At 45.3% G+C, this 67,586-nt stretch overlaps 3 protein-coding genes and 1 long non-coding RNA gene across 4 annotated transcripts; 3 read left to right on the forward strand and 1 right to left on the reverse strand.

Moving 5' to 3' along the window:
• The first annotated feature begins 2,585 nt into the window (after positions 1-2,585).
• LOC146960231 (uncharacterized) lies at positions 2,586-4,385 on the forward strand. The gene is made up of 3 exons (XR_015035491.1): positions 2,586-2,641; positions 3,171-3,202; positions 4,196-4,385. It is a non-coding gene; the product is annotated as an uncharacterized LOC146960231 (long non-coding RNA).
• A 4,653-nt stretch (positions 4,386-9,038) lies between these two features.
• Positions 9,039-54,424, reverse strand: LOC146960232 (neurofibromin-like). The gene is made up of 23 exons (XM_085772510.1): positions 54,399-54,424; positions 53,026-53,458; positions 52,171-52,511; positions 50,485-50,687; positions 47,897-48,090; positions 47,169-47,309; positions 39,652-39,931; positions 38,239-38,453; positions 36,312-36,373; positions 35,810-35,951; positions 28,054-28,155; positions 26,843-26,983; positions 25,142-25,268; positions 22,754-22,885; positions 21,140-21,275; positions 20,701-20,861; positions 19,886-20,008; positions 19,698-19,816; positions 19,506-19,606; positions 18,671-18,813; positions 18,493-18,539; positions 17,465-17,681; positions 9,039-11,722 (listed from the first exon to the last, which is right to left on the reverse strand). The coding sequence occupies exons 1-23, from the start codon at positions 54,422-54,424 to the stop codon at positions 11,580-11,582; spliced, it is 3,729 nt and encodes a 1,242-aa protein (XP_085628636.1). The 3' UTR covers positions 9,039-11,579.
• A 4,810-nt stretch (positions 54,425-59,234) lies between these two features.
• Positions 59,235-60,642, forward strand: LOC146960233 (uncharacterized). The gene is made up of 2 exons (XM_085772512.1): positions 59,235-59,555; positions 60,280-60,642. Exons 1-2 carry the CDS (start codon positions 59,262-59,264, stop codon positions 60,640-60,642), a joined length of 657 nt encoding a protein of 218 aa, XP_085628638.1. The 5' UTR covers positions 59,235-59,261.
• A 6,122-nt stretch (positions 60,643-66,764) lies between these two features.
• LOC146960234 (uncharacterized) lies at positions 66,765-67,564 on the forward strand (the record flags this gene model as incomplete). Its single annotated transcript, XM_085772513.1, has 1 exon — positions 66,765-67,564. A coding segment is annotated over exon 1 (800 nt), but the record flags the coding sequence as incomplete, so codon positions are not given.
• Between the last annotated feature and the right edge of the window lie 22 nt (positions 67,565-67,586).

Below are 67,586 nucleotides of genomic sequence, written 5' to 3' on the forward strand. Positions count from 1 at the left end.
CGGTGTGATTTATCAAAGGCAAATTGCGGAGAGTTGTGCGTACGCACAGTTTGATTGATCTGAAAAAGGTGTAAATATTTTGAGTGTACGCAATTTTTCGTCTTTTCGCCGTACGCAAAAATGTAGTAGCAGTTTTACACCCTCTTTGATAAATGAGGCCCCTGGTCTAGAGATGATAAAACTTTGTCTTCAACTTTGGAGTGAATGATTGTGACAGTGGCATTAGGCTGGATAACAATTAAACATTACAGTCTTGTTCAGTGACACTAAACTCTGGTGTGGCAGTGGATGGTATTTCAATGACGTCACAGGTGTAGGACCAACCGTTTTAAACACGCCTTCATTCCCACCTCCATCTCATTACTAAATAAACAAACCAACACCTCTCGTGGCAGAGGCCCCTCCCTTCTCCCACTAGGGTAGTGGGGAGGCCTACTGCTGCCGATCCACTACCTTAGCCCCCTCCCAGCCCACCATCTGACCTCGGTCAGGTGGAGGGGATGGTTCCTGGTTTTACCTAGAGCTCTGTAAAAGAGAGTAACGACAGCATTGGTCCAATGGAAGCGCCTCCTGGTGGAGGAATATGGGTTTTGCAAAAGCGCCCAAGAACTGACATCTCTGCATTGTTGGTGAATGAGCAAGTGTGGTGTTTTCAATAATTTAAGGACATTTATAGATCACCCACGTTAATAGCATCATTGAGGATCCTTTACAGATAAAAATTAACACATAGGCGAGTAAAAAAAAAACAAACAAAAAAAACAGTTGTCTACATTAATGTTTCAATCTACATTTTGTAATAAACAAATTCTAAGTATAATTTGATATGACCAAGACACCTAAAAACAAAAACACGCCCATTTTCATCAATTTAGCAGCAAGTGGGCAACGCACATACATTGGAGTGAATGGGTTTTCTGGGCGCTTTTGCAATACCCATATCCTGCCACTAGGGGCGCAAAACCCTTTAACCCTTAAACCCTTACCACGGGAGTCAATGGTGGTGTCCTTACTCTCTTTTACAGCGCTCTAGTTTTACCAATCTGGTAACCCTGGTAACCCATCAATCATAACTATTACATCCGGTTTGCCTCCACCTGCTGGCTTATACCAACAGCCCATGCTCTTTCTTTTAGCTTTTCTTTTTTTTTTTTAGTATGTTTTTTATTTTGTATCATAAGTATTTTTACTCCATTTATTGCAGCCTGCACTTTCTTTCTTTCTCTCTCTTCTCTTGGATTTGTTTGCCCATATTGTATGGATGTTTTTAATGTATGGATGATTTACATGTACACGGCAGCTGTCATACCTCCCTTGCCCAAGACAAATTTCTCCTGGTGAGACAAATAAAGTTTATTTGATTTTATTTTATTTGATGTGTAAGCTTGTTGGTGATGAATCAGGACATCATCGTGTCATTGCCACTTTTCGACAGCAGAGGGAGTTTGTGTGTTGCTGACATGCACAGATAGCAGAAGTGTTACACCTGTAAGACAGATAGACACATCTTTAGTTTAGTTTAGTTTAGTTTAAGTTTATTTCAGACATGTTAAAAGAAATAAAACATAATACAGAAATGGACAGACATAACAAATAAAAACTTTGCAAAGACAACATATGAACAAAATAAAATAAAATAATTGAAAATATTTGAAATTTTGAAAAATTTGATTTTTTTTTGTTTTTTCATATCCGAAAAGGAGTGAGAAGAAGTAAAACTTATTTACTCCCACCCCTTATTCATAAATTATCTATCAAGTTATCTAGTCATTATTACTTGAAATTATCTATCAAGTTATCTAGTCATTATAGTCTATATAGTAAATTAATTTATGAGTTATTTAACTGGATTTATTCTAATATATTATTATATTTATATAGATTTATTCTAACATATGATTACTAACCCAGCAAACATTTCCTCGACCTGGGTCGAGATAGAGACGTCCAATCTACGTCGCGTCACGTCGTGACCTTAATTCGACAGTTTTTCAACATGATAAAATAACATCTGAGTAAATATGACATACATAATGAGTCATTTTAGATCGGATTAATTGGTTAAATACTGCCAGCAAACATTTTCTCAATCCGCGTCCAGATGACGACATCCATCAGACGTTGCGTCACGACGTGACTTTAGTTAGACTTTTTTTCGACATGATAACATTAGGGGGGATACGATCTCACATAACACATATTTAACTAAAAAAACACTGCCAAGAATGATTTCCTCTATCTACTGCTGTCTAGTGCTGTGTGGAGATGAAGACATCCAGTCAACGTCCAGTCATGTCAGGACGTAGATTCCACCTCTGATTAACGTTGGGCAGGCGGGTTGATATGACGTCTATCTGAGGGGTGAGATGACCGGCGGATGACGACGTCATTTCAACGGCGTTTAGACGGCATCGGTTTACGTTGTTAAAAACTATTCAAAATGATGGAAATATGTTTGTGAATGGGAGAAAACAATGTAGTACCATCAAGTGTATTGGCGGGGTGGGCTTAAATGTTTGTTATTCTAGCATCCATCAAGGAACTATTTTCCTCGCGTAGTGAACGCACTTGGTTTCAGCTGCGGTGCGGCGGCAGAAGAAGTTTTGAGTCGGCGAGGAGAAGACACAGACGCGTGTGAAAGGTGAGCTTCGAAAAATAGTGTAATTTAAAATGAAAATGTGCTTGGTAAGACATTATACATTCATGAGTTACATGTTAAAGTTCTGATTTTGTTGCTGCATCGTGTAATGTTACAGATATCTGCTGCATGTTATTCGTAACCGAGCGGCGGCTAACAGTAAGCTAGCAGGCGAAATAGCAAGGCCTACCCTGATACATCGAGTGTAGCATCGATGTTACACCGAGTATATGTTCACAAAATGTACATTTTAAATTCAAATTCATACCAAGGAAACAGAGTAACCTCTTAGAAAAAGAAAAGTTTGCTGCTGTGAAAACTGTATCACTGCATTATTTTTTTATCATAAGCAACATGCATGGCTATGACCTAACAGTATGACAAACATTTTAAGATCATGACACACTAACGTTACTGAGCTTGATGATGTCATATTTAGCTATCTCTACCTGAAACAGGACTATATTTTTGTGTCTCTGTCTCTCCCATAGGCCTGTATTGATAACTATCTTTTCAATATCTCACTTTACAGGTGTATTGCTGTGATAAAGAGACGCATACCAGGTAAGATACACACACTAAGGGTGATGGGGGCTTGAATGATTGGTCATTGGTGTTACAGCGATTAATGCAAACAAACCCATTTTTGTTTATTTTATTTAATTCGAGATTGATCCTGCAAAGCAAATTCAGTTCCCAAAGACAGTAGGCTACAGCAGTTTGAAAAGGTCTATGAACTTTTAATGTGCAGCTCTAAATAAAAACTTATCTAGGTTTGGTCTTAACTCTCCTGTCGGCCTTCTGGGTCAAATTGAACCAATCTGTCCACTTCCTCCATCCTTCCTTCTTTCCACAATCTTTTTCCCTTCCTTCCTTCCTTCCCTATTTCCTTCCTTCTTCTTCCTCCTCTATTGATCCAATTGACCCTCCATTTTTCTTCCCTCCCTCTCTCCCTTCCTTCCTTCCCTTCTTTCCTCCCATCTTTCCCTTTATCTTTCATCCTTCTTTCCCTTCGTCATTCCTTCTTTCCTGTAGATGCTTCCGCATGTATGTGTGTGAGTTCAATGATCATACATCATCTCCAAAGAGTGTATTTTTATTGTAGCTCCGAGAGCATGGAGTGGCAGACTTACTTTTAGCCTAGCAGGCATAAACAACTGAACCCAAACATCCACAAATACACACAGGCGGCGCGACCCCTACTGGGCACAACAGGGATCATCATGAATGATCTACATTTTCCCTTTGTACTTCCTTCCTTGACCCAGGTGGACAACAGGATGGTTAAAGAGGAACTCTTAAGGATTCCATCCTCAAACCTGCTCCATGTGTCCCTTAGCTCCAGAGTCCTAATGCTGGTTAAATCAATGACTTGTAACTAATGCCTATAGGCTTTATAAGGAACCATCAGAAGATTCAGGCTACTGTGTGGGTCTAAGAAGTGGTTATGTCATTACTCTTTCAAATCCCAGGACAAAGTCTTACTGTAATTTATAAAGTGCATTTTACATCTGAATAGGTGCTCTATAATTTTTTTTTCTTGTGTCCTCTCTCCAGCTGCTGTGAAAAGATGGAGCATTAAGGCCACAGATGTGGAAATAGAGAATGCAATGATGAATCATCTAAAGCATGCGCCAGCCAGAAGCGGGGGGAAGGAGCAGATCCTCGTCGCTGACTGTTAAGCCTCCTTGGCTATGACCTGACTTTACAAAAAAAAATGTGTTCTCTAATAAATATATTTGTTTTACTTGTTTATATGTTTTCAATACAACCAGTTGAATAGATCTTGTCCTGAATGCTTTCCTTTTATTATTCTACCTATTAGTCCATGCACCACTTGTATTTTACAGTATAGCCTAGGTGAACATCACAAGGATATTTTAAACCTTCAGGTTTATTTGCTATCAAAGTTTCCGTCAGGTTCACTTTTCCAAATATGCTTATGTGATTTGATGTCTTTGACTTTTTGAAGTCAATGCAGCTTGAGATTTTTTTTTTTTGCTAAAATTGAGAAGTTTGTTCAAGTATGTGTAGATTAGAGCATTGAGAATTACACATAGGATATGCAGCACAAGATCTGTGCTTTTCATAGAATTTCTAGGTATGATAATGCCAGTTATAGACACCTTTTGAAATGCAATACATTACATGTGTAGAAAAAAAGGTTGAAATGTAAGCTATATTGCAATTCGAAACGACAAAAGTTGAAATGTTGATGTAAAAATTATGCCGTCTATTAGCCGTCGAAAAGACGTCGGTCATGGCACCGACGTCAGGAAAACTTTCATTTAAGCACCTCAAATAGACGTAGAATCAACCTGTTAGATCGACGTTAATTAGACGTGAGATAGACGTCATGAAGTAGCCTGCTCTGTGAGACGTTGATAAGTCGTCTAAACGACGTTGAAACAACGTAAAATGATGCCGTCTATTAGCCGTCGAAATGACGTCGGTCATGGCACCGACGTCAGAAAAACTTTCATTTGAGCACCTCAGATCGACGTCGAATCAACCTGCCTGACCGACGTTAATTAGACGTGAAATAGACGTCAAAATGTTTGCTGGGAATCTTTATCTCTCTGTATAGTCATATACATATAAAAACATATTCAAACACATTCATACATATAAAGACAAACTGAAAGTAACATCAAATGGAGAAATGTTACATTAATTAATCCTAGCGGACAGGAGGACAGCAGTGGATGTTGGACCAGTTCAGTAACAGCCAATGAGCAGGTGCAGGTCACTGACCTAGAAGGACCTAGAGATGGATAGGAATCATGTCTGTCTATAGTAAAGCGCTATATAAATACAGACCATTTACCATTTACCATAGAGATGGTGGATAGGGGGCATTTCTGTCTGCGTAACCAACTGCCACAGCGCTTTGGGTATCATTTCAGGTATAGTAAAGCGCTATATAAATACAGACCATTTACCATTTACCATTTACCATAGCTCGGCAGTACAGACCCACCAGAAACAAATGGAAATACAAGAAACTTCATTGTTACTGTAGTAGGCTAAGGACTCGATCAATAAGAAGACGTTTGGCGTGCACGGCTTCGTTACGGCCTACGTCCCACCAGAGGGTGACAGGCTCCCGTTGGTGGCAGTTTGCCAGCGCCGCCCGCATTTATTAAATGTCTGATTACAGTTTTTCTCAATTGCTAAAACACTAAACCCTGTTGTCTGAACCAGATGTTCAGTTGTCTGAACCCAAGTCACTCTTAAACCATCAGTACTTTTCACCTGTTTAGACACAACTTGCCAACACATTTTCATTGTGATGCACCTGTGTTGCATAATGCTGAGAACAGGTGGCATACTGCAAGTGCTACAGTAAATGCACAAGATGTCTGTTTGTTTTTGTACTGTACAAGTGCTACATGTAAAATGCACAGGATTTCTGTTTTTTGTACCTTTTTTATTTTTATTTTTACAGTACTATTTACAAGTGCTAAATGCACAGGTTTTTGTTTTGCAACATGCATTTATGGAGGGAGAGGAGGAGGAGAGGAAGAGGAGAAGATGAGAGACGACAGGGTGAAGGAAGAGAGGGTGAGGGAAGAAGGGATGAACTGGGAAGAAAAAAGAAGAAGGAAGGAAAAGGGGATTAAATTGATGTGGGAAGGGAGGGAGGAGGGTGAAAGAAAGTAAAGGAGGTAAGTGCTAAATGCAGGTTTTTTGGTTTTGCAACATGCATTTAGCTACAGTGAACAATAAACATTTATTTCTACGGCTTCATGTCCTGAGCTTTGTGTTTTCTATTTGTCTATGTAGTGTTTAGTGACTGCTCAGTAATGTTTTTAATGTTGATTGATTGTCTCGGGGCACTATTTGACAACATAGTTCAGTTTTGAGCACAGATTGAACTGTTTTGAGATGAAAGTTTGCGGTCTGAGGTTTTGTGAATGTAGCTTGAAAATTGGGCTTTGTGTTCACAGTTTAGAGAAAAGGAGAGCAGCTTTCAAGAAATGTGTCTTAGCAATCGAGAAAAACTGTATTATTCTGCCCTCAAGTATGTTATTTTATATCCTTTTCACTTTCATGCTGCGAGTAAAAATAATTTGTAGAGGGTGGTGTATCTTCATGTACCTGCTCATGTTGTAGTACCTGAGTCCACATCTCCAAGGTCCTGGTCTCGGTCGAGCTGGACTCTGGATGTTTTCTCTGGACTAGTCAAGACCACAGCTGCAGTGACGTCCTTTCTTTTTTAACCACAAATGTCTCTGTGTCTCTGGCTCACTTTGGTTTATGTGATGTCAAACCAGCCTGCCCTCCCTTCCCATGAACCAGTGAACCAGTCTGCCATCCAGTCCTCCATTAAGCTGGTCTGTCCTCTATGAACCAGTCTGCCATCCAGTCCTCCATTAAGCTGGTCTGTCCTCCCTTCCTATGAACCAGTCTGCCATCCAGTCCTCCATTAAGCTGGTCTGCCCTCCCTTCCTATGAACCAGTCTGCCATCCAGTCCTCCCATTAAGCTGGTCTGCCCTCCCTTCCTATGAACCAGTCTGCCATCCAGTCCTCCATTAAGCTGGTCTGTCCTCTATGAACCAGTCTGCCATCCAGTCCTCCATTAAGCTGGTCTGTCCTCCCTTCCTATGAACCAGTCTGCCATCCAGTCCTCCATTAAGCTGGTCTGCCCTCCCTTCCTATGAACCAGTCTGCCATCCAGTCCTCCCATTAAGCTGGTCTGTCCTCCCTTCCTATGAACCAGTCTGCCATCCAGTCCTCCATTAAGCTGGTCTGTCCTCTCTTCCTATGAACCAGTCTGCCATCCAGTCTTCCCATTAAGCTGGTCTGTCCTCTCTTCCCATGAACCAGTCTGCCATCCAGTCCTCCCATTAAGCTGGTCTGCTCTATGAACCAGTCTGCCATCCAGTCCTCCCATTAAGCTGGTCTGCCCCCCCTTCCTATGAACCAGTCTGCCATCCAGTCCTCCCATTAAGCTGGTCTGCCCTCCCTTCCTATGAACCAGTCTGCCATCCAGTCCTCCCATTAAGCTGGTCTGCCCTCCCTTCCTATGAACCAGTCTGCCATCCAGTCCTCCCATTAAGCTGGTCTGCCCTCCCTTCCTATGAACCAGTCTGCCATCCAGTCCTCCATTAAGCTGGTCTGCCCTCTCTTCCTATGAACCAGTCTGCCATCCAGTCCTCCATTAAGCTGGTCTGCCCTCTCTTCCTATGAACCAGTCTACCATCCAGTCCTCCATTAAGCTGGTCTGTCCTCCCTTCCCATGAACCAGTCTGCCATCCAGTCCTCCCATTAAGCTGGTCTGTCCTCCCTTCCCATGAACCAGTCTGCCATCCAGTCCTCCCATTAAGCTGGTCTGTCCTCTCTTCCTATGAACCAGTCTACCATCCAGTCCTCCATTAAGCTGGTCTGTCCTCTCTTCCTATGAACCAGTCTGCCATCCAGTCCTCCATTAAGCTGGTCTGTCCTCTATGAACCAGTCTGCCATCCAGTCCTCCCATTAAGCTGGTCTGTCCTCTCTTCCTATGAACCAGTCTGCCATCCAGTCCTCCATTAAGCTGGTCTGCCCTCTCTTCCTATGAACCAGTCTGCCATCCAGTCCTCCCATTAAGCTGGTCTGTCCTCTATGAACCAGTCTGCCATCCAGTCCTCCATTAAGCTGGTCTGCCCTCTCTTCCTATGAACCAGTCTGCCATCCAGTCCTCCCATTAAGCTGGTCTGTCCTCTCTTCCTATGAACCAGTCTACCATCCAGTCCTCCATTAAGCTGGTCTGCCCTCTCTTCCTATGAACCAGTCTGCCATCCAGTCCTCCATTAAGCTGGTCTGCCCTCTCTTCCTATGAACCAGTCTGCCATCCAGTCCTCCCATTAAGCTGGTCTGCCCTCCCTTCCTATGAAACAGTCTGCCATCCAGTCCTCCATTAAGCTGGTCTATCCTCTATGAACCAGTCTGCCATCCAGTCCTCCCATTAAGCTGGTCTGTCCTCTATGAACCAGTCTGCCATCCAGTCCTCCATTAAGCTGGTCTGTCCTCTATGAACCAGTCTGCCATCCAGTCCTCCCATTAAGCTGGTCTGCCCTCTCTTCCTATGAACCAGTCTGCCATCCAGTCCTCCCATTAAGCTGGTCTGCCCTCCCTTCCTATGAAACAGTCTGCCATCCAGTCCTCCCATTAAGCTGGTCTGCCCTCTCTTCCTATGAAACAGTCTGCCATCCAGTCCTCCCATTAAATATGCTTTTTGATTTTACATCAAATCATCTTTTCTTTGTAGCTAAGGAGGAATAATGTAAATATCAAGACACATGGTCATTATGAGGACTGGGACTGAACACAGTGATGGACTTGCTGCCCCCCCCCCCCTCGCTCCCCCCTCTGCACTATTAAATGGAGCTGGTTTGTGTTATCAAAGATTCAAACACTGAAGAGCAAAACGTTTTATTACTAACACTGGAATAGTTCAATTTGTATATTATTATACAGAAACTAACTGCTTTACAAAAACAAAATGATACAATATCACATGTATGTACAGTGTAGTAAATATACCATCTCAAATTGTACACAAAATATTTACAATTGTCACACATACTGCATTAAAAACAAAACTCAGACTAATACTCTACAGACATTAGATTTGCATAACATCAAATAAAACATGCCACACTTTGAGGTTTTCATCTTTACAAACCCATGACAGTTTTTAAATTAGTGCAAGTCAACCACTTGTTTAAGAGGTTATGATACATAATCCTTAATATTTCCATTCACACACAAGTCAAACTGAAACCTGGAAACGATGGCGATCTGCTAAGACGGTGCTCGAACTAAAGCTTCACACTCTGGTTGTGTTTGTTAAAGGTAACACTGAGTGACGTGTTCGGGTCGAGGACGAATCAGGGAGTGAAGCTTCACCAAGAACGGACGCGACGGCGAAGAGAGAGACAATGGATTCAGATTCATCGTGTGCATATCGAGAGGCTCCGCGTCGTCGCCGCCGGTGACGGCTATTTACATGCAGAGAGAGAGGAACTCAACACACACTGTCTATTGCGGTGGGACAGATGTGCTGCGGTGCGGTGGGCCAGATGTGCTGCCGTGGGCCAGATGTGCTGCGGTGCGGTGGGCCAGATGTGCTGCGGTGGGACAGATGTGCTGCGGTGCGGTGGGCCAGATGTGCTGCCGTGGGCCAGATGTGCTGCGGTGGGCCAGATGTGCTGCGGTGCGGTGGGCCAGATGGGCCAGATGTGCTGCAGGGTTTCAACTTGTGTCCAGCTACAACGAAATCTTCCATGACAGACGGTTGAAAAGCGTTTCATCTCTGAATCGACGTCTTTTCCTTTTGGTGCCGACAGAGAAGAATCTGACGGTGACGAGGTTCATTTGCTGCGTCGTCGCTCGCTGCGTTCTTCCCTCGTCTCGCTGCGTTCTTCCCTCGTCACCGCTCGCTGCGTCACCGCTCGCTACATTCTTCCCTCGTCACCGCTCGCTGCGTTCTTCCCTCATCGCTGCGTTCTTCCCTCGTCGTCGCTCGCTGCGTTCTTCCCTCGTCGTCGCTCGCTGCGTTCTTCCCTCGTCGTCGCTCGCTGCGTTCTTCCCTCGTCTCGCTGCGTTCTTCCCGTTCTTCCCTCGTCGCTGCGTTCTTCCCTTTGCTCCACTCGTTCTCGGCGTCGGAATGACAGAACTGTTTCTGAAGCTGCTTGTGATGAATCAACGGTGATCGATGATAAAACTCTTCTCAGCTCCTGTGATGCATAGATGTTACAGCAGAAAGAAGCATGACGACGTCACGTCACCGTGGCGACGGCGCCACAACGGACCCCCAGACGTCGGATCAGACACATCAGGGTTTTACAGAACAAAGTGAGGTGTCTTTGGTTTGACATGAAACGGATCAGAGACGTGAGAGATGAACGATTGATCTGATGCTAATGATTGATTAGAGTCAATGTGTGTGTGTGTGTGTGTGTGTGTGTGTGTGTGTGTGTGTGTGAGTGTGCAGCTGAAAACAGTCCAAACTTAAAAGTACCAACAACAACCAGGTGAGTGTAAAGAAGCTGAGAGCAGAGAGGAGGCGGAGGCTCCGCCCACTCTCAGGACGTTGACTGCTGATTGGAGGATGGAGGGTGCAGCTGGTTCAACTCTGGTCATGTGACGCAGCTGTATAAAGGGACAGTTCAACATTTTGGCAAATTGGCCCATTGCCATAATCCCTATAGTCATAGCAGTAGGTTTGTTACCTTTAATTGTCGGTGCAGTTGTTTTGTAAAGGGAAATTCATGCAAAACCACTGATGCACGTTGCCTTCAGGGACAGTTTTTCATCAACAGTCTCTGTATTTCCCTCTAAAACAACTCTGTCTGGTAACGTTGTGTTATTATCTCATAGTGTGGTGAATGTGCAGCTCACAACTTGTCCACCAGAGCGTTGTGGAGTTGTTGGATTGTGTATTTGATGAGTTTGATGAGGGAAACCAAGAAATCCCATAATGAGCCTCCGTAGCGTAGCTCTGAGCAGCTCACGGCTCTGCTCCGCCGTTCTAAAAAATAGCTTGCACCAACAATTAAAGGTAACGAACCTATACTACTATGACTATAGGGATTATTATGGCAATGGGGTTAATTTGACTAAATGTTGAACTGTCCCTTTAAACCTCTGGTCATGTGACTCCAGATGTGTCCAGAACTCTGAGCCGCCGTCCTTTGTCCCAGGTTTTGACTTCACAAAGTGGACACATTAAAACCCTGACGAAGGCACACCATGGAAACGGCAACATCCATCAGCACTAAGGACGAGTCATACATCATGTGTCTATGTAAAATATGTACAGGGGGGGCAGGGGAGGGGCTGGTCCATCACTGACACTGGAGTGTTTCACTGAGGGAGGGGGGGGGGGCGATGAGCTAGAAGACGGAGAGGAGGAGGAGGAGGAGGAGGAGGAGGAGACAGAGCGATGGAGCCAATCAGACGATCTTCTTGATGCTCGGCCTCTTGAAGCTGCCGGCGCTGCGCTGCTTCTGCACCTGACTGGCCGAGCCGTGACGAGTACGACAGCCGCTGGACAGGGCAGAGCTGGGGGACAGCTGGACGTTCTCCTTGTCCACACCTGCAGACACACAGAGACACAGAGAGACAGAGACAGTCAGAGACAGAGACATATGATAATAGTTGTATAGTGGTGTATCGTGGTGTATGGTTATAGTTGTGTAGTGGTGTATGGTGGTGTATGGTAACAGTAATATAGTGGTGCATGTCTCGAGAGGGAGCACCCAATCACCCAGCTATGAAGAACCCTGAAGAAAGATACCCCCAGGGATGCCCAAGAGGGGGGGAGCATGAGCATCCCAATCGAACGGAACTACTGGTAATGACCCAAGCAAACGGACAACGGATTATGAACGCAGTCTCCATTTGCGGCAAGGTCTGCAAAAACCACAAAGGCCTGAAGATCCACCAGGCAAAGATGGCCTGCCTCAGGAGGAACCAAGTGGAGCAACGCTCAGGAACGGCAGCCGGCGCAACATTCCCTGTGGCGCCGACAGCGGAACCTGGTGAGACGGAGGAGGTACCAGGTCCGCAACCACCCCACAGTACCCGGAACCTCCAAGCAACACCGGTCCCCACCCCAAGCAGGAAATCGGAACAGCGGAGGGTGATGTGGCCTGCCGCAAACAACAAGGAGTGGCTAAAGCTGGATGAGGACGTTGATAAGTGCCTGGAAACCATCGCGAAGGGCAGTGTCGATCAGAAACTCCAGACCATGTGCACCATCATAATGAACATGGGAGCAGAGCGGTTTGGTGTCGAACAAAGACGAGGAGCAAACAAGCCGGCGAAGCTCAACCGTCGAGAAGCAAAGATCAACCAGCTGAGACAAGAGCTAAAATCCTTGAGACGCCAGTTTAAGGCAGCTAAGGAAGAGGAGAGGACAGCCCTGTCAGAACTCACGAACATCATAAGGAAGAGGCTCATCTCGCTGAGGAGGGCGGAATGGCACCAAAGGAAGGGCAAGGAAAGGGCTCGGAAACGTAGCGCTTTCATTAGCAATCCCTTCGGCTTCATTAAGAAACTTCTGGGCCAGAGACGAAATGGCCACCTTACTTGCCCTGTTGAGGAGATCAACCATCATCTCCACATCACCTTCAGCGACACCCTGAGAGACCACGAGCTTGGGCCTTGTAGTGAACTGGTGGCGCTGCCAGAACCTGCAACCCAATTCAAATGCGCTGAACCCACCTTAACGGAGGTAAAAGAAGCTGTCAGGGCTGCAAGATCTAGCTCTGCTCCCAGCCCCAGCGGTGTACCCTACAAAGTTTATAAACAGTGTCCACGGCTCCTCGGTCCTCTCTGGAAGATCCTGAAGGTGATCTGGCGGAGAGGGAAAGTCGCCGCCCAGTGGAGGTACGCAGATACCCGAAAGAAGAGGACTCTTGCAACATCGAGCAGTTCGTGTCCCAACGGCTGACAGATTTCCTTTTGAAGAACACCCACCTTGACACCTCGGTCCAGAAGGGGGGAGTCCCAGGGGTACCTGGATGCCTGGAGCATACGGGAGTGGTGACGCGGCTGATCCGGGAGGCAAGGGAGAGCAAAGGAGACCTGGCAGCTCTTTGGCTTGATTTAACCAACGCCTACGGTTCTATCCCACACAAGCTCGTCGAAACCGCACTGGCAAGACACCATGTTCCAGACAAGATCTGCAGCCTTATCATGGACTACTATAGCAACTTCAGCGCTCGAGTCTCCTCAGGTCAAGTAACATCTGCCTGGCACCGCCTTGAGAAGGGCATAATCACCGGCTGCACAATCTCAGTGCCACTCTTCTCACTGGCCATGAACATGATTGTCAAGTCCGCCGAGGTCGAATGCAGAGGTGCCAAGTCAAGATCTGGAACACGGCAGCCCCCCATAAGAGCCTTTATGGACGACTTGACAGTCATGACAACATCTGTCCCAGGGTGCAGATGGCTCCTCCAGGGACTGGAACGGCTCATCCAATGGACAAGGATGAGCTTTAAGCCCGCTAAGTCCAGGTCCCTGGTCCTGAAGAAAGGCAAAGTGACCGATCAGTTCTGCTTCGCCGTAGGAGGGATCAGAATTCCATCAGTGACCGAAAAACCTGTCAAAACCCTGGGAAAGATCTTCAACAGTTCCCTGAAGGACTCAGCAGCCATAAAACAGACCAAGTGCGACCTGGCAACCTGGCTCACCACCATTGACAAGTCTGGTCTCCCAGGAAAATTTAAAGCCTGGATCTACCAGCACGGAGTCTTGCCAAGGATACTCTGGCCCCTGCTGGTCTATGAGGTACCAACAACAACGATAGAGGCACTCGAGAAGTCCATCAGCCAGTTTCTCAGGAGATGGCTGAGGCTTCCTCGGTCCTTTAGCAGCATCGCCTTGTATGGCCATTCCACCAAACTGCAGCTCCCTTTCAGTGGACTAACGGAGGAGTTCAAAGTCACTCACTCCAGAGAGGCGATGATGTACAGGGACTCCGCAGACATCAAAGTCGCATCAGCAGGGATCCTTGTGAAGACCAGGAGAAAGTGGCAGGCTCAGGAGGCCATTACCAGAGCTGAGGCGCGACTGAGGCACAAGATGCTGGTGGGCTCTGTTGCAACGGGGCGGGCAGGTCTGGGTTGCTTTCCAAAGCTGCGTTACGACCAAGCCCGTGGAAAGGAGAAGCGTGAGCTGGGCCAGGATGAGATTCGAGCGGAGGAGGAGGAAGACCGATGCAGCAAGATGGTCGGCATGTCCAAGCAGGGGGCATGGACTTGGTGGGAGCATGCAGAATCCCGTAAGATCACTTGGGCAGAGCTGTGGAGAGCGGAGCCATTACGCACCAAGTTTCTCATCCAGTCAGTCTATGACGTCCTCCTGAGCCCAGCCAACCTGCACACCTGGGGCCTAGTCGATGCTCCTGAATGCAAGCTGTGCCAGAGGAGGGGCACCCTGGAGCATATCCTGAGCTGCTGCCCAAAAGCGCTAGGGGAGGGGCGATACCGCTGGCGCCACGACCAAGTTTTAAGATCTTTGGCAGACGCCACCTGCACGGTGATACAGCACAGCAAGACTCAGGCTGCCCCAAAACAGTCAATCTCCTTCATAAGACCAGGACAGAAGGCACAGCTCTGCAGGGGGGCTCCTCACCACCGCTCGCGACTGGCAGCTCCAAGTTGACCTCGGCAGACAGCTTAAGTTCCCAGACAACATCACAACCACTCGTCTCCGCCCAGATATGGTGTTAACATCGGAGTCCACCAAGCTAGTGGTTTTAATAGAACTGACTGTTCCCTGGGAGGACCGCATCGACGAGGCCAAAGAGCGGCCAAGTACGCCGAGCTCATCGCAGAGTGTCGGAGTAACGGCTGGAAAGCACGCTGTGAGCCAGTCGAGGTCGGGTGCCGAGGCTTTGCAGGCCATTCACTTGTGCGAACCCTCAAACTCCTTGGAGTGAACGGACTGCAATCAAAGAGAGCCATAAAGAACACTGCAGAGAGGGCCAGACACGGGGAGAACATGCAAACTCCACACAGAAAGGCCCTGGGCGGCCCGGGATTCGAACCCAGGACCTTCTTGCTGTGAGGCAACAGTGCTAACCACTGTGCCACCGTGGTGTATGGTAACAGTAATATAGTGGTGTATGGTGGTGTATGGTAATAGTTGTATAGTGTTATATGGTAACAGTAATATAGTGGTGTATGGTGGTGTATGGTAACAGTAATATAGTGGTGTATGGTGGTGTATGGTAATAGTTGTGTAGTAGTGTATGGTGGTATATGGTAACAGTAATATAGTGGTGTATGGTGGTGTATGGTAATAGTTGTGTAGTAGTGTATGGTGGTATATGGTAACAGTAATATAGTGGTGTATGGTGGTGTATGGTAATAGTTGTGTAGTGGTGTATGGTAACAGTAATATAGTGGTGTATGGTGGTGTATGGTAACAGTAATATAGTGGTGTATGGTGGTGTATGGTAATAGTTGTGTAGTGGTGTATGGTGGTGTATGGTAATAGTTGTGTAGTGGTGTATGGTGGTGTATGGTAACAGTAATATAGTGGTGTATGGTGGTGGTGTGTAGTGGTGTATGGTAACAGTAATATAGTGGTGTATGGTGGTGTATGGTAACAGTAATATAGTGGTGTATGGTAATAGTTGTGTAGTGGTGTATGGTGGTGTATGGTAACAGTAATATAGTGGTGTATGGTAACAGTAATATAGTGGTGTATGGTGGTGGTGTGTAGTGGTGTATGGTAACAGTAATATAGTGGTGTATGGTGGTGTATGGTAACAGTAATATAGTGGTGTATGGTAACAGTAATATAGTGGTGTATGGTGGTGGTGTGTAGTGGTGTATGGTAACAGTAATATAGTGGTGTATGGTGGTGTATGGTAACAGTAATATAGTGGTGTATGGTGGTGTATGGTAATAGTTGTGTAGTGGTGTATGGTAACAGTAATATAGTGGTGTATGGTAACAGTAATATAGTGGTGTATGGTGGTGGTGTGTAGTGGTGTATGGTAATAGTAATATAGTGGTGTATGGTGGTGGTGTGTAGTGGTGTATGGTAATAGTAATATAGTGGTGTATGGTGGTGTATGGTAACAGTAATATAGTGGTGTATGGTAACAGTAATATAGTGGTGTATGGTGGTGTATGGTAACAGTAATATAGTGGTGTATGGTAACAGTAATATAGTGGTGTATGGTGGTGGTGTATGGTGGTATATGGTAACAGTAATATAGTGGTGTATGGTGGTGGTGTGTAGTGGTGTATGGTAATAGTTGTATAGTGGTGTATGGTGGTATATGGTAACAGTAATATAGTGGTGTATGGTAACAGTAATATAGTGGTGTATGGTGGTATATGGTAACAGTAATATAGTGGTGTATGGTAACAGTAATATAGTGGTGTATGGTGGTGGTGTGTAGTGGTGTATGGTAATAGTTGTATAGTGGTGTATGGTGGTATATGGTAACAGTAATATAGTGGTGTATGGTAACAGTAATATAGTGGTGTATGGTGGTGGTGTGTAGTGGTGTATGGTAATAGTTGTATAGTGGTGTATGGTGGTATATGGTAACAGTAATATAGTGGTGTATGGTAACAGTAATATAGTGGTGTATGGTGGTGTATGGTAACAGTAATATAGTGGTGTATGGTGGTGTATGGTAACAGTAATATAGTGGTGTATGGTGGTGTATGGTAATAGTTGTGTAGTGGTGTATGGTAACAGTAATATAGTGGTGTATGGTGGTGTATGGTAATAGTTGTGTAGTGGTGTATGGTAACAGTAATATAGTGGTGTATGGTGGTGGTGTGTAGTGGTGTATGGTAATAGTTGTATAGTGGTGTATGGTGGTATATGGTAACAGTAATATAGTGGTGCATGGTAACAGTAATATAGTGGTGTATGGTGGTGTATGGTAACAGTAATATAGTGGTGTATGGTGGTGTATGGTAATAGTTGTGTAGTGGTGTATGGTAACAGTAATATAGTGGTGTATGGTGGTGTATGGTAACAGTAATATAGTGGTGTATGGTGGTGTATGGTAATAGTTGTGTAGTGGTGTATGGTGGTGTATGGTAATAGTTGTGTAGTAGTGTATGGTGGTGTATGGTAACAGTAATATAGTGGTGTATGGTAACAGTAATATAGTGGTGTATGGTGGTGTATGGTAACAGTAATATAGTGGTGTATGGTGGTGTATGGTAATAGTTGTGTAGTGGTGTATGGTGGTGTATGGTAACAGTAATATAGTGGTGTATGGTGGTGTATGGTAATAGTTGTATAATAGTTGTATAATAGTTGTGTAACAGTTGTGTAACAGTTGTGTAGCAACCTGGGGAGTGCTGCGAGGTGGCCAGTGAGGTCATGGAGTTGGACAGGTTGAGGTTGGCAGTGATGCTGAGCTGGCTCTGGCTGGTGGGGGGGTAGGGGGAGGTGGGCGTCCTCAGCTGCTCCTCCCCCCGCTCCTCCTCCGCCGCCGGCAGGTAGCTGTCGATCAGCGCCTCCAGGAACTTCACGATGAGCTCCGCGTAGTCGGGAATCTGGGTTTGCTGCAGGGAGGACGACAACAGGGATCAGTCAGGGGAAGGAATGACCTTATATGGACATGGTTCAGTCTGAGTGACCTTATATGGACATGGTTCAGTCTGAGTGACCTTATATGGACATGGTTCAGTCTGTGTGACCTTATATGGACATGGTTCAGTCTGAGTGACCTTATATGGACATGGTTCAGTCTGAGTGACCTTATATGGACATGGTTCAGTCTGAGTGACCTTATATGGACATGGTTCAGCCTGAGTGACCTTATATGGACATGGTTCAGACATGGTTCAGTCTGAGTGACCTTATATGGACATGGTTCAGACATGGTTCAGTCTGAGTGACCTTATATGGAAGGGGATGTGTGACCTTATATGGACAGGGCTGCGTCTGTGTGACCTTATATGGACATGGTTCAGTCTGTGTGACCTTATATGGACATGGTTCAGTCTGTGTGACCTTATATGGACATGGTTCAGCCTGAGTGACCTTATATGGAAGGGCTGCGTCTGTGTGACCTTTTATGGACAGGGCTGCCACTGTGTGACCTTATATGGAAGTGCTGTGTCTGTGTGACCTTATATGGACAGGGATGTGTCTGAGTGACCTTATATGGACATGGTTCAGTCTGAGTGACCTTATTTGGACAGGGTTCAGTCTGTGTGACCTTATATGGACATGGTTCAGTCTGAGTGACCTTATATGGACATGGATGTGTCTGAGTGGCCTTATATGGACATGGTTCAGCCTGAGTGACCTTATATGGAAAGGGGTCAGTCTGTGTGACCTTATATGGAAGGGCTGCGTCTGTATTCATACCTTGGAGAAAGGCCCAGCAAACCTCCAGAGGCCATTGAAGCCGAAGCCTGTGGATTAGGAGAGAGAGGAGAGAGGTCAGTGAACTGTCTCTGCTTAGAGAATTGGTTCAGGAAGTACTTGTACTCATACTTGTATTTGTACTTGTACTTGTCCTGGTCCAGTACACAATATGCCTTACTTTGTAGATAGGAGGGCTGGTACTGGGGGGGCGACTCTTCGTGGTAGACCACACTCTGGACGATGCCGTGGACGGGGTTCAGGAGGTTTGTGTCTTGGCACATGGACAGCACAGTGTTGATCTTGGAGTCCAACAGATTGTGGCTGAGAATGTGCAAAAAAAATATAATACACATGATATATATATATATAAATATACACATATTTATACTAGGACTGAACCGGTCCGTTTCGGTACACGTGTGTACGATTGGTATAGAACATAGAAAAAGAAGAAAAAAAGACGTTTCAATGAAGCAGAACTTTAAGGCAGAGTTGCGAGTTACTAGTGCACAAATGAACACACATTTCATCTGTTACACACATCAAGTTTTGTTTTGTTTATAAGTTTTATTTAAATGTTATTTATATCGGCTGCAGTATTCATGTTTTATGATGTCTAATTTGAAAACTGACAAATGTTAATTAATGCCATTTTACAGCGCTAATATATACAGTATATACAGCTGCGTTTACACAGTATAAACTCTGTGTCACAAGTGCTTGTTGGTTGGAGCTGTGTCACAGAAAAGTGTTTTCATAAAATGAGCCGTTAAACTGTATTTTTAGATGTGACTGAGCTGATGGTTGATGTGAAACCACGGTCACGTCATCAACGCACCGCGGCCTCAGACGCTGCACTTGTTTATATGTATGTAGGTATATATATATATATATATAGACCTGCTCTACAGACTGAGTGTTAGAGCTGATCCCACACCAGTCACAGAGTCTGAGCCTCAGCATGAAACACACACACACACGCCGACACACACACACGTCACCGTGCTACTTACACGACTGGGAAAACCTTTGGGAAGACGACGCTGGCTTCAGCCAAGTACTCGTACAGAATCCGCTGGTCGAACTCGTCGGTGGTGTATTTGACCTGTGTGGCCTGAGAATTAAGTCATGTGATTATTGGTTTTGTGTTTTAACTGGTTTGAACTGGTTTGAACCAGCTGTGATGCTTCATAGAGGTTCCTCACCAGCACAGTGAGCAGCAGAGCCTGGATCTTTGGATCGGTCAGCACCTCTTCGTCCAGCAGGACGTTGGACTCGGACACCGACACTTTACGAAGGTGCGAGTTTCCGATTCTCTGAGTTTCTGTGACGAACAAAGAGTCGTTAACGTCTGATTTCTGCAGCACATCGTCAGGAAGCGGTCTGCACTCACCTATCTCGTAGTCGTTCTCTGCTACACGCCTCATCTTCGGGGGCGTGGTCATCCCCGACTCCATCTCTGGTCTCTTTGGTGCTTTGGAGTCTGATATGAGATGATCGAAGCTCTTCCTGGTTCCTGGCCAATAAAAACACAACAGACGCTTTCACTCCTGGAGCTGCGTCATGGAGTCACAACAACGAGCTCTGGCGAAGACGTGTCCTCAGGGACCAGGTCTCAGTCTTGGCGTGCGTTGCAGGCAACCCGTAACTGGTGTTTTTCTGAGGAAGTTATGGGTTTGACTGCCGTTCTAGTGCATTGTCACGGATAACAGGTTGGAGAAACACCAGTTACGTGTTGCCTGGGACGCTACAAAGTCGTAAGTCGTGACTTACGGGTTCAAAAACCTGCTTGGAACGCGGAATCCGCCTAACCTTGTAAACCAGCCTCTCGCGGAAATGCATTTCATTTCTCAGAGAGTCGGGCCTCATTCCCCCTGTAAGCGTTTGGGCTGGGCGGGAGCTGGGCGGGAGTAGTAGCGTTGACAGACAACCCCATTCAGCCAATCTGCAAGTTGGTGTACTGACGGGGCTTTGCACCAGTCGGTCCCTGATGACAGCTGTGACGCTGATTGGCTCGGCCTTCTGAGGGTTTCAGGCCAAACGCTTAGAATGGGGATGAGGCCAGACTCTCCCTCAGAAGTGAAATGAAGTGCATTTCCGGGAGCGGCTGGTTTACGAGGCTAGAATCCGCCCAGCTGCCCCCTGTGATTCAGCTCCAACAGCTGGCTCAGAGTCGCCACCCCGTCCCACCCCGAGTGTCTGTCTTACCCAGCAGCTTCTTGGTGTTGGCCTGAGACGGCTGACCCATGTCCAGGCTCATGGACTTGCGTGTCCGTGGACTGATCTGTCCCACGGTGGGGTAGTGGTGGGCCGACAGGTAGCGCTCTGAAACCTGAGGCGACGTCCACGGCTGAGTCTCTCGCAGAGTCCTGAGGATGAAGCAGGGTGAGAAGTGAGAAGTGAACAGCGACGTCACAGACCAGAGAGCCACTTCCTGTCTCGTCTCTGAAACAACACGGCACAGCAGCGCTGCTTCACGCTGTGTTCATGTGATGGTCAGCTGGACCGTTGATCACCGTGGGAACAGATCTCCACAGGTAGAGACTCACCTGGATATCAGGCCACGCCTCCTCTCACATGAACAGATGAGGGCGTGGCCTCAGTCTCACAGATCAGAGGGAAGTTAACTCTCTGACTTCCTGCTCACCTGCAGCTGGGATCAGTGATGTGACTGGAGTACGTTTCCATGGGGACCGGGTCGACGGACAGGTCAGAGATCAGCAGCGACTTCCTGTGTTTGAGGCTGCAACGACTCCGGACCTCCTCCGACACCGTGAGAAGAGCTGCAGCAAGACACCAAGACAGAACCATGATGAGGTGTAACTCTAACGCCACATGACCACAGGATCACAAAGTGGGAACAGGTATGTACGACTCAGGACAGGGAAGTGGGAACAGGTATGTACGAGTCAGGACAGGGAAGTGGGAACAGGTATGTACGACTCAGCAGGACAGGGAAGTGGGAGCAGGGAAGTGGGAACAGGTATGTGCGACTCAGCAGGACAGGGAAGTGGGAACAGGTATGTACGACTCAGCAGGACAGGGAAGTGGGAACAGGTATGTACGAGTCAGGACAGGGAAGAGGGAACAGGTATGTACGACCCAGTGGGAAAGGGAAGTGGGAACAGGTATGTACGACTCAGCAGGACAGGGAAGTGGGAACAGGTATGTACGAGTCAGGACAGGGAAGAGGGAACAGGTATGTACGACCCAGTGGGAAAGGGAAGTGGGAACAGGTATGTACGACCCAGTGGAACAGGGAAGTGAGAACAGGGAAGTGGGAACAGGTATGTAAGACTCAGGACAGGGAAGTGGGAACAGGGAAGTGGGAACAGGTATGTACGACTCAGGACAGGGAAGTGGGAACAGGTATGTACGACTCAGGACAGGGAAGTGGGAACAGGTATGTACGACTCAGCAGGACAGGGAAGTGGGAACAGGGAAGTGGGAACAGGTAGGTACGACTCAGCAGGACAGGGAAGTGGGAACAGGGAAGTGGGAACAGGTATGTACGACTCAGGACAGGGAAGAGGGAACAGGTATGTACGACCCAGTGACGGGGAAGAGGGAACAGGTATGTACGACCCAGTGGGACAGGGAAGTGGGAACAGGTATGTACGACTCAGGACAGGGAAGAGGGAACAGGTATGTACGACCCAGTGGGAAAGGGAAGTGGGAACAGGTATGTACGACCCAGTGGAACAGGGAAGTGAGAACAGGGAAGTGGGAACAGGTATGTAAGACTCAGGACAGGGAAGTGGGAACAGGGAAGTGGGAACAGGTATGTACGACTCAGGACAGGGAAGTGGGAACAGGTATGTACGACTCAGGACAGGGAAGTGGGAACAGGTATGTACGACTCAGCAGGACAGGGAAGTGGGAACAGGGAAGTGGGAACAGGTATGTACGACTCAGCGGGACAGGGAAGTGGGAACAGGGAAGTGGGAACAGGTATGTACGACTCAGGACAGGGAAGTGGGAACAGGGAAGTGGGAACAGGTATGTACGACTCAGGACAGGGAAGTGGGAACAGGGAAGTGGGAACAGGTATGTACGACTCAGTGGGACAGGGAAGTGGGAACAGGGAAGTGGGAACAGGTATGTACGACTCAGGACAGGGAAGTGGGAACAGGGAAGTGGGAACAGGTATGTACGACTCAGTGGGAACAGGGAAGTTGGAACAGGGAAGTGGGAAAAGGTATGTACGACTCAGTGGGAACAGGGAAGTGGGAACAGGGAAGTGGGAACAACGGGAACGTACCAGCCAGGTAAGCAACACTCTGCGTGTTGACCTCAAACTTGTCACACTTGAGGTGTTTGCTGATCAGCGCCAGCAGCGTGTGGAGGATTCTGACGGTCCGGGCCACCGTGGTGGGGGACGGGTGTCTGTAGCCTGCAGACACACACAGATTACAGACGTCAAGGACCATCGGACACCAGTTGGACCATCGTCATACATCAGACCCATAGATATATATATAGACCAGAGTGGCATCTGAGAATGACTGATGCATCCTGGGTAATTTAGGGGCAGCGCCCGGCATCCCTCCATTGAAAAGTTCAGCCTAACTGGCTTCTTGACAAACTAAGTAACAAAAAGTTGTCTATTAACAGGCTATTTACAGACAACACTTAGCCAAAACCTCCCCGGTGATTCCACCAAATACGTGTAGATGTCTGGGTCAGACATTTCTGGCCACTGTGTGGAGTCATTGATCACTGTGGGAGGCTAAAGGAGCATACCGCTAGATTCATTCATTGTAGTTTTTCAAGATAGCGTGAACGGTGGGTTTCAAAGAGGGTGTCAAAATAATTATGAGACATAGTGCTACAAAAGAAACACAAAATAAAACATTCAAATCGATTGTTAGTTAGTCTACGCTCCATCAAAACACAAAAAGCCACTGAGTGCAATTTAAAAATGCCGGGTGCTGCCCCTAAATTACCCAGGATGCATCAGTCATTTTCATTTGCATAGAGATGCCGCTCTGATCTATAGATATATATACTGACTAGAAGCCGCGTTCCCAGGCAGCTCTATTGAGTGGAATACGTTAACGCGGCGGCCATCTTGGTCAGGGGGAAGCCGTGTCCAGTGGCGCCGCCAGCCGGAATCCTGTACGCACTGTGCGTACAATTTTTTTCATAGGTGAAAAAAAAAGAAGCAATTTTGTTTATTTTGAGGGGGTGTGATAAATACGCTTGTTGTTTGTAACAGGCTAAACCTGCTCAGTTCATTGATTGTTAAACCAATCACTGGAAGCCTAATGTAAAAACCAGTGATTGTCGTTTACATCATGTCATCTGTCTCTTTTTGATTTCTGGCGCCTATTTACACTACCGCTAGTGATGATTACGCCCGGTCCAGTATAGAAATGTCAAAAAGACAGATGAGCCTTTTCCAGGCACTTGAAAAAAAAAGAGAGATCCAAACCCACGATCACAAACACGCAGCAGAGCAGCGATAATGAAGGTCTCTCCTCTCTAGCTCCAAACTCACTCGTCTGCACCGCGATTATGGACTCACAGGCGCCGATTCCAGGTTGAGCCCCCACTGGGGGGGGGGGGGGCACCGCGCCTCGGCCCATCAGCTGTGTGTCTGTGGGTATGTGTAACCCGTATGTGTGTAGCCTGTGTGTGAATATGTGTGTTAATCTCTCACGCGCTCTGTTAAGATGAATCAACACAAACCGCTGCAGAGCGCGAGCCTGGCACAGAGGTGCGTGCTCTGGCGCATCTGGCACAATCGGTTAACGGCACCGAAAGGAAACTGGCTCCGCTCCGCGACTATTTCGCGTCCGACGTCGATGTTAAGCACATGTTGTTATTGATATTGTAGCGTCCGAGCCGACGTAACTACAACAACATAACACAAACTTATCTGACAGCTCTCACTTCTTCCTCTGCTCCTCCTCACTCACTCACCTACACACACTCACACACACAGGTCTTCCTCACACTCACCCCGACCCCTCAGTTTCTCATCCAACCATACCCTACCTGCCCGTACACATTCCCAGTCAGTCAGAAATCACACAACTTAAACATCATAACAACATTACTGCGGGGTCGCTACAATATTTTCAGTTGTGCAGTATAATAATGAGCGACAAGTCCCATTGTTACGTGGCAATAAGCACACCAGTGTTTGTAGAGCCTGGTGTGCGACCCCCCCCCGATTTTTTTTTTTTTTTTTGTAGCGTATTTGCCGTTTCTGTGCGTACATTGAAATTGAATCCTGGCGGCGCCACTGGCCGTGTCTACTTCCTGCACTAGACGTCTATCAACCATTAACATCACCATAACTCACCGAATATTCAACCGATTTTCAAGCCGTTTGGTTTCTTATAAATGTCAGACATATTTATGATACATAAACAACAAAAATTTGATTTTTTTAAATAATTTTTGTTTTTATGTATTAAACATACACTTAGATACTCAGACACCCCCCCACATGCATAAATACAGTGAAATGTGTTGTACAGGGTCTGACTGGTCTGACTGCTGGTCAGACGTTTATATGTCTATGGTCAGAACCCCGGACCAAGATGGCCGCCGTGTTGACGTACGCTGAGAAGCAGAACGCGGCATCTAGTCAGTATATATATCTATGCATCAGACCCATCACCACCGGCAGCGGCTTCACCTTTGAGCAGGTGTCCCACCAGAGCAAAGTTGAAGTTGGCACTGAAGTTGAGGCCCACGAAGTGGTCCATCTGTTTACAGTGCCACTCCAGAGGCCGGCGGATCTCCATGAACACTTCCTCTGGACTCTGCAGGACAAGCAAAGAAATATTTAGGCATCTGGCTGGATCAAAAACTTACATATAAATATCATATCGACAACCTTGCAGTTAGATTAAAACAAAAACTTGGATATTTCTATAGAAACAAATGTAACCTTCCTTTAATTTATAGAAAGCGTATAGTAGAGGCCGTTTTGATGCCTGTTCTGGATTATGGTGATATTATCTACAAGCATGCATCTGCTTCTACTCTTGCCTCACTCGACTCATTATACCACTCTGCTCTCTCCACTTATTCTACCCATCACTGCACACTGTATAAGAAAGTGGGATGGCTCCTTTATCAATCAGAAGAGACATACATTACTGCCTTTTCATCTATAAAGGCTTAACTGGCTTCACACCAACATATCTTAGTCATTTATTGAACTGGCCATCTCAAATTTATCCAACTCGCTCAAATGATTATCTAACACTCCAGGTTCCTCGGACAGATTCAGCTTTCGGTAGAACTGCATTCAGTTTTTCTGCTGCTCACACGTGGAACTTTCTTCAACGATCTCTGAAAATGAATTCATTTGTTACCCCGGGCCAGTTTAAAAACATGATCATAAATATGCATGCTTTTGAATGCAACTGCTTCAAAAATAATCCTAAAAATTGTTGATAATGTGTGATCGTATTGCTGTTTGATGTATTTTTATATGATTCCTGTATTTGTTATGTGATTGTTGTTTTGATTTGATGTGCTCTCGGCGTCATTGGAAACGAGGGTTTGTTTACCCTCAATGGCTTTCCAGATCTAAATAAAGGTTAAAGAAAAAGAAAGAAGCACAACAGGAGATGTCTGAGATTCAACCTATCACAGTCGGCCCTTGACTATGACATCATCAGTAAGCGCAGCTCCATGTTGGACCAGGAGGCGGAGTCTTCCTGCTAGATAGATAGTACTTATAGATAGATAGTACTTTATTACTCTGTGTGACCTGAAGAATCAGTTGGACTCATCTGTGGTCACCTGACCGAACATGTTTACCATCATTATGCTTCACTCCTGCTGACCTCAGTCACTATGGCAACTGTAATTTAGGGCTGGGCCAAAAAATCGATTTTTTTCTGGTGATTTTTTTTTTGGGACGACCAATCTTTATAGTACGATCATGTATTCTTTCTGTGCCATTACACTGGACAAAGTCAAACCGGCCTGTTGTGTTGGTTTGTTCACAGATATCTATGTGAACAAACCAACACAACAGACAAACTGATGTGATGTCGTGTGTATTATTTTTTGTAAATATGACTTATGATGTATTGTCAAGTGTTTGGTTCAACCTGCTCTTGTTTCAGGAAAGAAAATCACAATAATTGAAATATAAAATCGCAATACTTGGTAAAATCGAATCGCAATTTAAATCGAATCGGGACCCAAAGATCGTTAGAGAATCGAATCGGCCCAGCTCTACTGTAATCCCATCAGCGTTGGACTTGAAACGATTCATGATGAACTGACAGAAGGTCTTTGAGCGACAGAGTGAAAGAGAGTGAGTGTGTGTGTGTGTGTGTGTGTGTGTGTGTGTGTGTGTGTGTGTGTGTGTGTTGACCTTGTCGTTGAAGACTCGCATGGTGTCCAGAGTGTGGAGGTTCTGCTCCAACAGGGCCGTTCCTGCAGAGTAGAGGTTCACCTCGTCCAGCTGCAGCACGGCCACGGCCACCCAGAACAGAGCTTTGTGCATGGGAGAGTCCTACACACACACACACACACACACACACACACACACACACACACACACACACTCAGCAGGGGGTTGTGCTACTATTCACAACAACTGAAGGACAGGTTCAGAGTAACGACGGTTAGAAATATGAATATAGTGGGGAAGATAACTGTAATAATCAACAAGCACCAAAAGTGGCACACATACTCCCTAGGCGATTGCTCTTTTGATAAAACCCGTTAGCCACCTAAAAATTAAAGATGGCGGCCATTTTTCAAGATGGCCGCCATTGAATATACAGTAAAATTACATTTTGCGGCAACCTAACACCCTAATTGTGTCATATCCAGCTTGGAAGCCTTGTACAGGAATATGCTACACATACTAAACCTCTAACACTACTACGATATACACTACCGTGACATAATGAACCTCTAATTTAGCAGAATATTAGGATTCCAGGTCTGATATATGGTACAAGGAAGCCAGTGAGTAAGTCCATGGGTCCAAATTTGGATTCTGCATAGTGAAAAATGTATTATTTGATACCAAGATCATTAAAATGTCTTTGCGATTGTATTCCGAAATGCAATTTTACTGTATATTCAATGGCGGCCATCTTGAAAAATGGCCGCCATTTTTTTAATTTTTAGGTGGCTAACGGGTTTTATCAAAAGAGCGATCGCCTAGGGAGGATGTGTGTTTCCAGAAGTGAACGATTCTCCTGTGGTTTTGCAGAACTCTGCCCCACTAATATGATGAGATGGAGCTTAGTGCACAGACGTTCTCCTCCAGGTGTGTGTGTGTGTCCTCCAGGTGTGTGTGTGTCCTCCAGGTGTGTGTCTGTCCTCCAGGTGTGTGTGTGTGTGTGTGTGTCTGTCCTCCAGGTGTGTGTGTGTGTCCTCCAGGTGTGTGTCTGTCCTCCAGGTGTGTGTGTGTGTGTGTGTGTCTGTCCTCCAGGTGTGTGTGTGTGTCCTCCAGGTGTGTGTGTGTGTGTCCTCCAGGTGTGTGTCTGTCCTCCAGGTGTGTGTGTGTGTCCTCCAGGTGTGTGTGTCTGTCCTCCAGGTGTGTGTGTGTGTGTGTGTGTGTGTTTGTACCTTAGTGAGCAGCGGCTGCAGCTTGGTCAGAGCGATGACTGTAGCTTCTATCAACACCTGACTGTTGTAGTTGTCTGGTCCCTTCAGGCAGCTCTCCAGACCCTGTGGGGGGGGGGGGGGCATGGAGGGGGACGGGGGGGGGGGGGGGTCAGTCAGTGTTTCACATTAATTAACGAGACTGTGGCAGCCCGGTCTCTTTTTTTTTTTTCTCACGTGCGTCTACGTGCGGTGCGCCTGCACGCGAGAGAGGCGGCAGTTTGAGAGTCTGACTGGCAGAGATGAAGCTGCTGAAACACTGGTTATTTAAAACACCATCTCTGATCTCTGATCTCTGATCTCTGATCTCTGCCTGCACGTAGACACACAGACACGGCGCACGCTATATCGCTATATCTCTATATCTCTATATCGCTAAATCGCTATATCTCTATATCTCTATATCTCTAAATCGCTATATCTCTATATCTCTATATCGCTAAATCGCTATATCTCTATATCTCTATATCTCTATATCTCTATATCGCTATATCTCTATATCTCTATATCTCTATATCTCTATATCGCTAAATCGCTAAATCGCTATATCTCTATATCTCTATATCGCTATATCTCTATATCTCTATATCGCTATATCTCTATATCTCTATATCGCTATATCGCTATATCTCTATATCGCTATATCTCTATATCTCTATATCGCTAAATCGCTATATCTCTATATCTCTATATCTCTATATCTCTATATCTCTATATCGCTATATCGCTATATCTCTATATCTCTATATCTCTATATCTCTATATCTCTATATCGCTAAATCGCTATATCTCTATATCGCTAAATCGCTAAATCGCTATATCGCTATATCTCTATATCGCTATATCTCTATATCTCTATATCGCTATATCTCTATATCGCTATATCTCTATATCGCTATATCGCTATATCTCTATATCGCTATATCTCTATATCTCTATATCTCTATATCTCTATATCTCTATATCGCTATATCTCTATATCTCTATATCTCTATATCGCTATATCTCTATATCGCTATATCTCTATATCGCTATATCTCTATATCTCTATATGTCTATATCTCTATATCTCTATATCTCTAAATCGCTAAATCGCTATATCGCGCTAATTGCTCAGCTGCAGCGCTATATCGCTGCAGCTGAGTGTGTGTTGTGTAGTTGTCAGTGGCGGCCTTAGACATCTGGGGCCCGTTTCAATATTTCATATGAGGCCCTGCCCTGTTAAACATCACATTATTTACCAGCCATGTGCCCATAAACATCACATTATTTACCAGCCATGTGCCCAGGTGTCGCTGATGCTTTAAACCCTGAGAGGACGCAGTAAACGCACTATCCATGCATCCCAGGTACGCACAACACATTAAGTGTTAAAATCACTATCAGGGCAAGAAACCAGGACTGTGTAGTTGTGTAGTTGTGTGTCTGTCTCACCCGGTCTATACTCAGTAGAGGACTGTGTAGTTGTGTGTCTGTCTCACCCGGTCTATACTCAGTAGGGGACTGTGTAGTTGTGTAGTTGTGTGTCTGTCTCACCCGGTCTATACTCAGTAGAGGACTGTGTAGTTGTGTGTCTGTCTCACCCGGTCTATACTCAGTAGGGGACTGTGTAGTTGTGTAGTTGTGTGTCTGTCTCACCCGGTCTATACTCAGTAGAGGACTGTGTAGTTGTGTAGTTGTGTGTCTGTCTCACCCGGTCTATACTCAGTAGAGGACTGTGTAGTTGTGTAGTTGTGTGTCTGTCTCACCCGGTCTATACTCAGTAGAGGACTGTGTAGTTGTGTAGTTGTGTGTCTGTCTCACCCGGTCTATACTCAGTAGAGGACTGTGTAGTTGTGTAGTTGTGTGTCTGTCTCACCCGGTCTATACTCAGTAGAGGACTGTGTAGTTGTGTAGTTGTGTGTCTGTCTCACCCGGTCTATACTCAGTAGGGGACTGTGTAGTTGTGTAGTTGTGTGTCTGTCTCACCCGGTCTATACTCAGTAGGGGACTGTGTAGTTGTGTAGTTGTGTGTCTGTCTCACCCGGTCTATACTCAGTAGAGGACTGTGTAGTTGTGTAGTTGTGTGTCTGTCTCACCCGGTCTATACTCAGTAGAGGACTGTGTAGTTGTGTAGTTGTGTGTCTGTCTCACCCGGTCTATACTCAGTAGGGGACTGTGTAGTTGTGTAGTTGTGTGTCTGTCTCACCCGGTCTATACTCAGTAGAGGACTGTGTAGTTGTGTAGTTGTGTGTCTGTCTCACCCGGTCTATACTCAGTAGAGGACTGTGTAGTTGTGTAGTTGTGTGTCTGTCTCACCCGGTCTATACTCAGTAGAGGACTGTGTAGTTGTGTAGTTGTGTGTCTGTCTCACCCGGTCTATACTCAGTAGAGGACTGTGTAGTTGTGTAGTTGTGTGTCTGTCTCACCCGGTCTATACTCAGTAGAGGACTGTGTAGTTGTGTAGTTGTGTGTCTGTCTCACCCGGTCTATACTCAGTAGAGGACTGTGTAGTTGTGTAGTTGTGTGTCTGTCTCACCCGGTCTATACTCAGTAGGGGACTGTGTAGTTGTGTAGTTGTGTGTCTGTCTCACCCGGTCTATACTCAGTAGAGGACTGTGTAGTTGTGTAGTTGTGTGTCTGTCTCACCCGGTCTATACTCAGTAGAGGACTGTGTAGTTGTGTAGTTGTGTGTCTGTCTCACCCGGTCTATACTCAGTAGAGGACTGTGTAGTTGTGTAGTTGTGTGTCTGTCTCACCCGGTCTATACTCAGTAGAGGACTGTGTAGTTGTGTAGTTGTGTGTCTGTCTCACCCGGTCTATACTCAGTAGGGGACTGTGTAGTTGTGTAGTTGTGTGTCTGTCTCACCCGGTCTATACTCAGTAGAGGACTGTGTAGTTGTGTAGTTGTGTGTCTGTCTCACCCGGTCTATACTCAGTAGAGGACTGTGTAGTTGTGTAGTTGTGTGTCTGTCTCACCCGGTCTATACTCAGTAGAGGACTGTGTAGTTGTGTAGTTGTGTGTCTGTCTCACCCGGTCTATACTCAGTAGAGGACTGTGTAGTTGTGTAGTTGTGTGTCTGTCTCACCCGGTCTATACTCAGTAGAGGACTGTGTAGTTGTGTAGTTGTGTGTCTGTCTCACCCGGTCTATACTCAGTAGGGGACTGTGTAGTTGTGTAGTTGTGTGTCTGTCTCACCCGGTCTATACTCAGTAGAGGACTGTGTAGTTGTGTAGTTGTGTGTCTGTCTCACCCGGTCTATACTCAGTAGGGGACTGTGTAGTTGTGTAGTTGTGTGTCTGTCTCACCCGGTCTATACTCAGTAGGGGACTGTGTAGTTGTGTAGTTGTGTGTCTGTCTCACCCGGTCTATACTCAGTAGGGGACTGTGTAGTTGTGTAGTTGTGTGTCTGTCTCACCCGGTCTATACTCAGTAGGGGACTGTGTAGTTGTGTAGTTGTGTGTCTGTCTCACCCGGTCTATACTCAGTAGGGGACTGTGTAGTTGTGTAGTTGTGTGTCTGTCTCACCCGGTCTATACTCAGTAGAGGACTGTGTAGTTGTGTAGTTGTGTGTCTGTCTCACCCGGTCTATACTCAGTAGGGGACTGTGTAGTTGTGTAGTTGTGTGTCTGTCTCACCCGGTCTATACTCAGTAGAGGACTGTGTAGTTGTGTAGTTGTGTGTCTGTCTCACCCGGTCTATACTCAGTAGAGGACTGTGTAGTTGTGTAGTTGTGTGTCTGTCTCACCCGGTCTATACTCAGTAGAGGACTGTGTAGTTGTGTAGTTGTGTGTCTGTCTCACCCGGTCTATACTCAGTAGAGGACTGTGTAGTTGTGTAGTTGTGTGTCTGTCTCACCCGGTCTATACTCAGTAGGGGACTGTGTAGTTGTGTAGTTGTGTGTCTGTCTCACCCGGTCTATACTCAGTAGAGGACTGTGTAGTTGTGTAGTTGTGTGTCTGTCTCACCCGGTCTATACTCAGTAGGGGACTGTGTAGTTGTGTAGTTGTGTGTCTGTCTCACCCGGTCTATACTCAGTAGAGGACTGTGTAGTTGTGTAGTTGTGTGTCTGTCTCACCCGGTCTATACTCAGTAGAGGACTGTGTAGTTGTGTAGTTGTGTGTCTGTCTCACCCGGTCTATACTCAGTAGAGGACTGTGTAGTTGTGTAGTTGTGTGTCTGTCTCACCCGGTCTATACTCAGTAGAGGACTGTGTAGTTGTGTAGTTGTGTGTCTGTCTCACCCGGTCTATACTCAGTAGGGGACTGTGTAGTTGTGTAGTTGTGTGTCTGTCTCACCCGGTCTATACTCAGTAGGGGACTGTGTAGTTGTGTAGTTGTGTGTCTGTCTCACCCGGTCTATACTCAGTAGAGGACTGTGTAGTTGTGTAGTTGTGTGTCTGTCTCACCCGGTCTATACTCAGTAGGGGACTGTGTAGTTGTGTAGTTGTGTGTCTGTCTCACCCGGTCTATACTCAGTAGGGGACTGTGTAGTTGTGTAGTTGTGTGTCTGTCTCACCCGGTCTATACTCAGTAGGGGACTGTGTAGTTGTGTAGTTGTGTGTCTGTCTCACCCGGTCTATACTCAGTAGAGGACTGTGTAGTTGTGTAGTTGTGTGTCTGTCTCACCCGGTCTATACTCAGTAGAGGACTGTGTAGTTGTGTAGTTGTGTGTCTGTCTCACCCGGTCTATACTCAGTAGAGGACTGTGTAGTTGTGTAGTTGTGTGTCTGTCTCACCCGGTCTATACTCAGTAGGGGACTGTGTAGTTGTGTAGTTGTGTGTCTGTCTCACCCGGTCTATACTCAGTAGGGGACTGTGTAGTTGTGTAGTTGTGTGTCTGTCTCACCCGGTCTATACTCAGTAGGGGACTGTGTAGTTGTGTGTCTGTCTCACCCGGTCTATACTCAGTAGGGGACTGTGTAGTTGTGTAGTTGTGTGTCTGTCTCACCCGGTCTATACTCAGTAGGGGACTGTGTAGTTGTGTAGTTGTGTGTCTGTCTCACCCGGTCTATACTCAGTAGAGGACTGTGTAGTTGTGTAGTTGTGTGTCTGTCTCACCCGGTCTATACTCAGTAGGGGACTGTGTAGTTGTGTAGTTGTGTGTCTGTCTCACCCGGTCTATACTCAGTAGGGGACTGTGTAGTTGTGTAGTTGTGTGTCTGTCTCACCCGGTCTATACTCAGTAGAGGACTGTGTAGTTGTGTAGTTGTGTGTCTGTCTCACCCGGTCTATACTCAGTAGGGGACTGTGTAGTTGTGTAGTTGTGTGTCTGTCTCACCCGGTCTATACTCAGTAGGGGACTGTGTAGTTGTGTAGTTGTGTGTCTGTCTCACCCGGTCTATACTCAGTAGAGGACTGTGTAGTTGTGTAGTTGTGTGTCTGTCTCACCCGGTCTATACTCAGTAGGGGACTGTGTAGTTGTGTAGTTGTGTGTCTGTCTCACCCGGTCTATACTCAGTAGAGGACTGTGTAGTTGTGTAGTTGTGTGTCTGTCTCACCCGGTCTATACTCAGTAGAGGACTGTGTAGTTGTGTAGTTGTGTGTCTGTCTCACCCGGTCTATACTCAGTAGGGGACTGTGTAGTTTGTGTGTCTGTCTCACCCGGTCTATACTCAGTAGAGGACTGTGTAGTTGTGTAGTTGTGTGTCTGTCTCACCCGGTCTATACTCAGTAGAGGACTGTGTAGTTGTGTAGTTGTGTGTCTGTCTCACCCGGTCTATACTCAGTAGGGGACTGTGTAGTTGTGTAGTTGTGTGTCTGTCTCACCCGGTCTATACTCAGTAGGGGACTGTGTAGTTGTGTAGTTGTGTGTCTGTCTCACCCGGTCTATACTCAGTAGAGGACTGTGTAGTTGTGTAGTTGTGTGTCTGTCTCACCCGGTCTATACTCAGTAGAGGACTGTGTAGTTGTGTAGTTGTGTGTCTGTCTCACCCGGTCTATACTCAGTAGAGGACTGTGTAGTTGTGTAGTTGTGTGTCTGTCTCACCCGGTCTATACTCAGTAGAGGACTGTGTAGTTGTGTAGTTGTGTGTCTGTCTCACCCGGTCTATACTCAGTAGAGGACTGTGTAGTTGTGTAGTTGTGTGTCTGTCTCACCCGGTCTATACTCAGTAGAGGACTGTGTAGTTGTGTAGTTGTGTGTCTGTCTCACCCGGTCTATACTCAGTAGAGGACTGTGTAGTTGTGTAGTTGTGTGTCTGTCTCACCCGGTCTATACTCAGTAGGGGACTGTGTAGTTGTGTAGTTGTGTGTCTGTCTCACCCGGTCTATACTCAGTAGAGGACTGTGTAGTTGTGTAGTTGTGTGTCTGTCTCACCCGGTCTATACTCAGTAGGGGACTGTGTAGTTGTGTAGTTGTGTGTCTGTCTCACCCGGTCTATACTCAGTAGGGGACTGTGTAGTTGTGTAGTTGTGTGTCTGTCTCACCCGGTCTATACTCAGTAGAGGACTGTGTAGTTGTGTAGTTGTGTGTCTGTCTCACCCGGTCTATACTCAGTAGGGGACTGTGTAGTTGTGTAGTTGTGTGTCTGTCTCACCCGGTCTATACTCAGTAGAGGACTGTGTAGTTGTGTAGTTGTGTGTCTGTCTCACCCGGTCTATACTCAGTAGAGGACTGTGTAGTTGTGTAGTTGTGTGTCTGTCTCACCCGGTCTATACTCAGTAGGGGACTGTGTAGTTGTGTGTCTGTCTCACCCGGTCTATACTCAGTAGAGGACTGTGTAGTTGTGTAGTTGTGTGTCTGTCTCACCCGGTCTATACTCAGTAGAGGACTGTGTAGTTGTGTAGTTGTGTGTCTGTCTCACCCGGTCTATACTCAGTAGGGGACTGTGTAGTTGTGTAGTTGTGTGTCTGTCTCACCCGGTCTATACTCAGTAGGGGACTGTGTAGTTGTGTAGTTGTGTGTCTGTCTCACCCGGTCTATACTCAGTAGAGGACTGTGTAGTTGTGTAGTTGTGTGTCTGTCTCACCCGGTCTATACTCAGTAGAGGACTGTGTAGTTGTGTAGTTGTGTGTCTGTCTCACCCGGTCTATACTCAGTAGAGGACTGTGTAGTTGTGTAGTTGTGTGTCTGTCTCACCCGGTCTATACTCAGTAGAGGACTGTGTAGTTGTGTAGTTGTGTGTCTGTCTCACCCGGTCTATACTCAGTAGAGGACTGTGTAGTTGTGTAGTTGTGTGTCTGTCTCACCCGGTCTATACTCAGTAGAGGACTGTGTAGTTGTGTAGTTGTGTGTCTGTCTCACCCGGTCTATACTCAGTAGAGGACTGTGTAGTTGTGTAGTTGTGTGTCTGTCTCACCCGGTCTATACTCAGTAGGGGACTGTGTAGTTGTGTAGTTGTGTGTCTGTCTCACCCGGTCTATACTCAGTAGAGGACTGTGTAGTTGTGTAGTTGTGTGTCTGTCTCACCCGGTCTATACTCAGTAGGGGACTGTGTAGTTGTGTAGTTGTGTGTCTGTCTCACCCGGTCTATACTCAGTAGGGGACTGTGTAGTTGTGTAGTTGTGTGTCTGTCTCACCCGGTCTATACTCAGTAGAGGACTGTGTAGTTGTGTAGTTGTGTGTCTGTCTCACCCGGTCTATACTCAGTAGAGGACTGTGTAGTTGTGTAGTTGTGTGTCTGTCTCACCCGGTCTATACTCAGTAGGGGACTGTGTAGTTGTGTAGTTGTGTGTCTGTCTCACCCGGTCTATACTCAGTAGGGGACTGTGTAGTTGTGTAGTTGTGTGTCTGTCTCACCCGGTCTATACTCAGTAGAGGACTGGCCTTGCTGAGGATCCTGATGATCTGTTTTATCTGGCTGTGACTCACTCTCTTGCTGATGCAGCCGAAGACCACGAGCGCCCGCGGCTGCAGGGACGGGTTGTACTGGAACGCAAACCTAGACACGCACACACACACACAGACACACACACACAGACACACACAGACACACACACACACACAGACACACAGACACACACACACACACACACACACACACACACACACACACAGACACACACACACACACACACACACACACACACACACACAGGTCATGTTGCTGCGTCTTCTCAGCGTGGACGCAGCAGCAGCAGCAACGAGGGCGGAGAGGGAGTGTGTTGTGTTGTGTTGTGTTGTGTTGTGTTGTGTTGTGTTGTGTTGTGTTGTGTTGTGTTGTGTTGTGTTGTGTTGTGTTGTGTTGTGTTGTGTTGTGTTGTGTTGTGTTGTGTGTCTGAGGGCGGAGACGACAACGTACTTCTGAGCCAGTTCGGTCCACTGGTCCAACCACTTGCAGGCGGGGATGTCCCTCATACAGGCCTGAGGACACACAGAGGACAGACACACACAGAGGGACACACACAGAGGGACAGACACACACAGAGGGACAGACACAGAGGACAGACACACACAGAGGGACACACACAGAGGGACAGACACACACAGAGGGACAGACACAGAGGACAGACACACACAGAGGGACAGACACAGAGGACAGACACACACAGAGGGACAGACACACACAGAGGACAGACACACACAGAGGACAGACACACACAGAGGACAGACACACACAGAGGGACAGACACACACAGAGGACAGACACACACAGAGGACAGACACACACAGAGGACAGACACACACAGAGGACAGACACACACAGAGGACAGACACACACAGAGGACAGACACACACAGAGGACAGACACACACAGAGGACAGACACACACAGAGGGACAGACACACACAGAGGACAGACACACACAGAGGGACAGACACACACATAGAGGACAGACACACACAGAGACCACAGGTCACTAGGGACGTCACCATTATAGATGTTCTTGGTCAGAGAAACAATCATCACGGTGTTACGATTAGAGATGTCACAGTTACTTGTTGTCACAATTAATCGCGGTATTAAACGCCACAGTTAAATGATCGTAAAGGTTCATAAACACCGTCACTTTCTGAAAAAGATGATGTTGGAACCGTATCAACAGGTTTGTGCCAAGGTAAAGGAAAATGCACCGATACTACTGGTCCATTTATCTAACGTTACACTGAATTAGTAGGAATTTAAATGTTAGCGTGTCATTTGTATTGTGAAAAAAATGATTAAAATAACCTTAAACATTTGATAAAGATGACAATTAATGACTTAAATACTTCAAACACTTCCCCCAGGGGATTAATAACTGGTCCTATATGAAGAGATTAGTAATGTCATTATATTTGGACTACATTTGATTTCGTAGTGTTGTGAAATGTATTGATGCAGTGTTTCCCATTAATTCACGTGTGTGTGCGTGCGTGCGGTGCAGCAGGTTGAGAGTCTGACTGGCAGAGATGAAGCTGGTGAAACGCTGGTTTTTAAAACACCATCTCTGATCTCTGCTGCACGTAGACACACAGACACGGCGCACGTTATATCGCTATATCGCTATATCGCTATATCGCTATATCGCTATATCGCTATATCGCCTCACGTTAACAAAGAAGTTCATTAAACTTGTAATACATTTTTTGTTTGTCTTAATGTCAGTAATAAACTCAGTAATTTTCATGGAGATATCTAAAGGTTAAAATTTTACCCTATTCACGTGAAATTTTTTTTATATGCGTATTATGGGATATACAGTATTTGGGTGTTTTTCTAAACTTTCCCTAATGGGATTCTTCTGGGCTTTTTTTCCCTCAGTCAGGACATGTTGAGGATACAAAACCAGTTGAGTTTGATTCTGTTGCAGTTTGTTCAACGTTGACCCCTTTTTTGTCCTAAAATGACTGGACTACTGTTATGTTATATTTGATTAGTGTGTGGCTCATTTGCATATTCAAATTCATTTTCCAAGAAACTTGTAATACAAAAAATGTTACATTTCATGGATACTTTCATTGTGTAAAGTTTCATTGTGATAGGAGTAAAGGAAAAAAATAGCCCCATTGGGGTGTGTTGTTGTCAGCACCATAGACTTTATACAGTAAATAATGATGAGAATTAAACATATTTCCCCAACTAGGATTTCTTAGGACTTTTAGTATGTTGTTCTGGACACCTCATAGAAATGATGGATGGTGAAAAACCTTCTGTGACAATTAGTTCTGTTTTTGGGTCCAGAATGAGCTACACTGCCTGGACTACAGGTCAAAACGAGGAACCAGCGGACGGGTCCTCCCAGTCACCTCCATGATCTCCAGCAGCGCCTCGGTGACGGTCTCCAGGGACGACAGGGCGAAGGTCTCCCTCTCGTACGAGCCCGGGGAGAAGGAGCGGTCTCTGTAGCTGGAGCGGAAGGCGATGACGGCGGCCGACTTGACCTTGCTGATGCCGAACAGAAGGTAGAACTTGGGCAGCGAGAACTCGGTCAAGCTGAGGCGCAGCACCTGCTTCGTCTCCTCTGGAAACACAAACACCAACAACAACAACACAAACAACACGTTTCAGATTAAAACAACTACTACTGGACTTCCACGGCGTCTTTTCATCTACTTGCACCGATAATTGACCTCTGGCTAGGCCCGCCCCCAAACGTGATGAGCCAATCACAGTGAGCATAGCTAGCCCATACACTGGGACATTCTCTGCTTCCACGTCCATTGAAATGCATTGCAATTAGTCAGTTTTCATTGGTTTTTCTATGTTTTTTCTTGACATTTCAAGTTTAAAATGGTCTAACGGTGTTCATGGGGTACATGTAACTCTGACACTAGGTATCCTGAGAGGCTGGGGGCCACGGGGGGGATTTATTTACCTTTTCCTAAGCCACATCTCAACCGAGAGAAGTGTCTGCTCTGGATAAAGTTATGCAGTAGACCACAACACCAACTAAACCTGGATAAACTTAACAAGGATGTCTACATCTGTTCTAAGTTAAGTCAACAACGTATTTGAGGCAACATATTGTCAGAGATGTTTAGATGTTAGCCAGCATCACAACTAAGCATAAAGTCAGCTAGCTTAATGCTAACGTATAATGTAGAACTCCATAGACAGGCTAACAGATTTTTTTTAAAAAGGTCCTATGTTCCCCAGTATGTATTGCGACCAGGGAACATAGGACCCTTTTTGGTAAAAACGGGGAACATAGGACCCATTTTCAAAAAGAGGGTCCTATATTCCCCTATAGGACCAGGGAACATAGGACCAGGGGATACAGGTCTTGATTTGTTCCTTCTGCATCATGATGCTGAACAGAGTTAAACAGTGAGATCAGTGACGGCTGTCTGGACCAACAGTCTGTTTTATCTCTCCTCGTTTCAATGCACTTTGTCTCTGTCTGCACCTGGAGATTAACTACTCTGCCCACTGTGTGCTCTGTGTGTTGTTATGTGTTGTTATGTGTTGTTGTGTGTTGTTATGTGTTGCTCTATGTGCTGTTTTTCCTAACAGAGGTTGATTGCTCTGTGTGTGTGTTTTATGTGTATTTATTGGTATTGTATGTTTTCATGTATTTTGGATCCTGGCTGCAAATCAATTTCCCAACTGGGACAATAAAGAGAACTTTGAACTCTGAACATAGGTGCGCTCCCAGTAAAACCCGTGGGTCTGGGTCTGGGTCTGGGTCTGGGTCTGGGTCTGGGTGTGGGTCTCCTCACCGCTGAAGTTGAGCTGCGAGCAGGTGCAGAGCGAGTGGATGATGTTGATGACGAGGCCGTGCGTGGAGGCGCGTAGCGACAGCGGCCCCGTGGCGACCAGCAGCGTCACCACGTGGAACAGGTAGGGCAGGTGCGCCGCCACGTCCAGAGAGTTGTTGAAGGACAGCATCAGCATGTAGCGCGCCAGGATGGCGATGTCGTCCCACATCAGGTGCTGCTCCAGCGTGGGCGTCGGCGACAGACACGTCTTGTCTATGATCTTACACATCCGACCAATCACCTGGCAGAGAGGAGTTTAGAGTTTAGAGTTTAGTTATTTATCACACACATTTCAATGGTGCAAGGAGGGAACGAAGCCGGTTGGATTGTACATAAGTTCCACCCCTTTAACAAATTACATAAGTTCCACCCCTTTAACAAATTACATAAGTTCCACCCCTATAACAAATTAATTAATTTAATTGTATAAGTAAATTATAAGTAAACGTAAATTAAATTAAAACTTAAAGTAAAAAAAACGTAAAGTAAATTATAAATAAATTATAGTCATGATTTCGTAACATAGGATACAAGGATCTTAGTCATATATAAGGAGAGGGGGTGCATGGGAGTTGATAAGTTTTACTTCTTCTCACTCCTTTTCAAATATGTATTCTATATCTCATGTTTAAATGTTTTGTCTTATTCTCTTTTTTTTTTTTCATATTCGAAATAAACACTTCAATCAATCAATCAATCAATCAATCAATCAATCAATCAATCAATCAATCAATCAATCAATCAATCAATCAATCAATCAATCAAATTTCAGTGGATAACAACTAAACATAGAAAAAAAAAAGAGATAGTAACAAATAGAGACAATAGAGATAAGGTACAAAAAAAATTAATTAATTAAACTCGTAAAGAGACAAAGTGAAGATGTGGGATGTGGAGAGAGCGAAAGAGAGAGAGAGGAAAGAGCGGGAAATTCAAGAGAAGTTGAGATGTATTTTTAACTGCTTTTTAAAAAGTGAATAAGAAGAAATGGATCTTAACATAGGACCTCTATAAGTCAGATTAATTATTAAACTGATGTGTGATACGAGTCTCAACCAACCGGGTCCACAGCCGTTTTTTATACATTTTATGTTTTATATTATTATTATTATTTAATAATCCAGTTCAAAAAGAAATACAAAGAACTTATTTTCAGTATGTACAGAAATGAGGGCGTCTGACAACCACAAGCTGCTTATTATTATTATTATTTATTTGGGTTTTATTTACCGACTTAGTTTATTTGTTGCTCGGTTCGTGTTACTTTCAGTTTGTCTTTGTATGTAAGAATGTGTTTGTATATGTTTTTATATGTATATGACTATATAGAGAGATAAAGATTAGTAATCACATGTTAGAATAAATCTATATGTATATAGATATAATAATATATTAAAATAAATCCAGTTAAATAACTCATAAATTAACTTATTGTATATATTATAATGACTAGATAACTTGAACATGGGACCGACTCACTCTGGTGGTGAGGAGAGGAACTGCAGCGTCATGTCACCGACGGCAACGCCACGGAGACGAAGACGCTGCAGTGAAACGTCTGACAACATGTGAGTGAGTGAGTGAAGTGTTGCTCGGCGACAGACGGGACTCGGCGCCGCTCCGACCGAGCCGCTAGAAGACGGCGGCTTTTATTCTTTTAGTCTTGTTGTGTTGACAGAGGCCGAGAGCAGCAACACAACAACAGCCCATTGTGTTGCCATGACATCACCCAGAGAGGAGAGGCTGCTGCTGCGGTGGTCAACACCGACATGAACGCTGCAGACCGACGTCTTCCACAGTAAGTCAGAGAATTCTTCATCTTTCATCTGGTTGTGACTTCACTAAAGCAGCTGAACTAAGGTGAATGTTTGTGTTGATATAAGTCTTAAATAGTTGTATCTTCACTTCTATAGAGTGTTTGGTCTGAAACACGGGTCTGTCAGTCACTCTGCTCTGAGCCCAGGAGAAAACTTTCCTTGTATCCTACAACCTTTATCCAATGAGGAGAGAGAACGGCATAAAGGGGCAGTCCTCTCTGTGTGTGAATGTGGTGACGTAGGGACGAGGACCAATAGATCCATGACGAGGGCGGGGGCTGCTAACTCCATCTGCTGACAGGAAGTTAGACAAAACCACCGGATCGCTTACTGATAGCTTTAACATGCACTGCAAAAACTCAAAATCTTTCCAAGAATATTTGTCTTATTTCTTGCCAAAATGTCTCATTTCTAGTCAAAACTAATCTCTTTCCATTTAAAATAAGACTCATCACCTAAAAATGAACTTGTTCTCAGATCATTTTCACTTGTTTCAAACTAATTTTCACTTGAAATAAGTAGAAAAATCTGCCAGTGAAAGCAAGTTTTTTGTGTTTGTAATAAGAAAGAAAAACTTGCTCCACTATCAGATTTTTCTACTTATTTCAAGTGAAAATCTGCTTGAAAGAAGTAAAAAGTGTCTAAAAACAAGCTGCTTTTTATGTGATGAGTCTTATTTTAAGTAGAATGAGATTTGTTTTGACTAGAAATAAGACAAATATTCTTGGTAAGATGTAGAGTTTTTGCAGTGTGAGACTCATTAACCTGTGACTCATTGGTTATTTTAAAACATTCTCTGTGGTCTTTAAATTGTTGATTATGAAGTTTTTAAGCCAAAATCACAAAACCGGTGCCATTTCCCAGAGACCTGCCACCCCAACAATGAAATAGTTCACTGAGGGAAACAACTCTGGCAGTGAATGAGTTAAGCATTAGGCCTATGCCATTTCAGTGATGCTGATATTATAATACAGTGTCATTTGGCTACTATAATGGGAAATAATGCCATTGCAAGTTAAAAATATGATGTCACGTTTCATCTACAAATTGAGTAGGTCTACAATTTAAATCAGTAACATTTCCCATTCATTAGAATTGTGTTAGATGACTTTGGGACTAGTTAATAGTCATGTCAGTCCTTAACAGCACTCAAGAGTCAGTCCTCTAATAGTGGAGAAATAGCGGTCATGCAGTTGCCACACAGATTTGATCACAGACAACTGATGAAAACATTTATAGTGAGTTCACACACAAGACATTAGGGCTGTCAGTTTTTAGAAAAATGAGGTTCGAACGAATATTGAATGACCCGTAATTCGTTCGGATATATTCGAATATTACAACGCTGTCTGACCTTTCACCTCTGAGTAGTAGTACTATGTAGTAGTAGTATTACCATCTCTTGCTGTTCTACCAGGTGAGCTATACCTGTTACACCGTGACAGCTACACCGAGCTGTCTGACCTTTCACCTCTGAGCCAGATGCAGAGCTGTCTGACCTTTCACCTCTGAGCCAGATGCAGAGCGGGGCGGGAGCTTGTAGCACTAGTATAGTAGTAGTATAGTAGTAGTAGTATAGTAGTAGTAGTAGTAGTAGTAGTAGTATAGTGCCCTTCCATGGGGTTGTGACACGTCAACCCCAGTCTGCCGTTGGTTCACAGCAGTTTGAAGGCAGAAAAACTCAGAAATGCATAGTTTTGCACTTCCTTTTCTGCTGCTATGTCCTCTAACTTTATCTATTTTCTTTTATTTTACTTTTATTTGCTCTTGCTTTTGACTCTGTTTTTAGTGTTTTGTTAGTTTTTATTCTGTCTAAAGGCCCTTTCACACCGGAGATGTATTTTTCGTGCGAATAATTCGCGCATCAATATTTTTTTTCGAACCCCGGTTTTCATCACGGGTCCTTTCACACCGACCGCGAATGCGTCGCGGTGAAAATGCGACAATTTTTTTTCGGAGCGAGGTCGATTTTTCTGAGCTTTCGCCCGGCGAATAAACGCATCAACCAATCATGTGGCGTGAAGAGGAGGTACGTCACAGCCCCCACGTCAGAACACACACAGTCATAGATATATATACGTATATATATCTATGACACACAGCTGTTTCCCATAACAGACGGTGGCCGCACAGTCTCTCACAGGAAAAACGTTTTTTTTTTTAGCGTTTCACCGTCTTTGCTCTGATCTCTGCCAGTCAGCCCCTTCACCTGCCGTCTCTCTGGCGTACGGTCGCACCGCACGAACACACACACACACGGGCGCATGGACACGTGCTTGGCCGCTAATGTAAACAATAAATAACCTGTGTCTCGGAGGAGAGAGGAAGAGGAGGAGAAGAGAGGAGGAGGAGGAGGAGGAGGAGGAGGAGGAGGAGGAGAGAGGAGGAGAGAGGAGGAGGAGGAGAGAGGAGGAGAGAGGAGGAGGAGGAGAGAGGAGGAGGAGAGAGGAGGAGAGAGGAGGAGGAGGAGAGAGGAGGAGAGAGGAGGAGGAGGAGAGAGGAGGAGAGAGGAGGAGGAGAAGGAGGGGGGGTAAGTGGAAAGAGGAGAGGAGGAGGAGAAACAGCAATAGAGTGTGTTCATACTTCATACTTCATACTAGTGATCAGATATTGATCAGTGATCAGATATTGATCAGTGATCAGACAGTAGCTGCTGTGTTGAGTAAAGTTGGTAACAACAGTGGCATAACGTAGTGAACACATGAGGGATAATTAACAGATTAAAGACGTGACGTGGAGGTGAAGAACCAAAGCGAAAGCGAAAAGCGAAACTTTGGAATCTAATCGTCACATCTGTCGCATATTCGTGTCGCCGCCGGTGTGAATGGTTTTGATGTGAAATATTTGGCCGCGAATATTTCGCAATTTCGTGTTGTTTATTCGTTACGTCCGCGGTGTGAAAGGGCCTTTATGCTTCTTTTTTTAATGTTTTGTCTTCATGTAAAGCACATTGAGTTGCCTTGGTATGAAATGCGCTATAGAAATAAAGATGCCTTGCCTTGCCTAACACAGTGGTTCTCAACTGGGGGGTCGCGACCCGTCCAGAACGGGTCGCGGACAGCTGGTCAGAAAAGTAAACAATGACCATGATGGGAGAATGTGGAGCCCAGAGTGAGACTAGTGGAGAACCGCTGCTCTAACATCAGAAAAATACCACGGGAACACGTGAAAAACACGAAAAACACGATTTTCATGGGAGGGATCGTTAACTGTGACTCATTCACCTGTCTGTGTCTGTGTGTGTCTGTGTGTCTGTGTGTGTGTGTGTGTGTGTGTGTGTGTGTGTCTGTCTGTCTGTCTGTCTGTCTGTCTGTCTGTGTGTGTCTGTCTGTCTGTCTGTGTGTGTCTGTGTGTCTGTCTGTCTGTGTGTGTGTGTGTGTGTGTGTGTGTGTGTCTGTGTGTGTGTGTGTGTGTGTGTCTGTGTGTGTGTGTGTGTGTGTCTGTGTGTGTGTATTAGTGCAGCTTCAGTCACAGCTGTTCAAGTGAACAGTTCTGTTTTCACCCAGACTTCTCGCCCCAGTGCATTGTGGGTATGTTGTGTATTTTTGGATGTTTTGGTCTGAACCAGGAAGTCATGTGGTTGTTGTTGCTGCTTCGTCTTTTCCTCTCACACACACACACACACACACACACAGACACACACACACACACACAGCGTTCTGATCCACAGTTTACTTGGACAGAGCCCCCTACCCCCTGCCCCCTACTCCCTACCCCCCACTCCCTACCCCCTGCCCCCTACTCCCTACACCCCCTACTCCCTGCTCCCCCTACCCCCTGCTCCCTGCTCCCTACTCCCTACACCCTACACTCCCTACACCCTACACTCCCTACTCCCTATACTCCCTGCTCCCTGCTCCCTACTCCCTACTCCCTACACCCCCTGCTCCCTACTCCCTACACCCCCTACTCCCTACTCCCTACCCCCTACACCCCCTACTCCCTACCCCCTGCTCCCTACTCCCTACCCCCTGCTCCCTACTCCCTACTCCCTGCTCCCTACACCCCCTGCTCCCTACTCCCTACACCCCCTACTCCCTGCTCCCTACTCCCTGCTCCCTACCCCCTACACCCCCTACTCCCTGCTCCCTACCCCCTGCTCCCTACTCCCTACACTCCCTACTCCCTACACTCCCTGCTCCCTATACTCCCTACTCCCTGCTCCCTATACTCCCTACTCCCTGCTCCCTACTCCCTATACTCCCTACACTCCCTACTCCCTGCTCCCTGCTCCCTACACGCCCTACCCCCTGCTCCCTGCTCCCTGCTCCCTACTCCCTACTCCCTGCTCCCTACACCCCCTGCTCCCTACTCCCTACACCCCCTACCCCCTACACCCCGCTCCCTACTCCCTACTCCCTACTCCCTACACAGGGAATCTGTCGTAGGAAACTCCACTTAAAGTGAAATTCCGGCGTAAGTGTAAACCATGGTCAAACACACCGTAACACCGAGTTAGACCCCCCCTCGAGAGATCAATTTGCCCGACCGCTACATTCACGAGATCCACCAACTTCAGCAAATACCGCAATATCGCCACACACGGCGCTGTCCGGATCCACTGTCTGACCGCAACCAAAACGCCACCATTTGCCCAAAATAATGCTCAGAACTGCCCCAAATGTCATCAATAGTACACACAGGGTCCCAGCACGTAGTACGAGTTGTCAAACATCTGCTAGCTTTGCCTGTTTTCTTTAGCAAGGAGATGCAACTCAACTCACCTACTTCTCCTCCGGGAGCCGCTCGTTGGTGAGGAAGCCCTGACGAGTCGATCACCGAGTGCACCGGAGTTCCGCAGCTCAATCAACAATTACCTCATGGAAATACAATCAGAGTTTGTTTTTTTTTATCTTGCATATCACTTTATAACTATTATTATCAAGTGCTGGCCACGATATAGGCGCAAATGAGCATTTTTAAGAGCTGCGGAACTGCGGTGCACTCGGTGATCGACTCGTCAGGGCTTCCTCACCAACGAGCGGCTCCCGGAGGAGAAGTAGGTGAGTTGAGTTGCATCTCCTTGCTAAAGAAAACAGGCAAAGCTAGCAGATGTTTGACAACTCGTACTACGTGCTGGGACCCTGTGTGTACTATTGATGACATTTGGTGCAGTTCTGAGCATTATTTTGGGCAAATGGTGGCGTTTTGGTTGCGGTCAGACAGTGGATCCGGACAGCGCCGTGTGTGGCGATATTGCGGTATTTGCTGAAGTTGGTGGATCTCGTGAATGTAGCGGTCGGGCAAATTGATCTCTCGAGGGGGGGTCTAACTCGGTGTTACGGTGTGTTTGACCATGGTTTACACTTACGCCGGAATTTCACTTTAACCGATGTAACACCAATCGGAACACCCTGCAACGTCACAGCTGTTTCCGGTCGAGTTTAAAAATAAAGTTTTTAAGTAACATGAAAAAGTAGATAAATATAGTGAAACTCTCGTCCGTCACTATTGTTCTCATGCTGGTTAGCCCGGCTAATGTACGTAACGCACGTAAACGGAGCGCAATGGCTGATGGGTAATATCGGCTGTCAACATCCGGTGAAACACCCTGTGTAGTCGCTACTGCTCAGGGAACTAGAGGGCCATCGGAACACACACAGAGCTCCGGTAGCCATGGTAACGGTGTCTGTCTCACCACGGTAACGGTGTCTGTCTCACCTTGCTGGACACCAGCTTGACGTTGCCGGACGCCAGCGCCACGGCCGTGTCCGCCATCACCTCGGCCTTGATGGAGCCCAGACCGCCGGTCGCGCTCGTCTTGATGAAGCTGTCCAGCACCACGTCCAGCAGGTCGGTGATCTGAGGGGGACACGGGGGGGGGGGCAGAGGGGACACGGGGGGGGCAGAGGGGACACGGGGGGGGCAGAGGGGACACGATGACACGGTTAGAGGACAGAGATCACATAGATATATATACTGACTAGATGCTGCGTTCCCAGGCAGCTCTACTGAGTGGAATGCGTCAACGCGGCGGCCATCTTGGTGAGGGGGAAGCCGTGTCTACTTCCTGCACTAGAGGTCTATCAACCATTAACATCACCACAACTCACTGAATATTCAACCGATTTTCAACTGTTTGGTTTATTATAAATGTCAGACATATATTTATGATACAACAACAACAAAACATTTTTGATTTTTTTAAAAATAATTTTTGTTTTAATGTATTAAACCTACACTTCCATACTCAGACACACACCCACATGCATCAATACACTGAAATGTGTTGTACAGGGTCTGACTGGTCTGACTGCTGGTCAGACGTTTATATGTCTATGGTCAGAACCCCCTGACCAAGATGGCCGCCGTGTTGGCGTACGCTGAGAAGCAGAACATCTAGTCAGTATATATCTCTATGCAGAGATCAGAGATCAGAGGACACTGACCTGTCCCAGGCTGCCCCAGATCTTGGCCTGTATGGACGGGTACATCTGCTTCTCGTTGATCGTCATGGTGATGAGCTTGTCCAAGATGGCGGTGACGCGCTGCCGCTTGGCGTCGTCGTTGTGTTTGCAGAAGCGAACGAGGTTGAGCAGCCACGGCGTCATGTACTCCAGACACAGGTGCTTCAGCTCGATGCCTAACGGGCCAATCAGAGGGAAGGTCAGAGGTACAGCGGCCAATCAGAGGGAAGCAATCAGAGGGTCAGGTTAAAACCGGCCAATCAGAGGGAAGCAATCAGAGGGTCAGGTTAAAACCGGCCAATCAGAGGGAAGGTCAGGTTAAAACCGGCCAATCAGAGAGAAGGTCAGAGGTTAAAACCGGCCAATCAGAGAGAAGGTCAGAGGTTAGAGGTACAGCGGCCAATCAGAGGGAAGGTCAGAGGTCAGGGGGCTGCAGCCGGCCAATCAGAGGGAAGGTCAGAGGTCAGTTCCCCTTGTCACTGAATGTGTCCGAAATCACTCACTCATTCCCTACTTCCTACCCACTATATAGTGAATTCCCTCCTCCCTACCCACTATATAGTGAATTCCCTACTCACTATATAGTGAATTCCCTACTCACTATATAGTGAATTCCCTACTCACTACCCACTATATAGTGAATTCCCTACTCACTACCCACTATATAGTGAATTCCCTACTCACTACCCACTATATAGTGAATTCCCTACTCACTACACACTATATAGTGAATTCCCTACTCACTATATAGTGAATTCCCTCCCTACCCACTATATAGTGAATTCCCTCCTCCCTACTCACTATATAGTGAATTCCCTACTCCCTACTCACTATATAGTGAATTCCCTACCCACTATATAGTGAATTCCCTACTCACTATATAGCGAATTCCCTACTCCTACCCACTATATAGTGAATTCCCTACTCACTACACACTATATAGTGAATTCCCTACTCACTACCCACTATATAGTGAATTCCCTACTCACTACCCACTATATAGTGAATTCCCTACTCACTACACACTATATAGTGAATTCCCTACTCACTACCCACTATATAGTGAATTCCCTACTCACTACCCACTATATAGTGAATTCCCTCCTCCCTACCCACTATATAGTGAATTCCCTACTCACTATATAGTGAATTCCCTCCCTACCCACTATATAGTGAATTCCCTCCTCCCTACTCACTATATAGTGAATTCCCTCCTCCCTACTCACTATATAGTGAATTCCCTACTCCTACCCACTGTATAGTGAATTCCCTACTCACTATATAGTGAATTCCCTACTCCTACCCACTATATAGTGAATTTCCTACTCACTACACACTATATAGTGAATTCCCTACTCACTATATAGTGAATTCCCTACTCACTATATAGTGAATTCCCTCCCTACCCACTATATAGTGAATTCCCTCCTCCCTACTCACTATATAGTGAATTCCCTCCTCCCTACTCACTATATAGTGAATTCCCTCCCTACCCACTATATAGTGAATTCCCTCCTCCCTACACACTATATAGTGAATTCCCTACTCACTATATAGTGAATTCCCTACTCACTATATAGTGAAATCCCTCCTCCCTACTCACTATATAGTGAATTCCCTACTCACTATATAGTGAATTCCCTACTCACTATATAGTGAATTCCCTCCTCCCTACTCACTATATAGTGAAATCTATATAGTGAATTCCCTACTCCTACTCACTATATAGTGAATTCCCTCCTCCCTACTCACTATATAGTGAATTCCCTCCTCCCTACACACTATATAGTGAATTCCCTACTCACTATATAGTGAATTCCCTACTCACTATATAGTGAAATCCCTCCTCCCTACTCACTATATAGTGAATTCCCTACTCCTACCCACTATATAGTGAATTCCCTACTCACTATATAGTGAATTCCCTACTCACTATATAGTGAATTCCCTCCTCCCTACTCACTATATAGTGAATTCCCTCCTCCCTACTCACTATATAGTGAATTCCCTCCCTACCCACTATATAGTGAATTCCCTCCTCCCTACACACTATATAGTGAATTCCCTACTCACTATATAGTGAATTCCCTACTCACTACACACTATATAGTGAATTCCCTACTCCTACCCACTATATAGTGAATTCCCTACTCACTATATAGTGAATTCCCTACTCACTATATAGTGAATTCCCTCCTCCCTACTCACTATATAGTGAATTCCCTCCTCCCTACACACTATATAGTGAATTCCCTACTCACTATATAGTGAATTCCCTACTCACTATATAGTGAATTCCCTACTCCTACCCACTATATAGTGAATTCCCTACTCACTATATAGTGAATTCCCTACTCACTATATAGTGAATTCCCTCCTCCCTACTCACTATATAGTGAATTCCCTCCTCCCTACTCACTATATAGTGAATTCCCTCCTCCCTACTCACTATATAGTGAATTCCCTCCTCCCTACTCACTATATAGTGAATTCCCTCCTCCCTACTCACTATATAGTGAATTCCCTACTCCTACCCACTATATAGTGAATTGTGTGTGTGTGAGACTGACTGGACTTGCTGAAGCCGGAGATACACTCCTCGAGGAACTCCAGGGTGAGATGCGGCTCGTTGGCGGCCAGCGTCTTGCTGATGGACACGATGAAGAGCGTGTTGTTGGCGGGGATGCAGAGCCCCGACGTCTCCAGCAGCTGACCCTCGATCTTCAGGTTAAAGGTGCAGGTCAGAGCGCAGAGCAGGTTGTAGGCAGCAGACCTGGGGAGGGGGAGAGAGGGGGGTCAGGGGTCAGGACAGGTCAGCTCTGCTCTACAAAGGCAAAGTGCAGTATCTGTAAAAAATGCCAAACTGAGAAAAACTTTGTGCTTTTTCATTGTCAGGTTTAAGCATCAAATGATGAATAACTACCAAGTCTATAATTGATTAGATAAAGGTGGACTGAATTAAATGTATTTTGTAGTTTGTCTTTCTGACCAATTTTATGTTATGTTCTGTTATGTTCTGTTTATTTATTTGATATGGACGTCACAGATACATTGAGACTGTTCCAGTGGACAGACCAGATGCTTTGCTTGGGTGTGTTTAGCACAAGTGCTAATTTTCAACACCAGTCCATAGGCGGCTAATCTAAAAACACAGACCATAATTATCAACAGTATGAGATAAAACCAAGTGCATGACACTACATCATGACAGTAGCAGACTAATCTAAAAATACAGAGCACAAGATCAAGGAGAGGAGTATGAGCAACAGAAATCATGATCCTAACAGTAAAAATAGTAACAATGAGAAAGTCCATATTTACATGTGAACATTGTTGTTTTGCTTTTAATCCTCTGTTAAAGGAGTTTGTATCAGTCTGCAGGTTCAGGTGAGTGGGTAAAGTGTTCTATAGGTTTTGACCGTTTTATGGCAGATGCTGCACTTTGCCTTGGTTTTACTCCAATGGTATTATAATAGAGTAAACTATAGGATGTAGGGAGTACAGTAACTCTTTGCAGATACTGCACTACCTTATTGGTTTCACAGAGCTTTTTTTGGATGGACAGCAAAATAAAAAGCCCAATAACTCTGTGAAATTTTAGCAGAACCAATATCAAATTCTACCAGATTGAAGAGAATATGCCTTTACACTTTTGATTGGTAATAAACGGAGGGTTAGGGTTAGGCGGACTGACCTGAGGGTTTAGGGTTAGGTGGACTGACCTGAGGGTTACGGTTAGGGGGACTGACCTGAGGCTGGGGTCGGAGGGTTAGGGGGACTGACCTGAGGGTCGGAGGGTTAGGGGGACTAACCTGAGGCAGGGGTCGGAGGGTTTGGTGGACTGACTTGAGGCTGGGGTCGGAGGGTTAGGGGGACTGACCTGAGGCCGGGGTCGGAGGGTTTGGTGGACTGACTTGAGGCTGGGGTCGGAGGGTTAGGGGGACTGACCTGAGGCCGGGGTCGGAGGGTTAGGGGGACTGACCTGAGGCTGGGGTCGGAGGGTTAGGGGGACTGACCTGAGGCTGGGGTCGGAGGGTTAGGGGGACTGACCTGAGGGTCGGAGGGTTAGGCGGACTGATCTGAGGGTCGGAGGGTTAGGGGGACTGACCTGAGGGTTGGGGTTAGGCGGACTGACCTGAGGGTCGGAGGGTTAGGTGGACTGACCTGAGGGTCGGAGGGTTAGGCGGACTGATCTGAGGGTCGGAGGGTTAGGGGGACTGACCTGAGGCCGGGGTCGGAGGGTTAGGGGGACTGACCTGAGGCTGGGGTCCGAGCTGCCCAGGTTGAGCAGAGCGATGTTGAGCAGCGTTCCCGGGACGTCTTTGGGGCGGATCTTGGTGTGCTGCGGGATGGAGTCGGGCTGCGACAGCTCCCAGCGCGTGCGGATGTGGATGATGGACTGGACGATGGCGTCGCACTCCTGGTGCATGAACGTGAGCGGCGTGCCCTGGTTGGCCATGGTGAGCGTGAACTGGCTCTCGTCCACCAGGCAGATCTCCTCGATCTCCGAGGCGTAGTAGACGTCGTTGAGGAAGACCGGCTGGCCGAGGACCCGGGTCCGCTCGGCCGAGGTCACCTGGACCGCCGTGGAGCCCACCTGATGACGGACGAGAGAGAGAGACCAGTTGTTGTTGTTCAGGAGAACTCACTTCACTGGAAAAACTCTACATCTTTACAAGAATATTCGTCTTATTTCTGGTCAAAATGTCTCATTTCTAGTCCAAACTAATCTCTTTCCACTTTAAACAAGACTCATCACCTAAAAATGAACTTGTTTTTAGATCATTTTCACTTGTTTCAAACTAATTTTCACTTGAAATAAGTAGAAAAATCTGCCAGTGAAAGCAAGTTTTTTGTGTTTGTAATAAGAAAGAAAAACTTGCTCCACTATCAGATTTTTCTACTTATTTCAAGTGAAAATCTGCTTGAAAGAAGTAAAAAAAAGTGTCTAAAAACAAGCTGCTTTTTATGTGATGAGTCTTATTTTAAATATAATGAGATTTATTTTGACTAGAAATGACATTTTTGACTGGGAAATGAGACAAATATTCTTGGTACGACTGAGTTTTTGCAGTGAGAACTTCTCTCCCGTTGCTGTGTGCACTCCTCACCTTGATGGAGACCTTGGTGTCTTTGTGCGCCAGCTTCAGGGCGTTGTGGAAGACCTTCAGATCTTCCTCCAGCGTCAGCGTGGCCGCCGGCAGCTTCTGCTGGTCGGGCTCGATGTGCTCGGCCAGTTTGGCCGGAGAGTCGATGAACTGCAGGCGCTTGCTGCCCTTCAGCCCCGTCAGCAGGCGCTCGTGGTACTTGGTGTACTCCCGGACCCAGGTGTTGCAGTTGTAGACGAACACGGCCGCCACGTTCTCGTAGGCGAAGCCCGGGAAAACCACAAACCACTTGGACAGGAAGTCGGTCTTGAAGCGGTTGCTGGGTCCTACGTGCGTCAGGTCCACCACGATCTCGTAGGGTTTGGCGTAGTACGGCTTCAGGGTGAGGAGCACGTGGTAGATGAGCAGGTCGCCGTTGATCTGCCCCGTTTTGAATCTAAAAAAATCAAAAAAGGGACATTAGATAGATAGATGAGTTTATTTGTCCTTTCCAAGGAAAACAGTTTTCACCATTTCGTACAGAGCGGCCTCGAGAAGTGCAACTTACATACATTAACATACATTCCCAACATTTCATACACCTCAATTACATAGAGACATAAGAACTTAAAAACACGAGACATAAGACCCTGCACCCCACAATTAAGACATTAGACAAGTCAGGTTTAGAGTAGGGTTGCACATCTCTCTGTGATAAGCGATTCGATATGAATCTAGATACACAGATTACGATTCGATTCAAAAACGATATCCTTTTATTACAGACCGATTCGATCCGATTCGATTCAGTGTAGGACGATTCGATTCTACGGTTAATATGTTGTAGATATTTAAAAAAATAAAGAATTCTATGAAAGTGACTATCTTACAGTAGGCTACAGTACAATATTTTCATTTTCAAATATAAATATCCCCAAGCATTGATGCTTTAAAGCACTGGCAAAAAAAGAAAGAAGAAAAAGAAAAAAAAGAATAACAACAAAATCACACGTCAATGTATTTATTTTTCGACATGGACCAATTTCTCAGCCGGGTTTAGAGTTACCGCTAATTAAAAGCCCAGTCTGTGTGAGTGTGCTAACAGCAGCAGCAAAGCTAAGCTAACACCAGGACGTCATCTGTTAAACCCCCCTCTTCCCCGTTATTGGACACAACATGAAACTACTCCAGTTAGAGAATCATGTTGTAACTAAGATATTCGCTGAAAAAAATAGTTTTACGTGGCCCGTTGATTGATTTATGAGTTATTAAAGACACCGCTAACGGCTAGGCACTCTAGCCCGTAGCGACTCTACAACTGATTCATCCAGGACTTCATGGCTCATTTGAATCGATTCAGGAGAATGCTACCGACAGGCTACAGCCCAATCTCTCACCTGTTAAACTGAATATCCGGTGGCATCGGTTTATCGTTCACAACCCTAGTTTAGATTGAGGCTGTAGGTCTGTACAAATGTATCACATCACTTTATGCACTACAGTCTATGGAGACGAAATAAATGATGACGAGCCTCACAAGCAAACATTATTAAACAGTGAATTGGGAATTGCCCCCTTTTCTAACTGTGAACCATTAATTTGAAATATTTCAGGGAACCCAAAAGACAGGACAGAAACCGGGATTTGGCAGAGCTTTCTTGAACCTACCGAGGGGGCGCGAGGGGGGGGACCATGCAAATGTGTAATTAATATCATATAACATATTTTCTGCAAAAAAGCTAGTCAAACTATATGCCTGGACACACACACACACACACACACACAGGGGCGCCGAAAAGGGGGGGTAAAGGAGACGGATTCTAGGGGCCCATGATGGAGGGGGGCCCAAAGAGGCCCCTAATGATGATGAAATGATAATACAGAAAAAATAATATGACGCTAAGTTATTAACTAACATATAATCACAAATATTTTATTCAATGTCCTGGTAACAATAACTTTATTTGTTTTGGAAACATCAACGCCTGCAGGGCCCCCCCTTTCCCCCTTCTATTTCTGTAAAATGGTTCAGTCCGCCTGGATCAGCTGCAGGTAGCGCACCGGCGCTTTGCCACAGACAGCGCCACAGCAGCAAGGACGCAGAGAGGCAGTAGACTGCCTCAAAAATCAGGCAGCCAAAAACGAAAAGAAAAGAAATTAAGAGAGAAGGAGTTGAAGGGTCGACAATATGTCACCCAGTATTCCCCAAAAAAAGGTGGGTTTGTTAGTTGTTGTGGATATATGGAATATTAACTTTGTCCCTGTCTGTGGTCTATAAGCTAGCTCACTTTTCTCACCATGTTAGCTCAAGAAAACTCTGGATTTTTACATTTCACTGTTATTTTAGTTAAATAATCAATCCAGTCAAACATTTATCAAGCTGTTCTTATTCAAGTAGTTGACCTCCCCTCTGTCAAAATGATGCCTCATTCTGAACAGAGTCAAGTGCACCAGCAGCTGCAGCAACAGCAGCTGTCTGTCGCTGTCAGCCCACAACTTCCCCTGCCCCAGAACCAGCCCCAGTGCCCCCCACATGAGAAAGGAGGTTAGCAGCTGTGTGTGTTGAAATAATAATAATAATAATAATAATAATAATAATAATAATAATAATACATTTTACTACAGTCTCTAAACAATACAAAGCTGAATCTGTTATGGGAAAGATTAATTAAAATGAATGAAATAAAAATCATTTTGAACCATTTTAATGGTAAAAAATTAAATAGAACACGTGCAGTAAGAACAGAGGAGAAAATCTGTGGTGTGTGCAGCAGACTGGGGTGACTGCTCTCAGTCCAATCTGAGAAGTTCACATGTTGGTGAGTGACTATGCTATTAGTTATATTATAGGAAATACTATATAATTGTATGTAATGTATGTCATGTACACTCTACAGAGCCAGGTCCAGGACCCTCTTCTGGTTTGTCAGGGAGGAATGTGGAGGAAGAGGTGGAAGAGGGTACAGATGAAAGTGAGAGCGCAGAAACACTGGTGACAGAGAGTGAGGACGAAGATGTTGAAAGTAATTCAGAGGAGGATGGACTGAATGAGTGTACAGAAAGAGTCAGGAAGACAACAGAGAGGCAGGAAGAAAAACAAACTGATGTTGAGGTATTTGAAAGGGAAGAAGATAATCTGACTGATGACCCTGGTTTCTGGCCAGCAGATTTTACTGATCATTGTTTATTTCCTATTTAAGAATCAGTGTTGCAGCAAATAAATTAATCAAAAATGAATTCTATACATGTCAACTGTCATGTTGTTCTTCTTTCACAAATATGGTAATGATAAAAATACCATTAAAATGCATAATTGTATGTAAAATAGCATCAAAAAATGTTGCCGCTGTGTTGGGGGCCCTGTAAAGATTCTTTTCATGGGGCCCAAAATCCCTAGCGGCGCCCCTGTGTACACATCACTGAGCTAACTTCTTTTTTTATCTCCTCATGTGTCTCGTATCATCACGCTTCTCAGCCTCTGAGACCTTGAAATAACCAGACAAAGACCCCAAAGAGTCAGGTCGCCGTTGATCTGCCCCGTTCTGAATCTAAAAAATAAAAAGGACTTTAGTAGGGATGTAACGATTCACTCAACTCACGATTCGATTCACGATTTTGTTCACGATTACGATTTTCCCACGATTCTTTTTAGATCAAAAATGAGCTACAGACAAATGATGACCTAATAAAATGATCTTTTATTCATAAGAAAGATAGTCTGAAAAATTCACCTTTCATTACAGATACACTGCACATCACCATTTATCACCTTTTATCACAAGTAAAACTGGTCTTATTAAATAGTCGTTCAATTAAAAAAAAAAACTCAAATAGTTTATGAACCAATTTCATTGGTCGATTGGTCTGAGAAAGACGAGAAGAAGCACTGAGGGACAAAGAGAGAGATAGAGAGAGAGAAGAGAGTGAATGTGCACTGCAAAAAATCAAATATCTTACCAAGAATATTTGTCTTATTTTTAGTCAGAATGTTATTTCTAGTCAAAACAAATGTCATTATATTTAAAATAAGACTCATCACATTAAAAGCAGCTTGTTTTTAGACACTTTTTACTTCTTTCAAGCAGATTTTCACTTGAAATAAGTAGAAAAATCTGATAGTGGAGCAAGTTTTTCTTTCTTATTATAAGCACAAAAAACTTGTTTTCACTGGCAGATTTTTCTACTTATTTCAAGTGAAAATTAGTTTGAAACAAGTGAAAATGATCTAAAAACAAGTTAATTTTTAGGTGATGAGTCTTATTTTAAGTGGAAAGAGATTAGTTTTGACAAGAAATGAGACATTTTGACAAGAAATAAGACAAATATTCTTGGAGAGATGTAGAGTTTTTGCAGTGTGTGCGTGGCGGCGGCGTCTGGTGTCGAACAAAACAATCAACCAGTGACTTTTGAGATAATGTAAAGTTACTTCTCACCAGAGACTTTGTTTTTTTCACCGATGCGAGTCGTCACGGATTTGTATCGATTTTTAATCGTGTCACGATGCAGCGTTACATCGCTAGACATTAGACAAGTCAGGTTTAGACTGAGGCTGTCTGTCTACACATCACTGACCTACTGTGCTTCTTTTTTTATCTCCTCATGTGTCTCGTATCATCGCGCTTCTCAGCCTCTGAGACCTTGAAATAACCAGACAAAGACCCAAAGAGTCAGGAAGTCGAGTTCAGAGCGTCTCACACTGCGTCTGCAGCCGGTCCCGACTTCAACTCTCCTTCACAACGACAACCAAAGACAACTTCAACACAAGTAAGTGTCATACCCTTCTATCACACAGTGAAAACCTGAGCATCATGAACCGACTTTTCTCTGTATCATCGTAGCAGAACTTCATAATAGTCCTTTAGGGTTAGGGTCAGTCATTTTAGGGTTAGGGTTAGGGTCAGTCATTTTAGGCCAAAAAAAGGGGTCAACGTTAAACAAACTGCAACAGAATCAAACTCAACTGGTTTTGTCTCCTCAACATGTCCTGAATGAGGGAAAAAAAGCCCAGAAGAATCCCATTAGGGGAAAGTTTAGAAAACACCCAAACATATCCCATAATACGCATATAAAAAAAAAAATTCACGTGAATAGGGTTAACTTTTTAACCTTTAGATATCTCCATGAAAATTACTGAGTTGATTACTGACATTAAGACAGACGAAAAATGTATCACAAGTTTTTTGAAATTCTTTGTTAACATGAGCAAATTTGCATAAATTTGCATATATTTGCATAAATTGCACCGTTTTGACGGCACATGTATATATAAAGGTGCTGTGGTGGTACCGGCATGAAAACTGGAATGAGTTGACTCCATCGGTCAACGACAAGAAATCACTTTAAATTTCAAGATGACTGCAATTTTTCAAGACAGCCACATCCTTAGTAGAGCAGGCATACATACAACTTGTAAAACATTTTTTGTTTGTCTTAATGTCAGTAATCAACTCAGTAATTTTCATGGAGATATCTAAAGGTTAAAAATTTTACCCTATTCACGTGAAAAAAATGTTTTATAGGCGTATAAATGGGATATGTTTGGGTGTTTTTCTAAACTTTCCCCTAATGGGATTCTTCTGGGCTTTTTTTCCCTCACTCAGGACATGCTGAGGAGACAAAACCAGTTGAGTTTGATTCTGTTGCAGTTTGTTTAACCTTTTCTCATAAAACGACTGGACTATAACAGTGGTTTTGCATGAATTTGCCTCTTCCGGTGGCGACACCGACACAGTGCTGCTGCTGCTGCTGCTGCTGCATTTGTCTGTCTGTTTCATTCTTTTTCTTGAGTCTTAAAATCTTTTTAATGCTCCTGACACTCCTGCACTTTATTTGAGTTTTTAATAGTTCTCATCAGTACTTTTTATCTACCATATTTATATGTATCTGTGTGAATGGGAGAGTTGTGTGTATGTGAGAACTGTGCGAGGAATGTCAAATGTACTGGTTTTTTATCTGTTTTGTGTACTTATGTAATGCAGTTACTTGTGGCACATGACTGTCCATGACGGGGACAATAAAGTTGTATTGATTGATATTGATTGATTGATTGATTGATTGATTGATATAAGAGCAAGAAGACATTTCTCACTGTTCTTCTTTGTCAAACTGTCACTTGATTTCAGAGACGAGACGATGGACGTAACCAGAGCGTCTTTTTATATCTTATGTCCGTCCATTTCTGTATTATGTTTTATTTCTTTTAACATGTCCGAAATAAACTTAAACTAAACTAAACTAAATTTCAGAGACGAGACGAGACGATGGCCGTAACCAGAGCGTCGTCCGGTCTGTTTCTGTTTCTGTTTCTGCTGCTGTCGTCTGTCGGAGGTTCGACCACGCAGACGAGTCCGACAGAAGACGACCCGAGCGGCGGCGGCGGACCGACAGACGACTCTTCAGGCCTCTCTGCTGGGAACCAGAACCCCGTAACCGACGGCAACGGGACAACGCGCGCCGACTGCCTGATCGACACGGAGCTGGGGCTGATCGCCGTGGGCTCGGCGGGGGGGCTGATCGTCTGTCTGCTGCTGGCCACCGCCGTGCTGGCCTGCCAGGTGTGTAACAGCCATATTGTTATTGCTTTACGTAGTTTTCCTTTAACTCATTGAGTGCCAGACCTTTTATAAAATGGTCAGTGCCATGTGCCAGCGTTTGGGGCATTCTGAGTAATATTTTAAGACCCAGAGAATATTTTGTACTATGACTCTGAAAGCACCAAACAGCTCAAAGGAAAGAGGAGACTCTCTATTTAACTAGGGAACAAACCGTTTGTTTGTACCTTGTTCCATTCTTGATTTATCTTCAGTTGAATAGAGCCTGGTTGCACCAAAAACACCACTGTGTTTCTAGCCATAGTCAGAAAATGTGTCTCTTAACAAGCCGTTTTAATTTCACCCGGCTTATTACATCACAAGCCGGGTGATGTGAATATCCAAGCCCTCGCTCCCGTGGTTACCGTGGTTACCATGGTTACCTCAGCTACCAGAGCGAAGCTTCTAAACCGAGCGTTTAGAGCAGGGCTGTGAAACTGGTGTGTAGAGAACCAGCTGTTTTTCTGACCAAAGCCTGTTACTAACGTTACTGTTAGACACCAAGGTACCAGGTCAAGAAGCAGAAATGAGCAGAATATCCCTTTAATGATTTGACTGGATGTTTTTAGTACTTTACTGCAGCTCTACTCCTCTTTTGTGCTGTTGTTGTGTTGTGAAGCAGCAGCTCTATCTCTGTCCCAGAGAAATGACTAATAAATGATTTTGACTTTTTGACTTTTGACTCGAGGTCTGCCACATCCAGCGCCGGCTGCACGGCCACGGCCCCCCCCGAGCCCCCCGGTCCCGCTCCAACGTGGACTTGGTGAGCAGCGCCGCCGGCGGTAACTACTGGGACGCCGACCGGCTGGGGGAGGGGGAGGGGGAGGGGGGGGTGGTGGGGCCCTGCGATGCCAGCGTGGTGCAGCTGGAGGAAGTGAGAGCAGAGAGAGGAGGAGAGAGGGAGGAGGAGGAGGAGAGGCGGTCTGAGGGGGGGCCGGGGGGGCCGGGGCCCGAGGGGGGGGCCATGCTGATGCCTCTGCTGGACCAGGAAGACGGTCCGATGCCCGAGGTGATGCCCCGGGACCTGGAGGACATGCCCCTGGTGGTGTGAGGAGGGGGAGCAGGGCCGGGGGGGGCAGACTGCCCCCCCAGCCACATCACTGCAAAAACTCTACATCTTACCAAGAATATCTGTCTTATTTCTTGTCAAAATGTCTCATTTCTAGTCAAAACTAAACTCTTTCCACTTAAAATAAGACTCATCACCTAAAAATTAACTTGTTTTTAGATCATTTTCACTTGTTTCAAACTAATTTTCACTTGAAATAAGTAGAAAAATCTGCCAGTGAAAGCAAGTTTTTTGTGCTTGTAATAAGAAAGAAAAACTTGCTCCACTATCAGATTTTTTCTACTTATTTCAAGTGAAAATCTGCTTGAAAGAAGTAAAAAGTGTCTAAAAACAAGCTGCTTTTTATGTGATGAGTCTTATTTTAAGTAGAATGAGATTTGTTTTGACTAGAAATGACTTCATCTAGTCATTTCTAGTAAATTTTTCTTTCTTATTACAAGCATAAAGAACTTGCTTTCACTGGCAGATTTTTCTACTTATTTCAAGTGAAAATTAGTTTGAAACAAGTGAAAATGATCTAAAAACAAGTTCATTTTTAGGTGATGAGTCTTATTCTAAGTGGAAAGAGATTAGTTTTGACCAGAAATGAGACATTTTGACAAGAAATAAGACAAATATTCTTGGAAAGATTTTGAGTTTTTGCAGTGATGGAGGCATTTTGCCCCTAAAATTTGAGAGTTTGCAAGTACATTTTTTTCATCTACTTGCGCATGTGCAACAAGAAAATGTGCTGTTTTTTGTTTTTTTTTAAACATTGGTAAAACGAGGAAGTGGCAACTGTGGAAAGAATCTGGTATCTGTCAGGCCGATGTGTGTGAGGATCGTGAATGAACAGGAAATGAGACTCTTTACTGTGCAAGTTGATTTACAGTGTGTGGCCCTTCAATGTTCTGCTTGCACTCCTAAAAATGTTTAGGTTGGGGTTGGAACCATCATGTGGCGCCAGAGTAAAGGTAAATGCACCGATACTGGTCCAGTTACCTAATGTAACACTGAATCAGTAGGAATTTAAAAGTAAAATAAACTTAAACACTTGGTGAAGATGACAGTTAATTCCCCGGGGAATATAATTGGTCCTTTATTAATAGATACTGAAAATATTTGGTGTAAATAATTAGCTTCGTAATTATCTAGACTATATTTGATTTTACACATATGTACATAGTGTTGGGAAATGTACTGATGCATAATAATCGTGATAATCGTAACACCGTGATTATTTCTCTGACAATAATCGTACCAAGAAAATCTATAATGGTGACGTCACTAGTCACAGTTTAACTAAACGTTTTGGGGAAAAACAAAACAAAACAACAAAACTAGTGTCAACTCATTGTTTCCCACACTGCAAAAACCCAACATCTTACCAAGAACATTTGTCTTTTTTCCAGTCGAAACTAATCTCATTCTACTTAAAATAAGACTCATCACATAAAAAGCAGCTTGTTTTTAGACACTTTTTACTTCTTTCAAGCAGATTTTCACTTGAAATAAGTAGAAAAATCTGATAGTGGAGCAAGTTTTTCTTTCTTATTACAAACACAAAAATCTTGCTTTCACTGGCAGATTTTTCTACTTATTTCAAGTGAAAATTAGTTTGAAACAAGTGAAAATGATCTAAAAACAAGTTAATTTTTAGGTGATGAGTCTTGTTTAAAGTGGAAAGAGATTAGTTTTGACTAGAAATGAGACATTTTGACAAGAAATAAGACAAATATTCTTGGAAAGATTTGGGGTTTTTGCAGTGCACTGAAGTTATGAAACATTGTGTATCGAGGTTTACAGCCGATGAATTACTGCCAATGGCAAACCATTGACCCCTCTGAAGGACCCCTGAACCCTCTGAAGGGTGAACCCAGACCTCCATCTGAGAAACACTGGATTAGATTAAACTAGAAACTTATTTATTGTGTTCAAACCAAAAGTCTAGACAGTCTAGACATCTGCCACTTCAGAGTGAACAACACAAGAATACCAGAAGTTACTGGAAGGTCTAAAGGACTGGATAGAAGTCAGAGGTTATGTGATCTATGTAAAGAAGTTTTGTTTGAATGCAAGAACACATGTATTGTTGTATATCTAAGAGAAAAACACCTCCCTAAATACTATGTTCATCACCCATCTATGTTTAAACTCATGTTGTTTTTACAGTCTGATAAAACTATAGTTATTTATAAGCTAGGTGCCTTTCTGAAGCGTGTTCTTCCTCTGGTTAAGTGATAGTTGTTGCTCTGTCCTGGTCAGAGATGTATAAGTACAGCCCCACTGCCTCTTGCTACGTCGGAGTATTTCTACTGTTTTATTGTTTGTACTGAGAAAATAAAGTAAAGTAAAAAAAGTAAAGATAACAAGACGATATAATGTGTTTCATCCACTGTGACGTGTCCACTCTTCACGACAGTTTAACACAACTTCTAACTGCATTTTACACCATAACCGAGTGAACAGAGTCATTCATTAATAAATGTGCATCAGAACAAAAGAACCACAAGAATACGTTCTCCTCTTGTGTTGTTGTGTGGACATATTGTTGCCGTGTGTTAACCGACCATGTAAACCTGTCCAAGTGTCTCTGTTTGAATAAATAGATTTTTACATTGTGTCATTGTGTTTCTGTGTGTTTGTATCAGGCAGACGGACGGCGCACGGTGAAACGCTGCTTATACAGCCACATGGTCACATGGTGGCTGACAGATATAAAACATGTTTTGATTGGTTGTTGGTACTGAAATAGGCTCAGACTTCCTGTTTACTGGCCCGTCAGACCAGAACGGAGCAGAACCAGTAGCTGAGGCCGCCGTTAACACCCGCCAGCAGATTCATGTAACTTCACACTTTCTTTCCATGTAGTAGAAGTTGTTCTAGTGGTTCCCTGGGGTTCAGCTACTCGTCCTCCAGGTCTGAGGCTGATAGAGAAGACATGCGGACCGGGACCATGTGTTAACACCGTCGGCCCTTTTCTACTACACAGTTCAACACAGCTCAACACAGCTCCACTTAGGTCAAGTCATTTTCTGCACAGTACTTCCTCATCGTGGGCGTCGGCACGGCTGCTCTGTTTTTTTGACCCTCTCGTCAGCCATTGTGGACCATGGTGTGGTTTTCCACACGGCAGCCATTTAAAGGGACAACGTTGCATTTGGTTATAAAAAGTCTCACGTTAATGTGGATGAATCTCCGTTACCACTTGTTAATGGTCCATTTTAGATAAATCTATGGTTTTGTCTCTATGGTTATTTTGTTATTATTAGTGGTGGTGGAAATGCTGGGCGAGCCGACCAGCGTTTCTTTACTTTCGGTTTCGTGGCGAGTCATGAGAATAACGCCGCCGTATGAATCTCCGTTTATGGTGGGAACTACGACGGTATGTGATCGTCTTCCAACCTCTGACTTTAATTCTTGATGAATGAAAACATGAGTCTGTCTTGCGCCGGTCAAAGAATTTCACGGTGCGGAGGCTCATAATGTAGTGAGAAAACACTTCGCTTTAACAAAACTCCTGGTTGTCCCTTTAACTGCTGTGAAAGAACAACAACAACAACAGCAGCAGCAGTACGGATCAGTGTGAGCTGTTGCCATGTGTTTTTTTAAAAAAATAGCAGGTTTGATACTCGTGTCGGACGTCGCGCTCTTCCAGTGACGACGCTCTGGCCAATCAGCCGGCAGTCGACTGACGTCACGTTTTAGTATCGGATCGTTTACCAAGAAAACTACCAGGTACCAGGTACCAGGTACCAGGTACCAGGTACCAGGTACGATCCCAAAACCCAGTCGAGTCGAGTTGAGCAAGGCAAGGCAAGGCCATTTTATCTGTATAGCCCGTTTCTACCACCAGTTTGTCTCAAAGGGCTTTACATCCCATCATAACAACATCCTCTGTCCTTAGACCCTCACATCCACTGAGGAGAAACTCCATGGAAAACCCTTTTATTTATTTATTTATTTTTTTAAGTATATTTTTTGGGCATTTATGCCTTTATAGATAGTACAGTTGAGACAGACAGGAAACGGGGAGGCAGAGAGAGGGGGGATGACATGCAGCAAATGGCACCCGACGCGGGACTCGAACCGGGGCCGACCGCAGCGAGGACTGTGCCTCTATACATGGGGCGCCCGCTCTAACCACTACGCCACGCGACGCCCCGGAAAACCCTTTTAACAGGGAAAACCAGGAGAAAGCTCAGGGTGAGCAACAAAAGGCCATAAGACACCTGTAGTTACAACGTGTTTCCAGCCTTCCTTCCTTCCCTGTGTGAGAAGAGGAAGACTTCATGTTGTATTTGTGAAGGCTGGTTGTTTTACAATAATGATGATGTATGATGAAGCATGAAGCTGAATGCAGCATCTCGCCTGCAAAGCAGAGCTGCAACGTTTCTGATTCCACCCGACATGAACTCAACTCTCTGAGTTTTTGGTTAAAGGGTTTGAACGCAGCGAGTGTGAACTCTAAGTTTAGCTCAACAGGCTGTGAAAGCAGAGAACTGTCATCGGGTTTGCGTCACGCTTCCTGTTGAGTGAAGTGAAGCAAGAAGCAAGAAGTCAGTCTATAGAAACCGTCTTCCCCGTCGTTAGTTAGTTAGTTCCTGCTTCCTGCTGAAGGGACTCGGTTCGATGGTTCGACGACCTGCAGTCACTTCACTGATCGCTGACTGAAGCAGCGGACGAGGCCGTCGACCCGGTGAGTAACATCTCATATGCTGCCTCCTGCTCACTCACTGCACGTGGGACAGATTTAACCGACGGCTTCAGTCACCATCAGGACTGAATCTGTAGTAGTTGTCACACAAGCTCTTCTACTGTTGATTCAACGTAAAGTAATAGGATCAGTCAGACAAACCTGCTAGTTTGATATTAAATACCGACATGAACCACTGAAGCACATGAAGAGTTCAGAACGGCTCGTGGATGCAGGGTTCCTACAGCTTAAGCCAAGTTACATTTCAGACTTTTTAAGACTTTTTTAAAGCCACTTGAAATGAAATTTAAGACCGACTTCATAAAAAAAAAAAAAAAACACCACATCAATATTACCCACTTTCCTCTGTGGCCCAAGGTAAAGTGACTGCTACATGAACATTGGATTGTGTCTCTTTCCAGCTGTCCTTTCAAAATAAATGTCTCTTTCCAGCTGTCCTTTCAAAATAAATGTCTCTTTCCAGCTGTCCTTTCAAAATAAATGCAGAAAAAGTCTGAAAAAAACAAAACAAAACACTGACTCTCTATATCTAACTTCTCTATGTTGGCTTGTTACCAATTATTTAGAGATTTGAGCCTAATTACAACCATAAAATACCACTCACCAAGTGTTAACATTTTTAAGACTTTTGAAAAATGGATTGAAGACATTTTAATGCCAATGAAGGCCTTGTTTTTAGATTAATTACTTTTTAAGGATCAGTAAGAACCCTGGTGATGAGTTGATGCAACAAACAAAAGGTTTTAAATTTTACAACATTTTCCTGTTTCACTGATCTGAAGTGACGACGACACGGCTGTAACTTCCTCACACAGAACCACCAGACGACTCATCATGGCTACCGCTACCATCGCCTTATGGCTGCTGTTGCCCCTGACGACGATGAGCAGCGTGGTGACGACATCAGCCCAACAGGGCCAACAACACACTCACGTGACAACAGGCGAGTTCACGACCACACACACACAGACACACACGGGCATCCAGTAGGGCTGGGACGATTCGCTTTTCTCTCGATTCGATTCTTCTACGATGTTTTGGATGGTGATTTGATTTAAATTGTGATTCTACGATATTGCCGATTCTCTCTCTGATTTTTAGTCTTTAGCATTTTTAACATTTATCTGCACACAAACACTGTAGGAGCCTATACATGAACATACTCCATTATAAAGTGAACTTAAACCCTTTTCACAACCTGGACTCTCTGGATGTAAAAAAGGCGAACAAATGCACATTGCACAATATTTAATTTAAAATTCCCCAAAAATCGATTTTTGAAAAAAGAAATCGATTTAAAAATCGTCTAAAAAGATATCGCGATATTTATGTGAATGGATGTTTCCTCCCCCCAGCATCCAGCGTGGCGCCGCCGAGTCCCAACGACGCCACAGCTGCTCCATCGGAGATGGCGGCGGCGGCGTTCCCAAACGGGAATCTCACTCTGTCACCGGCTGAACAGAGACCGACAACGAGGTCCACACCGTCCGGGTTCGAGTCCACAACACCAACGACAGACACAACATCCCAGACAACAACGGGAGCAACCGGCCAACAAACCGGAAACTCAACCACAACCACGACACAACCGGGAACTTCCTCCTCCTCCGGGTGGACGAGTGGTGCGTCCACGTCCACGCGGCTCATCCCGATCCCGACTGCATCATCCGCATCCGCATCCACCAAACCCGCTGACACCACGACGGCCTCGAGTACCGGCCCAGATGCTACTACACACACGACTTCCTGGACCGCCGCCACATCCCGGTCCATCCACACCACCACCGGGAACAACAACAAGAAGAAACCGGGAATTCCTCCACCGGGAACAAACAACAAGGCCGTGGGGGGGCCGCAGCCCGGCAGAGTGGTGGCCGGGATCATCGGAGGAGCGCTGCTGCTGATGGCGGCGGCGTTCCTGCTCATCCTCCTCCAGAAACGGAAGATTCAGAAGCAGCAGATCTCCACCGCCGACTGGGCCGGACCGTCGCCGTTCCTAGAGGACAACAACGGCCACGGCAACGGCCACGGCAACGCAGCGGCAACGAGGTCGTCGTCGTCCATCAACCGGATCTCCTTCTCAGGCTTCCTGCCTCAGAGGCTTTCCAAGCGGCTTTCCCTGCTCCCAGAGAAGGACGAGGAGCTAGAGGAGATCGTCCCCGGGACCACGTTCGGAGATAAACGTCAAGGAACAAACCGCTCCGACGTGTCCGATCCACCGCCGAAGGAG

This window comes from Trachurus japonicus, unplaced genomic scaffold, assembly GCF_045865225.1.
Source record: "Trachurus japonicus isolate A0001 unplaced genomic scaffold, Traja_1.0 AP030554.1".
NCBI lineage: Eukaryota > Metazoa > Chordata > Actinopteri > Carangiformes > Carangidae > Trachurus > Trachurus japonicus.

Bases quoted from the DNA above. Each gene is read 5' to 3' on its own strand.
- LOC146960232 (XM_085772510.1), bottom strand. From the start codon at position 54,424: ATGCCACCGGATATTCAGTTTAACAG. The intron at 22,886-25,141 runs GTGAAGCCGCTG...GTGTGTCTGCAG, and splicing joins GGTGGGACACCTGCTCAAAG to GCTACAGACACCCGTCCCCC. The intron at 19,817-19,885 runs GTGAGTGCAGAC...TGTTCGTCACAG, and splicing joins AGAGAACGACTACGAGATAG to AAACTCAGAGAATCGGAAAC.
- LOC146960233 (XM_085772512.1), top strand. From the start codon at position 59,262: ATGGCCGTAACCAGAGCGTCGTCCGGTCTGTTTCTGTTTCTGTTTCTG. The intron at 59,556-60,279 runs GTGTGTAACAGC...TTTTGACTCGAG, and splicing joins CCGCCGTGCTGGCCTGCCAG to GTCTGCCACATCCAGCGCCG.